General features: G+C 39.0%; 1 protein-coding gene and 1 pseudogene across 1 annotated transcript; both read right to left on the bottom strand.

Moving 5' to 3' along the window:
* Positions 1-4,209: 4,209 nt before the first annotated feature.
* LOC129500199 (zinc finger protein 345-like) lies at positions 4,210-27,500 on the bottom strand (annotated as a pseudogene).
* An 18,273-nt stretch (positions 27,501-45,773) lies between these two features.
* Positions 45,774-55,183, bottom strand: LOC129500209 (KRAB domain-containing protein 5-like). The gene is made up of 3 exons (XM_055310389.1): positions 55,081-55,183; positions 46,379-46,505; positions 45,774-45,883 (listed from the first exon to the last, which is right to left on the bottom strand). Exons 1-3 carry the CDS (start codon positions 55,093-55,095, stop codon positions 45,774-45,776), a joined length of 252 nt encoding a protein of 83 aa, XP_055166364.1. The 5' UTR covers positions 55,096-55,183.
* Between the last annotated feature and the right edge of the window lie 5,765 nt (positions 55,184-60,948).

Below are 60,948 nucleotides of genomic sequence, written 5' to 3'. Positions count from 1 at the left end.
GTTGGTTAAGGATCTACCTTAAGCTCGGTTAATGATCCCAGGATCCAGGGATCAAGTCCTGAGTCAGGCTCCCCGCCAAGCCTGCTTCTTTATCTCTCTGACCCTACATCCCCACTCTAGTTCTTTCCCCCACTCACTCTGCTCTTTCAAATAATAAAAGCTTTAAAAAAATTAAAATAAAACAATGGGCAGCCTAGGTGGCTCAGCGGTTTAGCACCGCCTTCAGCCCAGGGCCTGATCCTGGAGACTCGGGATCGAGTTCCACGTCGGGCTCCCTGCATGGAGCCTGCTTCTCCCTCTGCCTGTGTCTCTGCCTCTCTCTCTGTGTCTCTCATGAATAAATAAAATAACAAATAAACAAACAAACAAACAAACACAAATCAAATTTTGGTCCAGGGCTTACTTTCAGAGGTATCAGCATAGATAACTCACTACAGTGGTATCATTTGGAAATAAGTAGGGACCAGCAAATCGCGGGATGAAAGAGTGAATGAGGTACTTTTCCCTTAGTGTCAGCAGGCTAGGATTATTATGTATCTTATATCTTAGATTTTTCTGGAAAAGATTTGACATTTTCTCAAATATTCAATTAAAATATATTTTGCTTCTGAGCCCTACACTAGCATTTATGTCCTTGGTTTGAATATAGAAGAATGAGGATTTCAAAATTTTATTTTATAAATTTACATAGTCTGGATAGTATTGGCAAGAGTATAACTGCCCACTCTAATATTTAATATTAGATATAAAAAGGGATGCAAGAAAAAAAAGGGGATGCAAGAAGTTATTAGGTAATGATGTCACACTATATATACAATTTTCTTAATTTAACGTATTACATTATAAAAAGCAGCAGAAGTAATGCATTTATATAGCAAGGAGCGTTCTAGGATTGTAATATTTGTAACCCCTTTACATTTGTTCTGATATAGACCCATCACAAAGCACCTGCCCAAGGGCCCATTTGGTCTCAACTTACAAATACATATTAAGCAAAAATTCGTGTCAAAAGCAATTCTATTTTGTTTATATTTATTTTGTAAAAGATTTTACTTATTTATTTGAGAGAGCACAAGTGGGAGGAGGAGTGCAGAGAGGCAGGAGGAGAGGGAGAAGCAGGCTCCCACTGAGCAGGGAGCCCAATGCAGGACTTGATCCCTGGGTCCTGGGATCATGACCTGAACCAAAGGCAGGTGCTTAACCAACTGAGCCATCCAGGTGCCCCCAAAGCAATTCTATTTTAGAGGTACAAAATAAGGGTACCTGAGTGGCTCAGCTGGTTAAGCGTCTGCCCTCAGCTCAGGTCACAATACCAGAGTCCTAGAATAGAGTCCAGCATTGGGCTCCGTGATCAGCAGAGTCAGTTTCTCCCTCTGCCCCACTCCCCTGCTCATGCTCACTCTCTCAAATAAATAAAATCTTTAGAAAATATTTTTTACATCAAAAAATAAAGGTACAAAATAAAATTTAGAATTACACTGTCATGAAACAACAAAAAAGTTTAGTTTAAAAGGACTGTGCATATCAAAAACTTAGCTTTAAGTAGCACATGGTTAGCTCTTTCAGTTGTGTGACTGACTCTTAATTTCTGCTCAGGTAAGGATTTTAGGGTCATGAGCTCAAGCCCCAAATTAGGCTCACCACTTAGTGGGGACTCTGTTAAATATTCTTTAATTTATCCTCTCTCTGGTCCTAACCCCACTTGTAGGGTCTCTCTCAAATAATCTTAAAAAGGTAAAAACAAAAAAGTTGACTTTAAAAAGGCTATGATAAAAAAATAAATAAAAATAAAAAATACAAAGACTATGATACAAAATATATAATTACTATACTCGGGTATAGTGCTTTATTTCCCAGTGAGAGAAATAAGGTAGCTGGCCGGGAAGATCTCTCTTGTTAAATACCTTAGCATGTGACAATACCAGAGAAATTTCTTATTACTTGGATGGAGTTTCATCATAAACTCCTTCTGATAAGGACTAGTCCTCTTCTGATTGTAACAAGTTACAGAATCTCAGAGGCTTTGTGGTCCTGGTTCTGTGCTGGTGTTGTTTTTTGGCTAGCAATGGGAAATGTTTCTGATCTAGCTCAGAACACATTAGGCTGCCTGTTACAAAATCAGTTGGTGTTCAGTTATGATTCTACGAAAAGGTGATCTTCTTTTGTAATATTGCATGGCCACAAAACACTTGAGCATAAGGAGAAGCACAGATTGTAAATATGTGGCACAGATGAAATCTTTCTCTTAGAAATTTAAAACTCTGCACATTGTGGCTTGACACATTCCATAGATGAGATTCTGAAGACAAAGGACATTACTTCATCTCAGTAGAAAGTGGCACAAATTCAGCCACCTGGTAGCCACCTCAGAGGGATTCCCATTCACAACACAAATAATTTCTCCATCCAGGGAAGCATAGAAGAATCAACCACTTAAGCAAGCTGAGCAAAACCAAGACACAAAATACAATCAACCATCTCCATCCAGGGTGACACCCGAAGGAGCAAGAACACTCTAATTACCACAATTCAGAGCTAAAATGCCAAAGGTAGTGCTGGGCATTTCAACCAACTAGGATGGAGAATAAACCATAATAGGTAAAAGGGGATAGACAACCACTTTCCAACAGTCTTGTGGGACTCATGTTTAATACACATAGATTACCTATTTGCAAATATCTAAACAAATAGAAAAGTATACCAACGATTTTAATGCTCAAGTAGTCTAAATGAGAACTCCTTTGGATACTTAATTTGTGTATTTATACATCCTCAAGAGAGCCATCCATTGAACTGAGGGAAAAAAACTGAGAGATACATATTTTAACTGTTACTTAGAAGCTTTTGTAACAGATTTTTAAAAAGATTTACTTACTTTAGACAAAGAGAGAACACGGGGTGGGGGAGGGGCAGAGGGCAAGGGAGAGACTCTCAAGCAGACTCAGCATTCAGTATGAAGCCCAAACCCGGGGCTCCATTTCATGACCCTGAGATCATGACCTGAGCCAAAACCAAGAGTTAGATGATTAACCTACTGCACCACCCAGACACCCCTACTTACAAGCTCTTATTTTTTTAAGATTTTATTTATTTATTCATGAGAGACACAGAGAGAGAGAAAAAGGTAGAGACACAGGCAGAGGGAGAAGCAGGCTCCATGCAGTGTGCCCGACATGGGACTCGATCCCGGGTCTCCAGGATTACGCCCTGGGCTGAAGGTGGAGCTAAACTGCTGAGCCACCCCAGCTGCCCTACTTACAAGCTTTGAAAGGGAACAGTGATAATATCCGTGCAGGAAACTAAATAAAGGAACTTCTGAAATAGGGTCAAAACCCGAGCTCAAAAATACTAATTCCTGTACAAGTATTTTCTACTGCTACACTTTTTTTACTTAAATAGAATACCAGGAAATGAGGCATTAAAATTAAATTGCCTCAACAAATACTTGTCCCCTCAAAGATCTTTTTAGCTAGACTAAGAATCAAATTCACATGAGACAGATTATCAGAGGAAAATAAAATTTAATAGGTATATGTGCAGAAAAATCGAAATACAGGTGGAAATTCCAAAGACTGTCAGTCAAGATGAGGTACAAATACCATCATTAAAGAAAAAGGGGTAGAGATCTGGAGCTTCGCAGGAAGAAAAAAAAAAAAAAACACTTTACACGGTGGTAAGAAGAGTACATATTTGGTAAATTAGCTTTTTGTCTTACCTTACAGATGGTTCAGGGATAAACTTTGTCACTGTTAATATATTCTGGAAAGACCCCCCAATTTAGATTCTTCAACTCCAATTATCCAAAGCACATTCTGGAGGAAGGTGGGTAGAGAGAGGTTGTCCTGAAATCCTTCAGTTCCCCCATCTGAAACTTCCTTGGGCGTTTCAAATATTAAAAGTTGAAATGGTAGATTACTTCATGTTACTGATCTAGCATTTTACCCTGGCAATAGGACATTCTAGTCAAAGCCAGGGTTATATAACCAGTATTTATGATTTTATCTTGTCATCATGAGAACAGGTTCTTAGTAAAATTATACAAATATATATATATAGAGGGATAAAAAGTTACTGAGACTGTCTGAATTCTGGAAGAATCAGGGAGAAAAGATATATGTTCCAATTTGTTTACAAAGGTATATTTTGTGCAGCTTCTTCAAGTCAGTTAACTTAAGGGAAAAAATTTCTTAAATCTTTAAAAAAACAAAATATTTTTTAAAGGTTTTATTTAAATTCCAGTGAGTTAACATGCACTGTCATATCTGTTTCAGGTGTACAATAGTGACTGAACAATTCAATACAAAACCCAGTGCTCAACACAACAAATGCACACCTTTATTCCCATCACTTATTTAACCCATCCCCCAATCCACCTCCATTCTGGTAATAATGACCAGTTTCTTCTCTATAGTTAAGAGTCTATTTCCTGATTTGTCTGTCTTCTTTTTTTTCCCATTGCTTGTTTCTTATATTCCACATATGAGTGAGATCATATGGTATTAATCCTTCTCTGACTTCTTTAGGTTAATATAATACTCTCTAGCTCCATCCATGTCATTGCAAATGCCAAGATTTCACTCCTTTTTTAAAGTTAAATGGTATTCCATTCTATACATATAGCACATATTCCTTATTCATTTAGCAATGAACACTTGCACCAGACTGACTGAAGCAGAAATGCTCACTGTCACTGACTGCTGTACCACTCCTCAATGAATCCATGGCATAGACAGGGCCAGAGCATGGGACTATACTCATCATGGTGCTCACTAAAGGGAGGAGGGTTCCACAGAGCGACACATCATCTTCCATAAAAGGTTACTCTTCTATAGTGAATCTAAACTATGTTAGGCTTATATATCTAGCATACAAGTGCTTTGAGCAACCACAGCACACACCTTGCTGATCCTATGTATATCAGTATCCAAAAGGCTTCTTCATCTCCAATATCTATCTACTCTGCCATGTGACATTTTGAAGCTATGCACTAAATGACTGCATCATCCTCCTCCTGCATCTACTGCCCCTGATCTAGGCCTAGGCAAACAGTCATCATTGTCATCCAACAGCATCTGATGCTAACACACAGGAATTCAATTCAATCATGAAGATAAAATAGGACTTCTGTACTCCTCAGAAGCCACCACACTTTACAATTCCTTTGTTCCGTTACATTTATTCATCAGATGACACCACCAAGAGCTGCCTGTGCCTTTGCAGTGACTAAAGGGAGCCACCTCCAGTTCCCTCCCCACATTGGAAAGAGTTTTTCACATTTCCTTTTAATAGGACTTATCTTTCTAAGGACAGTACCATCATTATGTTTTATTTATATTTGCCTCTCACATGCCAGTGCTAAATGTCTGAATTTCTGAATTGTTACCCATTGGCCTTACCGGTCTCTAATCAAAATTAAGAGGTCCATAAGAACACTTTAACCACAACACAGGCAAAGAACATTTGAGATGCCTATGTAGGTTGAAATAAAACTAAGTTATTTTTCTAAATCCAAGGAGTCAGTTATACAACCCAGGAAAGATGTCATCTCTCCACATGCAGAATTCATGCCAATTCCTCAACTTCTGTATTTTCTCTTACCTGGGGCTACAATATCATTCCTAATGGAATATATTTCTCTAACTTATGGGGTATCTATTACACAACAACCATTGTTAAAAGTGTATGTTTACTTCACAGAAACATGAAAAAAACCACCCACACTTATGATCTGGGGCACATACTGTTATTAGGGGCTATGGGAGAGTGCTTTTAGAGTCCCTGATCAAAATCCAGATTAGGCCATTCAAACTAAAACAGGTTTATGTAAGCTCTGAGTCTTCTCTAAGGGACACAGGAGGGGAAAGTCATGGGAGACAAGAAATGGTTGCTCAAAAGGGTAGGCTGGGAATGTCAAATTGGAAGGTACATTAATTTCTGATTCTATAGGGTGTCATGTACGGAATACACTAGTGATATGGTCTTGTTTCACTTCAAGTCCCCTGCAAAACTACTGCGCATACAAAATGTATGCCAAATGGCATTATCATGGAGTACTTCAATAAGTCAATAAGACCCATATACAATCTATAGTATATTCGTTATATTATCCCACTAGTCCCAAGGAGGAGAAAATGATACAATAGATATGCTAAGGGAAAAAAATAATCACACACTATCTAAACATTAAGGCCACTGAGAAAATGGATTACTAGATATATTTCCACTGCATTACAAAATAGGTGATAGATACCATCAGCTACCTACAACCTTATATAAAATGAGACTGGTTAACACTGGTAGTCGGATAACATTTCATTCATTACATATCCATATTAACATGATAAAAACCATTGTTTTATTAAGTAAAATATATTAAGTTCACAAATAGACTAAGTTATGCATTTCAATCCCCTCCATAATTCTTGCTCAAGGATTATATCCTTACATCCTTCTACAGAAGCATTAAAAAGTATTCGAGCACTGATGTGGGAGTAGTGATTTCAATAATTTTCAGGCATAAGGTATTCTCACCAAATGTGGATGTACAAATTGTATGTCATGTTGAGGAAGAGTTAGCTATCCTCTTTCTACTGTAAGGATTTCTTCCTTTCAACCACATCCACTAATATTATCTACTTCTAACTATTGCTATCATGAGGATACATCAGTATTTTACTGGATTTCCACCTCTTCTACCAACCTACAATACCAGTTGGTAAAATATTTTAATTATAATATTCAGGAAGTTCTTTAGTTTTAATAAATGAAGAATGATGTTCTGAACATGTACTTCATGACAACTGTAGTTAATATTATAACCACAAACAATATCTTTACTTAGATTTTCTTTATATATCGTATATTATATTGTCCTTCCTTTTCCATGGACACTTAGATATGCATGAGGCCCACCTAATGAAGCTGGGATCTCATATCTTTGATGTAGCAACATCAGTCACATAATTTCACACACACTAAAAATAAATGAATTTGCTGAAGTGACTTGAGAGTAGAAATACATTATTTACTAGACACAAATCTCAAATACGGTCAATGTAAAAAAAAAGGACATATTGAAATTGAAATTAATTAGACCTATGCAAATATCCATCAACTTAATCTTCTGAAGCATAAGAGCATATATATTTTCTAACAGTTTAACTTTATTATTATTCCTTATCATAAGTATTTTGATGATGTAGTGCTTTCTACTTGATTTCTATGGCATTTTCGACATTTGAAGTTCACTTACATATATTTCTAAATATGTGTCTTTCAAGTTATTTTCCTTTATGGTCTCTCCGGTGTTTGCTACAGTGTATATTAAAATGAAGGTCTTTCTTCATTCATTACATTTGTAGGACTTGAATCTAGTGTGCATTTTCAGATATTAAGGATTGAATTCAAGTTAAAGGCACTGCAATTTAGTTTATATTTTACAGTTTCTATCCTGTATGAGAACTATGATGTTTGAGTAAGTTATGAGTTCCAGCTGAAGGCTTGAGACATTCTTTTACCTTTGTAATGTTTCTCCTCAGTATGAACTCTGAGATGTTGAGTAATGGTTAAGCAATCATAAAGGTTTTAACCCATTTTTTACATTTAAGTTTTTTTTCTCAAATATGAAGTCTCTGATGTTGAATAAACCTTGATTCTGATTAAAGGGCTTGCCAAATTAATCATGTTTGCAAAATCTCCAGTATAAATCCTCTGATCAGGAGTTAGGCTTTAGCATTGCTTAAAGGCCTTGACATATTCTTTACTTTGGTTAGGATTCCCTCAAGTATGAATTCTGTGATGTCGAGTCAGGTGTGAGTGCTGGATAAAGGTGTCACCACATTCTTTACATATGTAAGGTTTCTCTCCACTATGAATTTTGTGATGTCGAGTAAGATGTGAGTGTCGGTTAAAGGCCTGGCCACATTCTTTACATATGTAAGGTTTCTCTCCAGTATGAATTCTGTTATGTTCAGTAAGCTTTGATTGTTGATTAAAGGCCTTACCACATTCTTTACATTGGTAAGGTCTCTCTCCACTATGAATTCTGTGATGTCGGGTAAGATGTGAGTGCCGATTAAAAGCCTGGCCACATTCTTTGCATATGTAAGGTTTCTCTCCAGTATGAATTCTGAGATGTTCTGTAAGCTTTGAGTGCTGATTAAAGGCCTGGCCACATTCTTTACATATGTAAGGTTTCTCTCCACTGTGAATTCTGTGATGTCGAGTAAGGTTTGAATGCTGGTTAAAGGCCTGGCCACATTCTTTACACTGGTAAGGTTTTTCACCACTGTGAATTCTGTGATGTTGAGTAAGGCTTGAGTGATGATTAAAGGCCTGGCCACATTCTTTACATTGGTAAGGTCTCTCTCCAGTATGAATTCTGTGATGTTGAATAAGGTTTGAGTGCTGGTTAAAGGCCTTGCCACATTCTTCACATTGGTAAGGTTTCTCTCCAGTGTGAATTCTTTGATGTCGAGTAAGCATTGAGTGCTGGTTAAAGGCCTTTCCACATTCTTCACATTGGTAAGGTTTCTCTCCAGGATGAATTCTGTCCTGCTGAATAAGATGTGAGTGGTGGATAAAGACCTTGCTACATTCTTCACATTTGTAAGGTTTCTCTCCAATATGCATTGGCTGTTGAGATAATGAGTGCCAGTCAAAGGCCTTACCACATTCCTCACAAATATAAGTTTTCTGTTCAGTAGTGACTGTGTTATGTATGTTTAGTTCTGATGATTGACTCAACATGTTCTCAGGTTTATTACATCTATGCATGTGAATTCTCTGATAATCACCAACATTGGAGGACTGATTACCAGACTTCCCACATTCATTATATTTATAAGGATTCTCTCCCATAGGGTTACTCTTATGTATAATCAGGTTGGAGCTTTGATAAAAGACTTCCACACATTTGTCACATTCATAATGATTCTCTGGAAAATGAATCCTTAAATGTTTATTAACATTTGAACCCTGGTTAAATTTTTTCTCAGATTCATTGCATTGAGCAATTCTGTTTTCATTGAAAATGCTCTGGTCGTTTTGCAGGGTTAATTCCTCAGTAAAAGACTTCTCAAATGGATCCCACTTAGCACTTTGTTCTTCATTTTTAAATCTCTGATTTTCAGAAATATTTGACTCAAAGGTTAATCCAATGCTACTTTCAAGGTGGTTCAAATAATTATTTTCAGCACGGACTAAGTAACTTTCCAGATTTTCCAACTTTTCGTTCTCCAAATATGTATCTTTCACCATTTGATTTGAGCCTTTGCTTATAGAAACACACTGCTTTGCAGAAATAGCAGACTTAAGGGATGTTTTCCAAAATGTTTTATATCCTTCACCATTTTGGGCAGTGAGATTCATATTACGGACAGTTGTCTCAGTTTGGATATGTCCTTCATGATATCTTTGATGCTCTTCACTCTCCCCATCATTTTTCCAGTCTATCATTAAGTGTAAATTCTCAAGGGCACTATGTTTATATCTACCCACTGCCACGTTTTGGAAAGAAGCTTCTATGCACAGCTTTGACAGGAAACTCTGGGTGCCATGCGAAGATACAGCTGAAAGATATTGAATAAGAGAAAAGTAAAATCATTCCACTTACTACTCTCAGATGAATATAATGAAAGCTTCTAATATGCAAAATTAAAATCAATCACAGAACTTCAGCAATATGGCTGAGAAAGAAACATCAAGACTTCATTCCTCCAGGAGACATAAACGTGCAGACCATGTCAAGATCGCATAGCCTATCACATAATTCCGTAGTACTGTCATGCTGAAGCACACATCACATTCCTGTACCTCAAAAAAAATCAGAAGTACCATTTGAGCCCAAAAATAGCAGAAGGAAGAAAATTTAAACTTAAAATAGAAACCAATGAAATAAGAAAGCAAAAACAGGAAAACATCAATAGGAAGACTGCATTTTCAGGAAAGATCAACAAAATTGATATACTTTAAACAAAGAATGAAAGAGAGAACACTAAGAAAAATGAGAAGAAGTAAAACCAGACACAATATAACTGATACCACAGAAATAAAAACAATTATAAGAGGTGACGATGGATAATTATATGCCCACAGACAGGTATCAAAAAAATGTCTATAAATCTCAAAAAGGTATAACCTACCTGACTTCATTATGGAGAAATTAAAAAAAAAAAAAAAAACAAATCTCAAGTAATCTATCACTACTAAGTAGATTGAAAAAATAATAATAAAAAAACTCCCAACAAAGAAAATCCTATGCCAGATATATTCACTGGATAATTCAAACATTTAAAGAGAAAATATTTCAAATCACCTCCAACATTTCCAAGGAGTAAAGAGAAGGGAAACTATTAATCTCTGTGATACCAGCTTTATCAGGTTATCAATGCAAAAGGAAAACACTATAAGCAAAGAAGACTACAAACTTCTACCTGTGAGGAATAGTTATACTAAACCCACAATAAAATGAAGCAAACTGAACCAAAAGAGTTTTTTTATTATTTTACAACATAATCAAGTGAGAACTCTTCCTGCAGTTCAAGGGTCTTTAAGCATTTGAAAATCTATCAATTTAAGAGTGTGTATTAACAGAATGAAGGTCAAACATTACATGTTCGTATTAATTGGTGCAGAACAAGGAAGTGAACATATTGGACACCGTTTCATGATTAAAAACATTCAAGATTAGGAATAGAAGGAAACCACCTCAGCCTAATATAAGACATATATGTACTGAAAGCTGAAATCTAACACAGTAAATAGTAAAAGGCTGAAGCTTCTTCCGTATGACCAGAAACAAGGTAATGGAGAGACTTCAGTACTTCCATTCAACATAGTATTATATATTCTAGTCTCAACAATTAGGCAAGAAAAAAATACTTAAAAGGAATCCAATGGGAAAAAAAAAAAAAAAACCTCTCTGTTCACAGATGACATGATCTATAGAAAGCCCTAAAGATGGCCTATTTTTATTTTTATGCTGTTTTATTGCTTGGTCATCATGTGTAATGCTTATTTCTGCTCATTTTCCGTACTAGACTTTCACTTTTAAAATTCTATATATGAAAAAAATAGAATAAAATAAAATAAAATTCTATATATGCTTGAGTTTAAAAAAAAGTTCAAATAAACTTTACACTATAGGGAACTAGAAAAAAAGAAACAAATAAATTTAGGAAAGAAAGGATATAACAAAGAAAAACCAGACATAAATAGAGATCAGAACAAATAATAACATTACTGTTTCTATTTCTATGAAAATTTCCATCAGAATCCCAATGCCATATTTTTTGGCAGAAAAATCAAAACCCCTTCTAAAACTCATGTGGATGTCACAGGATAACACCAACAGAGTAATTTTCGATCTGAACAGTACGTTGGTGGCACCATACTCCCTGATTTAAAACATACAACAAAGCCACAGTTACTAAAATAATGCTCTACAGACATAAATACAAGAACAGAACAATGGAAAAGTAGGGGTGAGGCAGCCCTGTCCTTCTCCTCCCAAAGTACATAATACTAAATGAGAAAAACTATTAACCTTATAGTGGACGGATCTGGCACAGAACACAGAGGAAACAAGGTGCATGAACCTCTAATAATGGGTCACACTGGTGTCAGATGTCTAACGTTTTCAAAGGACATGCAATAAGTGCTGTGAAATAAATGTCCAAAACGTAAACATGAAAACATCCATATTATTCAAATATCAAGTCACAGGTAGAATCCACACTCTGTAATCTAGAACAGTGTGTTTGGGCTTTGTCTTTCAGGTGTGAACACAGGCTTTCACAAGCTCCTCTTTGCATTCTAATAAGCTAAATCACAAAGGCTTGGTCCAGAGACCCTGACATGGGAGGTTAGCTGATGTATGACAATTGTGGAACTCTCATCTCCTGGAGATGCCCTGCCCTCACTTAATAATGTCCTCCAGGGGGCAGACCGGGTGGTTCAGCGGTTTAGCACCCCTTTCAGCCCAGGGCGTGATCCTGGAGACCTGGGATCAAGTCCCACATCGGGCTCTCTGAATGGAGCCTGCTTCTCCCTCTGCCTGTGTCTCTGCCTCTCTCTCTGTGTCTCTCATAAATAAATAAATAAAATCTTTAAAAAATAATCATAATAATAATAATGTCCTCCAGGGTTCTGGAAACACTGTGGGATTCCTTCGCTACAGCACAGATGGACTGGAAGGTTGGATACAAGTCTTAGTCCTCATGCTTGACTAACGTCCTGTCCCAATTTTTTTCTCTCAGTATAATGTTCTATTCTTTCCTCAGCGTGTCCATAGCAAGGTATCTCTGTGTACAATGTTACTGATCTAGTCAAGTGGAAAAAGAACAAAGTTCATTTAATGTCAGGGCTAATCTATGGCTTCCTTACCTCATTTATCTCTCAGGTTTAACCAAAAAATGACAAAAATTGATTCCTTTCTAGGTGGTGGAGAACTAGAAGGAAGAGGCACACCTCACATGGGAACCAAGGGATTGAATCAAGGATTCGTGGAATCCAGATTTGGTTCAGTCAAGAGCATCAAGTATACTTAAAAAAAAAAAAAACAAAAAAAAAAAACAAAAAATACTTCTATACTCTGAAGTACTCTGCTGCTTCTGGGCAAATGTTGAGAATGTAAGGCTCCAGACAGAATTCCAGACCTGCATCACAGATGAGGTTTCAAAGGGTTCCTAAACAACAGGAAGAGGATAAAATAGGTGAGCCTGGAGTCCTTCCTTCCCTTCACTTTTCTTTCAAGCTGACTCCACCCCTGCATGGTGAACTCCATCAGCCACTCTTCTCTGGACCTCTTTTTATTTATCCTTCAAGTCATCATGTCAAACATATTTGTGGAAATAGCATCCAAATCAACAAGTAACACAGGTGCAATCTGCTTCTGATACAATGTTGGATTTCTTAGCTTAGACCTCACAGATTACACAGATTTTTATTTTTTTTAATTATTTATTTATTTATTTATGATAGTCACAGAGAGAGAGATAGAGAGAGGCAGAGACACAGGCAGAGGGAGAAGCAGGCTCCATGCACCGGGAGCCTGACGTGGGATTCGATCCCGGGTCTCCAGGATCGCGCCCTGGGCCAAAGGCAGGCGCCAAACCGCTGCGTCACCCAGGGATCCCACAGATTTTTAAAATATAAAGGTTTTCCTGCCCTTTTACTAATTCTCAGTGCTACATGCTACAGCATCTCTTCTGTTTTCATGTCAGACTTCTTCCTAAAACCTGACTTTGCCTAAACTGAGCACAGGAAATAAAATCAGTTGCAATATCCTGTATCCTCAAAAGAATGCACTTATTCAGAAAAGCACTCATGAGACATGTGGCCATTATTACATACATGTCACTGGTGAGAGATGAGAGATGAGAGATGAGAGATGAGAGAGAGAGAGAGAGAGAGAGAGAGAGAGAGAGAGAGAGAGAGAGAAAATACTGCAGGGAAAACTATTTAAGAAATTCTCACACGAATGACTGTTCTTCCATGTCTTAGGCTGCTCAGCCAGTGAGTACTCCAGGCTCTTCTGTGTCCTATTCACTTCTTCACCCTGCCAGGAACTCACTCCTCTCTCCCTAGTCTTCTCCTTTCTTCAGCAATGTACCCTTATTGCCACTGTGTTACAGATTAATTTGCTTTCCTAAATCTAATCCTATTATGAATACATAGGATTAGCTTCATTTGGAGTAGGTTAGCTTTCTTTACATGCAAGTTTTAAAGAACATAGTTGAACCTTATATATGTATATGCACCCCTCTCTCTCTCTCTTTTTAAGACTTTATTCATGAGAGACAGAGAGAGAGAGAGAGAGAGGCAGAGACACAGGCAGAGAGAGAAGCAGGCTCCATGCAGGGAGCCCAATGTGGGACTCAATCTCAGGACTCCAGGATCATGCCCTGAGCCAAAGGCAGACGCTCAACCGCTGAGCCACCCAGGCATCCCTCTATTTTGTTTTGTAGTAACGTATAATCATATTAAAGTATAATTGACATAGATTGTTACACTTGTTCAGGTATACAAATGGGGATTTGACAACTCTATAAATTCTACTACGTTCACCACAAGTGAACTAATGTCTGTCACGATATAATGCTATAATAATACCACTGAATAGGGCAGCCCAGGTGGCTTAGCGGTTTAGCGCCACCTTCAGCCCAGAGCCTGATCCTGGAGACCCTAGATCGAGTCCCACGTCAGGATCCCTGCATGGAGCCTGCTTCTCCCTCTGCCTGTGTTTCTGCCTCTCTCTCTTTCTGTGTCTCTCATGAATAAATAAATAAAATCTTTAAAAAATAAATAATAATACCACTGAATATATTCTTTATGCTGCATCTTTTATCACCATGAGTTATTCATTCCATAATCTGAAGCCTGTACTTCCCATTCATTCCCCTTTACCCATTTTGTGTACTGTCCCTCTCTGTTTCACTCAGGCAACTAGTAGATTGTTAACTGTATCTATGGGTCTGTTTCTGCTATTTTGGTCGTTTCTTGCCATTTGTGACAATGTGGATAGATCTAGAAGGTATTATATGCTGTGAAATATGTCAAAGAAAAATATATGATTTTACTTCTATCTAAACAACAAAACAAATGAAAGAACAAAAGTAGAAACAGACCCATGAATATCTAGTTTGATTTGAATAAAGTGCATGGATAATGTTGAAAACTATAAAAAGTCCAAGACTGCACATATTCTATAATACAAGAAGTTGGCCTGTAACAAATTTCCAGTGCTGGTAGAAGACAAGAGATCCTGGATCAAAGTCCAAGGATCTTACAAGCTCATGACACAGCAATCATCATAATCTTCTTCCGGATTACACTAATTTCACAAACCAATCCCCCAACCACAATTCATACAGATAGATGCTGCACATTAAGTAGGTTTTTGGCCACATCTGTGAGATTCTGAGCATAGGAAACCACAATATATTAAAGGAACACCTAGCATATCTGTCCATACTCCTGTCATAAAAGAAGACAATTCCATTTCCTGTGCAGTAAATAAATCCATCCTCTACTCAAGAGCAAGATGAGGGATCCCTGGGTGGCTCAGCGGTTTAGCGCCTGCCTTTGGCCCAGGGCGCGATCCTGGAGACCCGGGATCAAATCCCACATCGGGCTCCCGGTGCATGGAGCCTGCTTCTCCCTCTGCCTGTGTCTCTGCCTCTCTCTCTCTCTCTCTCTCTCTCTCTCTCTCTGTGACTATCATAAATAAATTAATTAATTAAAAAAAAAGAGCAAGATGATATCACTACATTTCAAAGCCTTTTTATACACAAATATCAATGGAAAGACAATTAGAATAAAAATTTTCAATGCTTCTATCAATAACACCTAGAGAAACTGAAACCCATAGATAATCATCTCCCAACATATCCACTATTCAGCTTGATCCTGACTTTGCTCCTGCCTATTTTTCCCATGTGTACACCATCTTGTGAAATACTCATTAACCTGACACAGGATCTGGAATAAAATGTATTCAACTTGCACCAGGAAATGTTTTCTTAAGGCTATAATCAGCAGGATACAATGCAGAAGAATCATGTGAGCTACCACATTCACTTCTGCACTGTCCCTGTGGGCCCTGCATTCAACCAAGTAAAGAAATCCCAATACCCATGACGGTCTACCTTAAATTTCTGTTGTGAGCTTTCTAAGGGAGATGGGTGAAGAAAGAACAAAACTGTGCAGAAGCATACAATTTACATGTATGTGAAAAGATGAGAGGATTTTGTACTCTTTACCCTGGGTAAGTAGAACAGATACAGTGGAAGCATGGCTTAATACAATAAAAGTGATGGGAATTAGAAAACACATAGGAATTAGGGCAGAAGACTTCAGCAAAGGTGTTCACCAATCATCAATGTGGAATATTAAAAAGACAAACACAGCCCTAAAGATACTGGACATTGTGTAAAATGAGATGGTCACAAGCGCAAAAATATTATCGATAGCCCTGAACTTAGGTGAAGAACATTGATCCTATGAATGCATTTGACATACCTTTTGTGCCTGTACTGGATGAAAATCATGGAACCTCTGGTCCAGTTCACAACATGATTTCAAGGAATAATAACAATACAGTATACAGCAAATGTATGATTTGGTTCTGATATGCACAAAAGTATCCAATACACTTCCCTTCATATTTTGCTGCTCATTTGGCAGTGACATACAGCAGAAAATTAAAAACTCTTGTACTCGGAAGTTTTTACTCTAAGCTGCTTCCAACAAGCACCACAGAGCTAATGTTAATGATTTGAAAGACACCCAAGACCCACACTGTACCATACTGAACACACTTCTGGCCACTCTGTAAACATTCAAATGAAGTATACACCCAAAACCATGGCAGAAATATTTTCACCCAAAAGCTGTCATAGTTGGTGGGAATCCTTTAGAGTCAATGACCAATGAGTTGAATACGCTCACAGGTTTGGCAATAAAATCTAGAGAACTTAACCTAAACCCAGTGAACTAAAGAGAGAGGTAAAGGTAAAACAGCTATCAGTTTGCCAGGATTCCTGCTTCAATACATAACAAGAAGATGACTCCTATTGCCAAGACCTTGGATGCCATTTTGCTATGGGAATATAGGAATAATTCATCTGAGCAAAGAGGCCCATGGAAGGTTTTGACAGACATCAAAACTGACTCTGGGTGTTTGGTCCTGTGAGATTGGTAAACATCACTAGAGACAGGAAAAGATGGAGAGAAATCAGAGAAGTCTGCTTCAAGATCAAGGTGATATTTACTCATATTAGGAAATGACTGCAGTAAACAAATTATAAGTACAATACAATATTTTCAGAATATATTTCAATTGATCATCAAATCTGATGGAAAACAGAAAACAGTCACTACAGAAACCACACAACACATTCATTCTTAATAAATTTCATATCAAAATTATAAAGATAATGATGCTTTTAGAAAAGCACAAAAATATTCTATCTCAGTGGTCTTGGTATAAGGGAGATTTCTAAAAATGATAAAAATCACTAACCACTAAGGGTAAAATAACTGGATTGCATTAAAATTAAGAACTTCTCTACATCACAAACTGAAGAGAAAGAAATAGAGACACAGAAAGGACACAAAGGACCTATATTCTCACATATACAAACCACAAAGATTGAAGAAAAATATAGAACAGTAAAAATGGTCACAATGACCAATTAGATATTTTAAAAAGAAGATTATCCAAAATTTAATTCCCAACTCCATACTAACAGGAAGTAATATACAAAATCAAAACAGGAACTAAAGCCACAACTTGGCAATATCACAGACAAACCAGAAAGTTACTGTGAAAATACTTAAAATAGATCTTTCCTCATTGAGATTCCTGGGGAACCTGTGGTGCTGGACCACTGGGGATCCTACAGACATGAAGAAGGTGGGTAAGGACTTACAACAGCTAGCGCTCAGATGTTTGAAGACTGACAGACCAGACTGTGTTCCACCTTGCAGTAACACCCAGAGATACGGTGACACTGCCCAACTGCAGAGCTGAGATGGACACACCTGGTTGAGGAGTGTTGTCAACAGCCGTGCCTGACTTGGGTTTCCGGCCAATAAATAGGTTGAACTAGAGCATGGAGGCCACTCTATGACCCTATATGGGCAGGCATACAAGTTGGAAGTATCTTTCCACTGCTGAGCACAGACTCTACTCACCACCACCACCACCACCAGGAAGTCTGAACAAAGACCCTTGGCAACCACACAGACTATCTCACAGACCTACTGGGGAGAGCCAAGCCAGCACCATCATCCAAGTGTTGAGCATAACCCTGATTATGCAGGACCAGAGCGCTTGAACTAGAGCCTAGGCTATCATACTGCCCAGCAACAGAGAATGGCCTTCAGTCCTGCCAAATGTCTGAACCTCTGGCTCCACCTGACCAGGGAAGTGCCAGCCAGCATTGACTTGGAAAGCACTCAGGGGCCCTTAGCTCCCAATGGACACACTTCTGCTCTCTGAGAAGAGAAAATGTGGATTGCAAGAAAATCATGACCAGAGAGATCATCCCAATTTTCAAATGCAGAGAGGCTATTTTGCAGTTGTATTTCAAGGTTCAATATTCACATTCAAACGGAGTGGATTCAGCATGAAACATGACTTCTGGACTACCTTTTTCATGAAAAATAAAATCTAAATTATTCACTTAAGTATGACATGTCTGTTTTCATAGTGTGTACAATATCATCAGTATCACATTTGTTTAGCTACACTCTCAATACTACTTCTATATTAACCTTATTAAAAGCATCATAATGTGCCAAAGGTTACAAAAAAGAAAAGCTATAATATGTATGTTGAGAAAAGTAATCACAAATAATGTGAGGTTTAAGGCCATCACGAAAAAAGATTATTAGTGATATCATCCCACTGCTTTAACATGTACAAGTGACCCTTGCATAATGCAGGGGGAGTTCAGTGTACACACCTCAAGCAGGTGAAAACCCATGTATAACTCTGACTTCCTAATACTTAATTTCATAGCCTACCATTGACAAGAAACCTTATCAAAAAGTCAATTAATATATATTTTCTATGTTATATGCAGTATTCCTACAATAAAGGAAGTTCAAGAAAAGAAAATGTTAAGAAAATCAGAAGGAAGAGAAAATATATTTACAACACTGTATTATAAATAAATTTTGACTATAGGTGGACCATATTTCAAAACCCATGTTGTTCAAGGGTCAAGTGTACTTTGCTTTACTGTCTGTTTACCAGCAACCTTGATGAAGGTGGGTCAGGATAAGGTTGCGTAGGAAAAACATTTCTTTCATTACACATTAGTGTTAGTGTTAACACATTAAAATCCACTTAGTATTATTAATTAAAATATATTAAGTTCAAACACACTATAAGCAAAACACTGGGAAAAAAATCATTATTATGAGTCTTGGTCAAAATGCTCATTACATCATTCAAGAATATTCTTGTCCTGATAATAAGGATCTGTGAGTTGTGCTTTCCATGTTATTCAATTGAGGCTAATTATCGAGTAAATGTGGATTTACAATAATTCTACACCCTTTTTAAAAAATATGTTGTACTTATTTATTTGGCAAAGAGAGAGAGCACAAACAAAAGGAGCAGGAAAGGGAGAAGGAGGCTCCCTGTTGAGCAGGGGAGCTCAATGCAGGGCTTTGATCTCAGGAGCCTGGGATCAATACCTGAGCTGAAGGCAGACCTGAGCCATCCAGGAGCCCACATTTCACACCCTTTTATGGAATAGTTAGCTATACTTTCCTCAGACATCTGTGAAAATTTCTTTATTTCAACCAAATAACAAATATTCTTGATTAGTATCAACTGCTATGCAGAAGATATATCCAGCTTTAAATAAACCACCAATGTATTATCCTTTAACAGCAAATGGCAAAAATATTTAAAATTTAGCATGTTTCTGTGCTTTACTTGAATGCAAATAATGCCCTGAATCCTTACTAAATCGGTAATTATTTCACTCTTATACATCAAACACACACATCTCCATGTGGACTTTCTTCATGTATTTCACATTATAGCCTCCTTTATCTTCCATGGAAAAGTAGGTATAAATGAATTCCCCATCACAGAAGCACCCTCATGTTGGTGAGATAGCAAGAATCAAATCATTTTGCATGCACACAAGCAATAAAGGCTTAGCATGAGATGATTTCAGAGTAAAATTAATAATATTTGCCATGCAAAACATCTCAAATATCATCAAAGAGAAAAAGACACACTGAAACTAATTATCCCTCTCCAAACGTCCATTCCCCCTTGATCCTTTCAGGCATATTAACAAATACATAGTTTAGCATGATATCATGGGCTTGAACAATGTAGGTCAATATACAAACACTTTTTCTTTTTTTTATGAATATAGTGTAGTGTAATAAACATGTTTTCTCTTTGTAATGATTTCCTTAATATTTTCTTTTCTTAATCTTTATTATAAAAATACTGTATAGGATACAGACAACACAAAAAGGGGATGATTAACTGTTAATGTTATAGGTGAGGTTTCTGGTCAACAATACGCTATTTCTATGGAGGTATGGTTTTAAGTTTTGGGAACTCAAAACTTAAGTTCCGCTGCAGGGGCACCAGAATGGCTCTTTAATTTTTAAAAAGATTTTATTTATTCATTTGAGAGACAGTGAGTGAGACAGAGAAGGAGCAGGGGAGGGGTAGAGAAAGGGAAAAGTAGTCTTCCTGCTGAGCAGGGAGCCCAAGGCAGGGCTGGATCCCAGGACTCTGGGATTATGACCTGAGCTGAATGGAGATGCTTAACTGATTGAGCCATCCAGGTGCCCCTAAATAAAATCTTTTTTTTTTTTTTTAAGATTTTATTTATTTATTCATGAGAGACAGAGAGAGAGAGAGGCAGAGACCTAGGCAGAGGGAGAAACAGGCTCCATGCAGGGAGCCTGATGTGGGACTCGATTCTGGGACTCTCCAGGATCACACCCTGAGCCAAAGGCGGATACTCAACCGCTGAGCCACCCAGGACTCCCCCTAAATAAAATCTTAAAAAAAAAAAAAAAAAAGAATTACACACAGGTTTCCCCTTCCAGAGGGGGTTGGTACCCCTCCTGCCTCTATAGTCCAATGCTAAAATGTAACGGATCTAAATGTTTTAACTTTTGATATTTCTCTGTAATAAATACTGTGATTTAGAATCATGTCTAAAACATGGTACTGCCTTACTGCTTTCTGCTGTGAGTGCTCTGATTTATTTATATTTCCTTTCTATTGCATACTTTGTGAATTGTTTATATCTTTAATGTTTTTATTTTTTATAAAAGACTTTTTTTGAGTAAGGATCTGTTCCAGGTAAAGACTTTGCCATCATTCTTATTAACATTTGTAAAACATCCCCCAGGATATATCATCTCACATTGAATACTTCTGGTTATGCATTAAATTCCTTGCCACATTCTTTACATTTGTAGAGTTTCACATAGTATGCACTCTATGATGTTCAGAAACTGTGTAGTTATGCTTAAAGACATTGCAACATTTTTTAACATTTGTCAGCACTGTCCCCACTACATATTACCTTTCACTGATAAGTTTTGAATGGTACGTAAAGGCTTTGCACACTGTTTACATTTGTAACATTTCTTCCCATTATGAAATGTCTGTTGTTGAATGAGCTTTTAAGAGTAAACAGTTTGCCACCCTTACTATATTTCTAAGCCTTCAGTTTAATAAGGATACAATGATGTACACTAAGATTTCAGCCTTCACAAAAGGCTTTCCCACATTTACAACTATAATACTGGTACTGTGAAAACTAGGATCTCTGATGTTTAATAGGATTTAACCCTTGATTGGCATTTTTCCCAGACTCATTGTATTGGTATGTTCTGTCTCCGTTATATACACCTCCATAATTATGGAAGATAGAGCCTTCACTAAGATCTTTGTAAGATCAAAACATATGAAACTTGCTCCAAATTAAGAATTATGTATATTAAGTACTGCACAGTGATATTTGGATAAAGACTCAATGGTTTTTTGGGCAGCCCAGGTGGCTCAGCGGTTTACGCCGCCTTCGGCCCAGGGTGTGATCCTGGAGACCCAGGATCAAGTTCTGCGTTGGGCTCCCTGCATGGAGCCTTCTTCTCCTTCTGCCTGTGTCTCTGCCTCACTCTCTCTCTCTCTCTCTCTCTCTCTCTCTCTGTCTCTCATGAAAAATAAATAAAAATCTTAAAAAAAAAAAAAAAAGACCCAATGGTTTTTATCAAAATTAGAGACTTTGGAACAAGGAGAGATTAGGTGTTGGTGGAAGTATAATGAACCCTCTGAAAAGCACTTCTCAAATCAATTACATTTAGACATTTCATTTTCATTTTTAAATGTCTAACGTTCAGAAATGTGTCAGGGAATGATTAAACCAATCTTATTATTTGAAATGGTTTGAAAGCTTGCTTTCAGCATGGACTAGGTGGCTTTCCAGAATTTCCAAATACCCTTAAAAAAAATATGTATGTTTAAAAAATGGATTATCATCCCTGGGTTGAAAGATCTTGTTCTGCAAATATAACTGACTTAAGGTGAGGTTTTCCCCCCTCAGTGTTTTATGTCCTTGATCTCTTGTGGCAGTAAGGATTTCATTATGGGAATTGTCCCAATTTGCTTATACCCATCATGTCCTTTCTCTCCTTCACTAAGCCCAGTCACCTTCTCTTTTTATTTTTTTTTCCAGTCACCTTCTCAGTCATTCTTAAGTATAAATACTTATTCCCATGGCTTCCACATCATTCCATCATTCTACAAATTCAACTCCTTTCCCTGTCTTTCCCAATAGGCCTTCGGTGTTATGAAAAGACTAAAGGATACAAAATAAATAATTAAAAAAAAAATCCCAAAATAAATTGTCACACTTACTACACTATAACATGTATACGTGTTAGAATACTAATGTACAGAATTAATATCCATCATAGCACATCAGATGAATGGAGAACCACCAGGACTTGCTCCTCCATGGAGACAAAAATGGACTAAATTACCTTTTACAGTGCTCCATAAGCCAGTTAGGAGAACACAGCACCCACAGGCAGGTACAAATGAAAAGCCACATCAAAGAGATGAGGAAAGTTTGTGACACTTGCCCACAACAGCAGCTCACCCTTCCTGACTCTCCACGGCACACTGTGAGAAAACTCTTACCTCTCCTCAGGAGAGAAAGAAATGAGTGACTGGTATGTTCAGCGATCTGGCTTCTTTGGCTGCTGCCTGAGGGACTTGTTTCTGTCATGCATGACATGTAGGCAGAGGGAACGACAGCACCCTCTGGATACATTGTGGTGGCTGCTCATACCAAAGGTGAGTATTTGTTCAATCAATGCAGACAATGAGCTGAAGACAGAGGAAAGGATCACGGACTCCATAAAGGTAACTACACATATAAAACCGGGAAATTATAATTTTCAGACATGACAAATGCCCCTGAATGCGTCTGACAGACTCCAGAATTGCTATTTGTGTTCATCTGTACAAAGCAATTCCATAATCCTGGGTCCAGAGATTGCTTTTTTAAAATTCCCCAATATTGGGATGCCTGGGTGGCTCAGTGGTTGAATATCTGCCTTTGGCTCAGGGCATGATCCTGGAGTCCTGGGATCGAGGCCCATTTATCAGGCTCCTTGCATAGAGCCTGCTTCTCCAATCTCTGCTTCTCTGTGTTTCTCTCATGAATAAACAAATAAAATCTTTATTAAAAAAATAAAAATAGGGATGCCTGGGTGGCTCAGTGGTTAAGCCTCTGCCTTCGGCTCAGAGCATGATCCTGGGGTCCCAGGAGCGAGTCCCACATCAGGCTCCCTGCGTGGAGCCTGCTTCTCCCTCTGCCTGTGTCTGCCCTTCTCTTTCTGTGTCTCTCATGAATAAATAAATAAAACCTTTAAAAAGAAAAAGGTTTTTTTAAAAATTAATTAATTAATTAATTAATTAATTAATTAATTAAAAATAGGGCAGCCTGGTGGCTCAGCGGTTTAGCGCCGCCTTCAGCCCAGGGAGTGATCCTGGAGACCCAGAGTCAGGTCCTGCGTCGGGCTCCCTGCATGGAGCCTGCTTCTCCCTCTGCCTATGTCTTTGTCTCTCTCTGTCTCTCTTTCTCATGAATAAATAAACAAAACCTTAAAAATTATTAATTATTTAATTAAAATAAAAATAAAAAAATAAAATTCCCCAATATCAACAAAATATAATAAGGCATACAAAGAACCAGGAAAGGGGCGCCTGGGTGGCTCAGGTGGTTAGCATCTGCCTTCGGCTCAGGTCATGATCCCAAAGTCCTGGGATCAAGCTCCGCATCAGCTCCCTGCTCAGAGGGGAGTCCGCTTCTCCCTCTCCCTCTGCCCACCCCCCCTCCACCTTGTTCATGCTTGCTCTGTCACTCTCAAATAAATAAATAAAATCTTAAAAAAAAAAAAAAAAAGAACCAGGAAAACGTGCTCCAAACAGAGGAATGACATAAATCTCTAAAACTCACCTTAAATTAAGAAAGAACTATTAATTGCCTGACAAGGAATTCATATAACCATCATAAAGACACTCATGGAGAAAGAAAACAGTTAATTAAATGATACCAGGAAAACTACACATGACCAAAACAAAAAATCCAAACAAAGTTTAACAACAATAAGCCAGCAGAAGAATCAGATATCTTAAAGACATCTTATTTTAAATTCTCTACTTAAAGCAAAGAAAAACATCCCAGAGTCTCAGGGACTCATGGGACACCAATAAGTAGACCAGTATGTACCTTAAGGAGAATGAAAGGGGCAGAGTTTACATTAAGTAGAAAAGGCTTGTACTGCCCATATATGTGGAAAGAAAAAACTAAATCAACAAGCTCAATAAATTCAAAGTAGGACAAATCTCAGGACATAAACACAGGGACACATCAAAATGAACTTATCAAAAATCTCAGGTGAAAAAAGAATTTTGAGAGAACATAACAAAACCAACGCATCTTGTTAGGAAAGATTTCCCATAAGATTAGTAGTGGGATTCTCAGGAGACATGATAAGAAGAGGTGCATGAGATAATATATCCAAGTACTAAAGGATCAAAAAATAGCCGCCAAGAATACTTTACTTGGCAAAACTGTTTTCCATGTATGTAGAAATAAGACTTTCCCAAGGAAAAATCCTTCTAAGTTTACCAGTACAGCTGTCCTATGAGAAACATTAAAGGAAACCTTTTTAGGTGAAATAAAAGGATGCCAGCAGTACCTGAAACCACATGACAACATAAAGCTCTCAGCTTGGGATCCCTGGGTGGCGCAGCGGTTTGGCGCCTGCCTTTGGCCCAGGGCGCGATCCTGGAGACCCGGGATCGAACCCCACGTCGAGCTCCCAGTGCATGGAGCCTGCTTCTCTCTCTGCCTGTGTCTTTGCCTCTCTCTCTCTGTGACTATCATAAATAAATAATAATAAAAAAATTTAAAAAAAATAAAAATAAAAATAAAGCTCTCAGCTAAATATAAATATTAATCAATCAAATTATAGAAACCTGTAGTGTTGTAATTAAGGTGCATGTCACTTTTATTTCTCCTATAGAATTTTTAAAAATAAAAGCATATAAGCCATAAACTTCAGTAATAAAATACATAACATAAAAGACAGAATTTGTGATATCTGTAACAGAAAGTGGGTGCAGGGGTAGAGATGATAAATACAAGAGTTTTGTACACAATTGAGAACAGAAGTTTAAAACGGTTTGTTTTACTTTTAAAATGTTTTAATATAACTATTATGAAAATAAGTACAGAAGACACAAATGTTAATGAGAATGATATCAAAGCATATCATAGGTATAACACCACAATTAAGAATATAATATAATGCCTCAACGTGTTACGGAAGTATAAAATGTTTAAAAATTATGTTCAATTCACAAAAATGTTTCTCATGCAAAGAGAATATAAATTCACCAACAGATGAAATTAATTCTATTATTATAACAACTCACCTAGACATGATACAACACTCACTGAACACTAACCAATAAAAAAAAAAATACACAAGATGAGTCAGATAATTAAGTATGTATGAGTGGTACAAATACATATATAATCTATTTGTAAGAGGGCAAAGCTGATTCATATTGGAGTTAAACTTACATTGTCCTGAAATCTGAGTTGAAAATTGTCATTCTAAAATAAAATACACAGGTAACAACAATACCACAACTAAATGACGTTGCGGAGGATCCCATACAAAAGGTAGCACATTATTATGGAATTGCAAAAGCAGAATAAGACCAAATTTAACCCAAAGAATTCTACATAAAAATAGATGGATTTTTGAACAGAAACCTTCTATATAAGTATGATTTTAAATTGTGACTATGTACTCATGAAAAACAAATATTTTGAATTATTGGCATGCCTTCACTGACAGTAAGATTGTAAAGAATATTTATTAAAATCAAGCATGAATAGCTCTAATAGAAAACTTTATGAATAAGCACTTAAAAGACATTAAAAAACGTATTATTAACATGTCCCTCTTCTTACATAGAATGCAAGGCTATAATCCATTCTTTAGAAACAAGCAGCCTGGGGTGCTGGGTGACTCAGTAGGTTAACGTCCAACTCTTGATTTCACCTCAGGTTACAATCTTGGGGTTATGGGATTGAGCCCCTCAGACAATCTGTTTAGGTTTCTCTCCCTCTGCCCCTCACCTTGTAATTGCTGGCATGGATGTGCACACACATTCTCTCTGTCTCTCATAAATAAATAAATTAAAAAGAACCAAGCACCCATAGAAATATCTTTCGTTTTGAAATAAAGAAACATCAAAATTGTAAAACATGCCAGCAATTACTTTGTAAAAAATAAGTATTTGGAATTAAATTCAGATACATTCTGGGTAAAGTAGAAGAAAAGCCTAATGATTACTTTTTCTGAAGTAAAATTAAACTTATAAGCAGAACCTTTTTTAAAATATGGGAATTTTACTAATTATCTACCTTACTTCTTACTGGCAGTCATATCACAACTATTCATAAGAAAAGAAATCAGAGGTGAATCTGATATATAATAAGAAAGTAAAAACACACATGACAAAATCACAAGAACTTCATATCATACAAAAATATGAAATGATACAATATTAAGAGATAAGAAAACAATGGAGACTATTAAGGCTGCAAGTTCTAAGTTCTAAATGTTCTAGCTCCCTTATGGAATTAATTTATAAGTTATGTAGGAATTCTAGAATACAAATAGATACATTACTTCACCACTGAGAAATGCAAGAGTGGAACTTTCTACTATTAGTCAGTACAAAGAAAAATGAAGGAAAATAAAGCATTAGATTTTCTCATTTTAGGGAGATGCTTTATTATCTGATGAGATTACGGAGTCTCAATTTTGTTCAATTAAGATTAAAGCCTTCAAAACATTGGAAAGCATAAACCAGAAAACATGGATGTCTGTGTCCAGTGTTCCTGGATTTCTGCACCAAACCCCAATATGTCCCACCACTATCATGACACATTTCTCACACGAGGCAAAACAGAACTTAGAAAGGGTTTAGCATAGAGTTCCTCAGAAATATAAAGATTTCCCAGGGCCCTCAAAGCAATGGAGAAGCTCTCGGATTATAGAGACCCTCCCACTCCTGGGGTAGTCTCCTGGCCCTCAAGTGGAAGTGATGAACCATCACTGGAGCTGAAGGAGAATCTTTAGACAAAGTAAGAGCTTGATAATGTTGGATAGAACATGTCCCTCTGTGAGAAGGAGAGAAATAAAACTAGGCTTTTCAAACTAATTCCCATTCGAGAAAAGCTACATAAAACATATTTTAAGGTCAATCTTCCTGCTTCACATTTGGACCACCCTTGTCATCTGCTTCATTCAGTCTCACCTACCTGGGTGGATGATTACTTTCTTCTTTCTCCTATCCCAGAGCTCCTTCTCTGGCTCCAAAAAGATGACCAGGTTTGGCTTCGATACAACGAGATCTGTTTAACCAAAAAAAGGAATAGGAATATTGCTGGAGAGTCTAACTTTCAATCCACTATTGTGCTCAGTAGAGAAGAGAGGACATTATAGAAGTCTAGAAAACGATGCTCCAAATGCTACTGACCAATAGCCCCTTTAGAACACGCAGGAAGGGAAAAAAAAAAGAACACGCAGGAAGGGATGGATCCCTGGGTGGCTCAGCCGTTTAGCGCCTGCCTTTGGCCCAGGGCGTGATCCTGGGGTCCCGGGATCGATTCCCACTTTGGGCTCCCTGCCTTGAGCCTGCTTCTCCTCCCTCTGCCTGTGCCTCTGCCTCTCACGAATGAATAAATAAAATCTTAAAAAAAAAAATAGCACGCAGGAAGAGTTTCAAACATTCACATTATCAGGACACATGGGTGGCTCAGTGGTTAAGCATCTGTCTTCAGCTCAGGTCATGATCCTGAAGTCTCAGGATCGAGTCCCACATCAGGCTCCCTGCATGAAGCCTGCTTCTCCTATCTCTGCCTATTTCTCTGCCTCTCTCTCCGTGTCTCTCATGAATAAATAAAATATTTTTAAAAATTCACATTATGACCTCCACTCCCAAGTACTACCGATACAATAATAAGGAGTAAAAATTTGAGTTTAGGATGTAGGCAGTACCATTTTATGCCACTGACTATGGAGAATTATCACTGATCTACAGAATTGGTGATACTACCCTAAGGAAGGAGAAGCTAAAGCTGGAAGGAAACATCATGAAAATTTTTCTCTACACCTATAAAACACTACTTATTTCCCTTATTGCCTGGACCTGCATTCCAGTCGTGCAAAGAATCTTCAATGAGATGGTCTTCAAGAAGGAACAAATCCCTGAGTGTGGTTTGGAAATCTGGAAGGAGTTATTATCACCCAAGAAGAGGTTTCCACAGTTCTCTATCATCACATCTCTGTATAATTCCCACTGTGTGTGGTTCAGGCATCTCCACTCCTCCTGAGTGAATTCTATGGAGAAGAGAATCCCTGAATATCAGCATTGCTGAGCACCGAGCCCGACTTTGGGCTCCAGCCCAAGACCCACGAGATCATGCCATCCAGGTGCCCCTTTTAATTAGATTCATATTCTGATTTACTTTTGGGCAGCAACAAGAACACAGTAGTTATAATGTGTCCTTCAGTGTGCCTCAAGCACTGGTATCAATTTGCTTATTATTACAGCGATGTTAACTTCTTTCACTTGGCTTGATGTTCTCTTCTGGATACCTCTTGCATAATGTGAATATATCTCTTAGTCATTCATTCATAAAGATTGGATGGATTTACTGAAAGATGTGCAAAATCCATCACATTCAAACTAGAAACTCCATTCTTCTGAATTTCTCTTTGCTTGTGTTTACATTAGAAAATGAAGGCTCCTCTTTTGTGCAGTGGAGATAGTGACTACTCTGAGTAGTGGTTCTAAGTCGGTGAAGCCCCCAGCTTTCACACTCGTGTCACAGACACATTCTTTTATTTGCTTATTTGTATTTTTAGGAAAAGAAGACATGAATCACAGTTAACATGTTGAAGTGTCTGTGTTCAAAGTTTTGACTTTTCATGTGGGTACATAAACTTATTTTGCATGGCACAGAGGTTAAGACAGAATAGCATGTACCATCAATATACCATTTGCTGTCATGAGTAAAAAAATAAAGGTGAATACCATGGTAGCACTAGAGAAACTGTACTAATGAAGATGGACATCAGGGAGAACAGTATATCATGGGCTCTCAAGAAATAGAGAAATCTGAGCATCCCTGGGTGGCTCAGCGGCTTAGCACCTGCCTTCGGCCCAGGGCGTGATCCTGGAGTCACAGGACTGAGCTCCACGTCAGGCTCCCTGCATGGAGCCTGGTTCTCCCTCTGCCTATGTCTCTCTCTCTCTGTGTGTGTGTCTCTCATGAATAAATAAATAAAATCTTAAAAATAAAAGAAATAAAGAAATTTTTGTTACTAGTAAGTTACACATACGGAGAATATACCTGACCAAATGGGTTTGACAAGTCGCAAATTTACTGCCTCAGATAACTGTTATGGGTGTTCTTCTCCTGAAAAAAGCAAGTCCATAAAGACTAGGAGACCTAAGTTGTTTAAATTCCCAAATCTCAAATAAATAAATAAATTCCTAAATCTCAACAAAATATCAAAAACCATACAAAGAGGAAAAAGGCATGTTGAAAGAAACAAAATACATCTGCAGAAATTGGCTGTATGTAATAGACATCTATATTACGTGATACACAATTAAAGTAACTATCTTAATAATAATCAAATAGCTAAAAGAGTAAATAGATGAATTAAACAAAATATTGAAACTACATTAGAACAAAATCAAAATATCAGTGAGACAGAAACTATAATCAAGGAACATAAAAAAAGGAACAAAAAAAATGAGAGCTGAATAGTGCAAATAATTGCATTTGAAAATTCATTAGAGGATTAATAATAACTTGATCGAGCAAAATAAAGAAAAAACTTGAAGATAATTCATTAAAATTATCAAGTTAGAGGGAGCACAAAATAAAAATAGGGATATCAAAGAGACCAATATACACATCAAAGGGCCCCAATGAGATAAAGACAAAGAAAAGGGGGCAGAGAGCTTATATGAAGAATTAATGGCTTGAGGAAAGAAACACGCCTACAAAAATCAAGAAGCACAAGGAGTTCCAAATAAAATAAACTGAAAGACATCTACGTAGATACACAATATAATCAACAATCAAGTATCACAAACAAAAAGAGAAATTTAAAAGGAACAAGAGTATGCAACCCAGAGTGTACAAGAGATTCTACAGCATTATCACTGGATTTTCAGCAACAACCCTGTATAAAAAAAACAGTACAGAATCTATTAATAATCATGAATGAAGAAATATTATCAACCAGGAATACTCTCAAATTGAAAGACAAGTAAAAAGTTTCCCAGAGAACTATTTGGTATAATTTTATCACCACTAGACTATCCCAACAGGAAATGCTCAGTGTCTTTCAAGTTCAATGATACAAGAGTCTAGACACAAACAAACAAACAAAAAAAAAAAAAAATCACCTTTCACACATTGTATATACCAACATAGAATTTTCTAGCATTTTCATACTGTAGCACAAATCACCTTCTTATACACCAAAGAATCAGAAAAAGAAACATGAATAGTCCAAAAAATAGCGGAGGGAAGGAAATTTTAACATACAACATAATCATCAAAATAGAATATAATAGCAAGGGGCACCTGAGTGGCTCAGTCAGTTGAATGTTCAACTCTTGATTTTGGCTCAGGCCAGGTCACAGGACTTGAGCTCCACAAAAAGGCTCTGTGCTCAGTGTGGAGTCTGCTTAGGGTTCTCTCTCTCCCTTCCCCTCTATCCCTCCCCCTTGCTCTTACTCTCTAAATAAATATTTCTTAGAAAACAGGATATAGCAAAAAAAAAAAAAAAGCAAAACAAAAGGAAGAGTTGGTTTTTTGAAAAGATCAAGAAAAGCGACACACTTTTTAACTACATCAAGTAAAAGTAACACTCAACTAAAGCCACATAAAATGGATCCCATAGAAATAAAAGATGCCTCAAAAGAGACCTACAATTACGAAGTAGATTTAAAAAAAGGCAACCAAAAAACTGAAAGAAATTGCCTAGCCCAGTTAAATTTTTGGGTAATTCAAGGAACTATTCAATGAAAACTTACATCAATTTCAAACACTACCAAGGAATGAAGAAAAGAGAATTCATCAGATCACTTTCTATGACACTAGCCTTACTCCGGTACCAAAGCCAAAGACACTACATGTAAAGAATACAACTACCCAAGATGAATATTCATGCAAAAGTCCATGATAAAATACAGCAATCTGAGGGGTGCCTGGGTGGCTCAGTTGTTAACGCATCAGACTCTTGGTTTCTACTCAAGTCATAATCTCAGGGTCTTGAGATCCAGCCCCTTTGGGTTTAGTGCTCAACAGAAGTCCGCTTGGGATTCTTTCTCTCCCTCCCCTTCTGTCTCTCCCATTGGTTGTTCTCTAAATAAATAAATAAGTAAATAAAGTCTTTATTTTTTTAAAGATTTTACTTATTTATTCATGAGGGACAGAGAGAGAGAGAGGCAGAAACATAGGCAGAGGGGAGGAGAAGCAGGCTCCATGCAAAGAGCCCAATGTGGACTCGATCCCGTGGGACTCGATCCCAGGATTCCACGATCACATCCTGAGCCAAAGGCAGTTGCTCAACCACTGAGCCACCCAGGTGTCCCAATAAATAAAGTCTTTAATAAAAAATAAAATACAGCAAACAGATGGCAAAAGCACATTTTAAAATTCTAAAGCATGAACAAATGGGAATACTTCCTCAAATTCATTAGTTTCAACATATTGAAAACAATATATAAGACTACTCCCAATAGCAGAATAAAGATTAAAAATAACATGATCATTTGAATTAACATGGAAAAAGAATCTGACCATATTCAACACTGTTCCACGATAAAGACTCAACAAAGGGGATCCCTGGGTGGCGCAGTGGTTTAGCGCCTGCCTTTGGCCCAGGAAGCGATCCTGGAGACCCGGGATCGAATCCCACGTCGGGCTCCCGGTGCATGGAGCCTGCTTCTCCCTCTGCCTGTGTCTCTGCCTCTCTCTCTCTCTGTGTCTGACTATCATAAATAAATAAAAAATTTAAAAAAAAAAAAGACTCCACAAAGTAGGAAGAGAAGGTAACCACCTCAATGAGGTAAAAGCCATATATGAAAATCCTACAGGTAAAAGAATAATCTAGTGAGACTAAAAGCTTTTTTTCTCTGATCAGGTGCAAAAGAATGAAGTAAATTCAACACTTCCATTCAACATACTACTTGATGTTCTACTTAGAACAATTAGATGACAAAAATCAATAAAAGGCATCCAAATTGGAAAAGAAAAAGTAGTTATTTCTGTTCATAAAACACATGCTATTATATATAGAAAAGCCTAAAGAATCTACATTTTAAAAACCTAAGGGCCCCTTAATTAATGGCTCATTCAGTCAAGTGTCTGCCTTCGGCTCAGGTCATGATGCCAGGTCCTGGGATCTACTCAGTGTCAGGCTCCCTGCTCAGTAGGGAATCGGCTTCTCCCTCTTTCTCTCCTTCTCCCCCTACTCATGCTGCTCCCATCAAGCAAATGAATAGTCTTTTTTAAAAAATAAACAAATGGACACCTGGGTGGCTCAGCGGTTGGGCATCTGCCTTTGGCTCAGAGTGTGATCCTGGAGTCCCAGGATCGAGTCCCACATCAGGCTTCCTGCGAGGAGCCTGCTTCTCCCTCTGCCTGTGTCCTGTCTCTCAGGAATAAATAAATAATAAAATCTTAAAAAAAAAATAAAGAAAGAAAGAAAGAAAAGTGTAGCATAAATATACCATGGAGTATTTTTCCAGTTTGAGTAAGAAATAGATTTTGTGACATGATACAACTTGGGTAAACCATGAAAACATTAAGTGAAGTAAATGACTCACAAAAAGACAGATACCATAGGATTCCACGTAAGTGAGATGGATGCATTGTGGTGGCTGCTCAGAAAAAAAACTGAGTGCTTATTCAAGCACTGGAGAGACTATATAGCTGCAGATAAACATCAGAGAGAGTAACGTATCATAGGCTCTAAAGAAGAAACAGAGCGTTTTCTAACTAGGATATTACAAAAATGCAGGCATTACACATCCCCAGAATATGTCTGACAGGCCCAGGATTATGCAGGATTATGCAGACTAATACAGTTGACTGTTATTTCTGCTCTCCAGTACAAAGCAAGTCTATAAAGACTGAGGTTTTTTTTTATTTAATCCCTAAATCTCAGCAAAAGATCACAGGCGTACAAATAGAAAAATGTGTTCCAATCATAGGAACAAAATGAAACTCAAGACTCGCCCTAAATTAATAGAGAATATATTTTTTTAAGATTTTAATTCATGAGAGACACACAGAGAGAGGCAGAGACACAGGCAGAGAGAGAGGCAGAGAGAGAGAAGCAGGCTCCATGCAGGGAGCCCAACGTGGGACTCGACCCCGGGTCTCCAGGATCACGCCCTGGGCCCAAGGCAGGCACCAAACTGCTGAGCCACCCAGGAGTCCCAAATTAATAAAGAGTATTACCTGACAAAGATTTCAAAGTAACGATCATTACAGTGCTCATGAAGAAAGCAAAGAAGTAAATAAATGGTATCTGGAAAACTATGCATGACCAAAATAAAAATCCAAACAGATAGAGGGTATAAAAAAACTAAATAGAAATTGGGAGCTGAAGAGTTAATAACTGAATTTAAAAATACACTACGGGGTCAGAAACAGACTTCATCACGCAGAACAAAGAATCAAACATCTTAACGGCCCCTTGTTTTAAATTATCCACTGATAAGAATGAAGAAAATATGGAGGACAGAGCCTAATGGACTTATGGGACACTAACAATGAAGCAATTTATATATTAAGGGGTTCCCATAAAAATAAGAGTGAAATGGGCAGAAAACGTACATAAGAACTAATGGCTTATACTTCCCACATTTATGGAAAGAAACAAATTCAAGTAACTCCATGAATTCTAAGCAGGATAAATGTGAAGACATGAACACAGTGACACATCATAACTAACCTATTGAAAAGTACAGGTGGGGACGCCTAAGTGGCTCAGAGGTTGAGCTGGAGTCCCGGGATCGAGTCCCACATCAGGCTCCCTGCATGGAGCTTGCTTCTCCTTCTGCCTATGTCTCTGTCTCTCTTTCTCTGTCTCTCATGAATAAATAATTAAAAAAAAAAAGTACAGGTGAAAAGAGAATTTTGAAACAGCATGACAAAAGCAACTCATGAGAGAAAGCTCCTGTAAGATTATTAGTGAGATTCTCAGCAGACCCAACAGGAAGAGGTGCATGGGACAATATATTCAAGCACTGACAGATAAAACATATATACCAAGAATACTCTATCTGGCAAAACGGTCTTAATATGGAGAAAAGACTTTCCCAGGTAAAAACCCTGGAAGTTTACCACTACATCTACAGAGAAAAATTTTTTCAAATGTGAAAATGTCTTTCAGGGATCTCAGGTTTAAATTAGTTTTTTTGTTTGTTTGTTTAAGATTTTATTTATTTATTCATGAGAGACACAGAAAGAGAGAGAGAAAGGCAGAAACACAGGCAGAGGGAGAAGCAGGTTCCATGCAGGGAGCCTGACATGGGACTCGATCCCAGGTCTCCAGGATAACACTCTGGGCTGAAGATGGCGCTAAACCACTGAGCCACCCAGGCTGCCCTCTAAATGTTTTAATATGTCTTGGTATCAGGTCATCACTTGACATTCTGTCTTGAAATGTGTGTCAAAAAAATAATCTATCTCCCTTGTCAACTGCATTGTAATAAATCTCGTCAGATCATTCAACATATCCATTTTTTAGTCCTTTGTCATTTATACTTATTGTTCTGATGCCCTATATAATGTGTTTCATCTTCAAGGGGATTTGTGAAAAGGAATTTTGATAAACACAGATTTCTGTTATCATGGCGATCATAAAACTAAGCTGACAAGAATTTCCTGGATGAACGGGAAAACTGCATTCCAACTGAATCGGAATTACTAACACGAGACTGAATGAATTGAGGAAGATGCTTATGGATTTTATGACTCTTGCCTAAAACACTGGTGGTTCTCTAATGTTTGCTCTCCTGAACTTAAGAAAACTTTTTCTCTTAAGATATATATGATTTACAGAAAGTTGGTAAAATATTCCTTTCTGAAGAAACTGAAATATTTATCTTATCTCCCTGATCCCTCGAAAAGTCAGAAATTGGATTATTTCTTTCATGACACTTATAAGAATTCGATAAATCTGAATAGGAATAAATCCGATAGGAATCTGTTCTCCTTGCAACAAGTCACTTTTGGAAGCACTGGTCATATTCACAAGGCTTTGAATGGAATGTCGTATTTGAGAGAGGCAGGTACACATTCAGATATGACCACACTTAAGAAACTAAGGTTGACTTGGGCAGCCCAGGTGGCTCAGCGGTTTAACTCTGCATTCGACCCAGGGAATGATCCTGGAGACCTGGGGTCGAGTCCCACATTGGGCTCCCTGCATGGAGCCTGCTTCTCCCTCTGCCTGTGTCTCTGCCTCGCTTTGTTTCTCTCATGAATAAATAAATAAAATCTTAAAAAAAAAAAAAAAGAAAAAGAAGCTAAGATTGACTTTATGGAACCAATAAAAGGCCCTTGGAAATGGTGGCCTCATAACTTGTTTACAGAGTGCTCAGCAGCCTTACCAGGTAAGTAAAGGATGTCATGTCTTGGCAGGTATAGGAACCTCAGGATATTCAGAAGACATCAGGAAGAGAGGAATTCACCCAAATCACAAGTATTACAAGCAAATCTAATGGCAAATATTTGATTTGTCTTCTGACTTCAAGATACTATTAAAGTTCAGTCTAAAATTCCTTGTAGAAAGTTGCAGCAGGGGCACCTCACCTGGCTGGCTCAGTTGGTGGGGCATGTGACTCTTGATCTCAGGATTCTGAATCCAAGCCCCACATCAGGTGTAATGTTCACTTAAAAATAAAATCTTAGGGAAAAAAAGAAAAAGTTCCAGCAAAGCACACTTAAAAGAACCTATACATGCTCAAACACTATTCTTGCTGTGCTTATGTGAATAATTAGCCCAAATGTGTTTAACCTGGAATTCTGTTACAAATGAGGTAGTCTTCAACATCTTTGATAGAAATGAGGGTAATTTCAGAGAGAAAAACTATGTTTTAATAGCACATGTTTGTAGATGTCAGATTCTAGTTCTGATCATCTCTATAAAATAAAACAAAGAACATAAAACATAAAACAGAGCTGGGTGGTTCAGTGGTTGAGTATCTGCCTTTGGCCCAGGGCGTGATCCTGGAGTCCTGGGATTGAATCCCACATCAGGCTCCCTGCATGGAGTCTGCTTCTCCCTCTGCCTCTTTCTCTGTGTCTCTCATGAATAAATAAAACAGAGCTGAATCCTGAATTCTACTTGCCTCCTCAAAAATCTGGCTACGACTCTACAACCGGAGGTTTCTCATTTTTCTCTCATTGTCTTGACTTGGAATCACTGGAAACCAAAACTGCCCTTTTTCCTGAAGCCAGATAATTTGAACTTCAGAGAAATTGCTACTATAGCCCATGTTTATACAATCTTCATGCCTGATGGTGTATGGGCTACTCAGAAAGACCCCCGGAGACCTCTGAAGAACACACCAGAATTCATCAGACTGCTTCTGCCTGCTCCCACTCCACTGGAGGATACTTCAAGCCTGACATCTAAAAATCCTCTCACTGGCAGCATTCAGGAGCACTCAGACACTGGGTTTTTAATTTGCTCTAACCATTAACCTGTGTTTTTCTTTTGCTTCCACAGAAATGTCTCTTAATAATTACCTGATTGGGGATCCCTGGGTGGCGCAGCGGTTTGGCGCCTGCCTTTGGCCCAGGGCGCGATCCTGGAGACCCGGGATCGAATCCCACATCGGGCTCCCGGTGCATGGAGCCTGCTTCTCCCTCTGCCTGTGTCTCTGCCTCTCTCTCTCTCTGTGACTATCATAAAAAAATAAAAAAATAAAAAATAATAATAATTACCTGATTGCTTGCATAATATAAGCCTAACTTTAAGAGTCCACCTCCAGGACCGCCTCCTGAAATGAGACAACTTCAACCGAACTAACCTATTCTGAAGACTAAGACTGGTTCATAAGACACTAAACAAACTTCTCACCTAAGGTCCAGAGCAGAACAGTTAAACTCCATCTAGAATGAAACAATGCTGATCTATGCTGTTTTTCTAAGAAAATTTTTGTCAAAAGGAGAGATTTTGCAATTGCCACTAACTCCTTCCCAACCTATAATGCATGATCCACTAAAAGACAAGTTCTAGAGTTTATATACCAGTACATTCATGAGAGTCCTACATGGAAATCTATCCACACACCCATTAACAGTAAAAGGAGGCAACTGATTGTTTCATATTCACACAACGGATTTGTATTCTGATGAATGATGCACAATAACACGCAGTAATTCACAAACAACATAGGGAAAGAAAAAAGCTAAATACAAAAGAGATCCCAGTGCCTGAATACATTTATATAAAGCATAAAAATGAAGACAACAATCTATTGCTTTACATGTTAAAAGAGTGCTGAGCTTTGGGGAAAGTTCCTGAGGAGCTAGAGAAAAATTTTACAGGACCAGCAATATTCTCTTTCTTGATCTCAGTGGTTTTGGAAATGTAATTAGGTCGCAAATTCCACTCAGCTATTTACTTATGATTTGTACAAGTGGCTTTATTTTTAAGATACACTCATTCTTACAAAAAACTGGAAATAAGTAAACAGATTAGTGTCAAAAATACTTATATAGGCAAGATTGAAATCAAAGGTATGAAGTAGGGCAGCCCGGGTGGCTCGGTGGTTTAGCGCTGCCTTTGGCCCAGGGTGTGATCCTGGAGACCCGGGATAGAGTCCCATGTCAGCTTTCTGCATGGAGCCTGCTTCTCCCTCTGCCTGTGTCTCTGCCTCTCTCTCTCTTTGTGTGTGTCTCTCATGAATAAATAAATAAAATCTTAAAAAAATAAAATAAAATAAAATAAAAATAAAGGTATGAAGTAACTTCAAACTGTGACCACCATATGTCATTATGAAATGTTGAAAACTTAACATTCCAAGTAACAGAATAAAATATAGAATTATTTTCTTAAAAAAAATTATTTTCTTAAAATGCAGAGGAAAAATCAAGAAAGAAGTAATAGGAAAAGCATAAAAAATTGATAAACCGGGATGCCAGGGTGGCTCAGCGGTTGGGTGCCTTCTTTCAGCCCAGGGCATGGTCCTGGAGTCCCCGGATCGGGTCCCACATCGGACTCCCTGCATGGAGCCTGCTTCTCCCTCTGTGTTTCTGCCTCTCTCTGTGTGTGTCTCTCATGAATAAATAATAAAATCTTTAAAAAAAATCTGAACATTAAAAAAAATTGATAAACCTTTACTATATGCATCAGAATATATAAACAAACAAACAACCCAAATGTTCCTGGTACCATCAAACTTTGCTTGAATATATTCCACTGGAATATTCCTAGAGCTGTAACCATAATAGGATTAAAGTGAAGAAAAACAAACATGCAGTGATAACCAATCAAACAACCAAAATGGCAGTATATCATATAGAATACTCTTTAACACTGAAGGAGTTTTTCATGGTTAGTAATAGTGTTATTTCTCTAAATGTATACTGCTTGCTGGAAAACAAGTCTACATGACGGAAAACAAACGATCTGTATATTTACATACATAAATATACACACGTGTGTGTATATATATGCATATGTGTATGCATGATGAAAAATAATCTGTTTACATAAATATATATGTATATTTATATACATATATAAATACATATACATATGCATATAGTTATACAGGGAAAAGCTGATTTTTAAGTCCTGAGACATAAAAACATTGATCCCTGGTGGGGGTGAAATCATCCAAGATGGTGAAATGGGTAGCTCCCACTTCAGTCTTTCTCACAGAATGCTCAACTAGCAACTATCCACACAAGACACCATCAGGCACAACTCAGTACTCAGGAGTGAGGCTGAAGCACCCTTGGAGTGCAGAGATCAAGGCTTCTTTCTATCTCTTGCTATTATGAAGACATATCAAACTTCAATGAACTGTGCGCATTTCCTCCTTAAACAGCAACAGGTAAAACTACTGAAAATTGAGAATGTTCCTCTGTTTTATTTTAATGCAAGAATGATGCCCTGGTGCGTCGGAACCGGGGTCCAGTGAGGACAGCCGCTCGTCCCAGGAAACGGGGCACAGCCAGAAAGGGGGCCATCCCCTCATCCATCACGCAACACACATTCGTGGGGAACCAGGTACTAAACCATTCGTAAACCACCTGCTTCTGGGTCAGGGTTTCAGACGTAGCAGAGCAGCTCCCTCGCTGTGATCTATTGAAAGTCAGCCCTTGACACAAGGGTTTGTAAAATAAAAATAATGACAAAACAAAAAAAATGAAGAAAAAAAATGATGCCCTCAACACATACTTCATGGTGACCTTTATCAGTGTTAATGCAAACAGTATCTTCATTCAGATTTTCTTCACACGTTGCACATAAGTGTCCTTAATCTCCCATGGAAAAGTAGGTATAAGTGGATTCCCTACTGTACAAGCGCCCCTCGTGTCTGTGAGACAGCAATAATCAAGCAAATGATTTTACATGCACACCAGCAATGAAGGCATGAAATAATTTTAGTGAATTTAATACTCAATATGGTCAAAAGGAAACACACGGTCTTAAAAAGTGGGGCTTTCCTCGAGATATTTTATATCCTCAATCTCTTCCGGCATTAAAATTTCACTATGGGTAATTGTCCCAGTCTGGTTATATCCATCATAACATCCTTCCTGCCCTTCACTCTCCATCAACTTCCTAGTCATTCATTAAGAATAAATACTCAGGGCCACTGCTTCCATATCACTCTAAGGAAAGAATATTCCTTTTTTTTTTTTAATTTATTTATTCATGAGAGACAGAGAGGCAGAGACACAGGCAGAGGGAGAAGCAGGCTCCATGCAGGGAGCCCGATGTGGAACTTGATTCCAGGACTCCGGGATCACGCACTGAGCCAAAGGCAGACTCTCAACTGCTGAGCCACCCAGGCATCCCAAAGGAAAGAATATTCTTTACCTGTCTTTGCCAATAAGTGTAGGGTATCAGAAGACATAACTGAAAGATACCAAATGATTATTGCACTTGCTATATTTACATGCATATACATTAAAATGCTAATGTACAAAACTAATGTCCATCATAGCACATCAGTAGAAGGGAGAAAGAGGAAGCAACCAGACTTTACTTTTCCATGGAGACAAAAATGGACCAAACTACATTTTCCAGTGCTCCAGAAGCCAGTTAGAAGAACACAGCACCTCCAGACAAATACAGATGAAGAAGAGCCACATTGAAGAGAAAAGATGAGTTTATGACACTTGCCCACAATAGTTACTCACCCTACCTAGAGTTCCATAACAAGATTGTGAGAAAACTCGCACCTCTCCTCAGGAGACAAAGACATAAATGACCTCTGTGTTTAATGATCTGGTTTTGTGCAGCTCCCTGACAGACTTCTTATCATGCTTGACATGGAGGGCTGAGGGAAATGGAAGCACCCTCTGAATGCACCATGGTGGCCACTCAGAGAAAATATGAGTACTTATTCAAGCACCAGGGAAACTGCAAAGCTAAAAGCGAACATCAGGGAGAGGAGAAATCACAGGCTCTAAAGAAGAAAAAAAAACGCTCTTATAGGTGGAAAATTATAAAAACTCAGACATTACACATCCCCAGAACATGTCTGACAAGCCCCAGAATTAGTAGCACAGCTGTTATTTGTGTTCTCTTGTACAAAACAAGTACCTAAAGCCTGGGACCCAGAGGCTGTTTCTCTTGTTTGAATTCCCAAATTTCAATAAAAGATCACAAAGCATATGGAAAAACAGAATACGTTCCTATCAAAGAAACAAAATAAAATGCCCAAACTGGCCCTAAATAAATAGAGAACCATTAATTACCTACAAAGAATTTAAATAACCATTATAAAGATACCCATAGAAGAAGAAGAAGAAAGAGATAGGAAAGTAACTGATATCAGGAAAACTATACATGATCAAAATAAACACCCAAAGAGCTAACAAGTATGAGACAACCAAACAGAAATTGGGAGCTGAAAAGTACAATTACTGAATTTAAAAATAAACTGAAGAATCAGCAACATACTTGATCAAGCAGAAGAAAGAAGCAGACATCTTTAAGATGCCTTGTTTTGTATTATCTATGAAGAACAAAGAAAAATGTGGAAAAGGATGGAGCCCAAGGGACTCATGGGATACTAATGAGTGGACCAATATGTACATTAAGGGGATTCCCAAAAGAAGAGGAGAGTGAAAGGAACATAGACTTTACATGAAAAACTAAAAGCTGGTACTTTCTACCTTTCTGGAAAGAGTCAAATTCAACAAGCTCAGTAAATTCAAAGCAGGATAAATGTCAAGACATGAACAAAGTGACACACTGTAAGTAACCTAGCAAAAATCACAGGTGAAAAAAGAAATTTGAAACGGCATGAGAAAAGCAACTTATCCTATATGATTATTAGTGGGATTCTAAGCAGAGAATAATTTCTTATAAAAGAAATGCATGGGACTATATATTCAGGTGATGAGATCAAAAAACATCAACCAAGAATACTCTATCTGGCAAAACTGTAAAACTGTTTTGCAAAAATGGAGCAATGAAGGCTTTCCCAAGTAACAACCCTTAGAACTTTAACAGTTAACCTGCCCTACAAGACACATCAAGGGGAGTCCTTCCAGGGGAAATAAAAGGATTCTAAACAGTAACCAAAATCATACAAAAGTATGAAGCTCTCTCCTAAATATAAATATTTACATTGGGGCACCTGGGTGGCTCAGTCAGTTAAAGCATCTACCTTCACTCACAAGTCATGATTTGGGAGTCCTGGAATCAAGCCCGTCAGGCTCCCTGCTCAGCAGGGAGTCTGCTTCTCCCTTTGTCCCTCCCCCTGTGAGCACATGCTTTCTCTCAAATAAATTAAATCTTTTAAAATAAATAAATAAGTACACATTCACATAATTATAGAAATCTATGGTGCTATAATGCTACAGGATTTTTTTTAAAATAAAAGTATAAAAATCATTAAGTCTGGGACGTCTGGGTGGCTCAGTGGTTAGGCGTCTGCCTTTGGCTCAGGACATGATCCTGGAATCCCAGGATGGAGTCCCACACATCAGGCTCTCTGCATGGAGCCTGCCTCTCCCTCTGCCTGTGTCTCTGCCTCTCTGTGTGTCTCTCATGAATAAATAGATAAAATTTAAAAAAAAAAAAGTTCCTTCAATTCAAAAAGTGTTTCTCTCATGCAAAGAGAACATAAATTCTTCAATAAATAGTTAATGAAATTAATTCTATTACTATGACAACTAGACATGATAAAACATTCACTAACCACTAACCATGGAAAGAAATACGGGAGTCACAAACAACGTATGGGTAATATTTAGACAAATATGTACATAATTTTCTTGGCAAAAGACATATAATTGATCCATATTTGAGTTGAACCCACATCGTCTTAAAATGAGATGAAAACGGTTACCTCAAAAATGTAATATGTAGGTAAAAAGCAAAAACACAACTAACTAATATGTTAAAAGTCCCATAGAGGGCACCTGGGTATCTCAGTGGTTGAGTGCCTTCAGCTCAGTTCATGATCTGGCTCAGGTTGTGATCCCCGCGTCCTGGCATTGAGTCCCATATCAGGCTCCCCGCAGGAAGCCTGCTTCTCCCTCTGCCTATGTCTCTGCCTCTCTCTTTCAGTCTCTCATGAATAAATAAAATCTTTAAAAAAAAAAAAAAAAAAACAGAAAGTCCCATACAAAACAAAGTACATTATTATGGAATTGCAAAATCAGAATAAAACAAAATTTAACCCAAAAAATGTTACATAAAAAATACACGTATTATTAGGGCGGCTGGATGGCTCCGTCAGCTAAATGACTGACTCTTGATTTCAGCTCGGGTCACGATCTCAGGCTCTTGAGATGGATGGAACCTGGCACTGGGCTCTGCACTGGACATGGAGTCTGAGATTTTCTCTCTCCCTCTCCCCCTTCCCTCTGCTATCTCTCTTTCTCTCAAAAAACAAAAAAGTATGCATTATTTAAAAAGAATTCTATTTTATTATAATCTTAGACTGAGACTGTGCATATATAAAAATCAAGTATTTTGAATCATTGCCATGTCTATGTGGCAGTAAAATTGTGAAGGAAAATCATTATGATCAATCATAAAAACGTCTACTGGAAAATTTTATGAACAAGCACTTAAAATACATTAAATAAATATACTATGTTGTTAATATGTTCCGCTTACTTTTACAAAGAATATGTAACTGTGATCCATTCCTTAGAATCAAGCAAACAAAAGCCATTCATTTCTTTTTTTTTTTTTTTTTAATTTTTTTTATTTATTTATGATAGGCACACAGTGAGAGAGAGAGAGAGAGAGGCAGAGACACAGGCAGAGGGAGAAGCAGGCTCCATGCACCGGGAGCCCGACGTGGGATTTGATCCCGGGTCCCCAGGATTGCGCCCTGGGCCAAAGGCAGGCGCCAAACCGCTGCGCCACCCAGGGATCCCAAAAGCCATTCATTTCTAAATAAACAACACAGAAATTGTAAAATATACTGACAATTCTTTTATATATAATAAATATTTAGGATTAAATTCAAATATATTTTCAGGAAAGCAGAAAAAAGTCTGAGGATTAATTTCTCCTGAAATAAATTACATGTATGAACAAAACATTTTTTAAAATATGGAACTTGTGGGCAGCGCTGAAGGCTCAGCCAGCGGTTTAGCACCACCTTCAGTCCAGGGCGTGATCCTGGAGACCTGGGATCGAGTCCCAGGTTGGGCTCCCTTCATGGAGCCTGCTTCTCCCTCTGCCTCTGTCTCTGCCTCTCTCTGTGTTGCATCTCTCATAAATAAATAAATAAAATCTTTTAAAAAATAAAAATAAAAATAAAATATGGAACTTTTATGCATTATGTAACTCATCTTTTTTTTTTAGGATTTTATTTATTCGGGGATCCCTGGATGGCTTAGCAGTTTAGCGCCTGCCTTCATCCCAGGGTATGATCCGGGAGTCCCAGAATAGAATCCCACGTCAGGCTCCCTGCATGGAGCCTACTTCTCCCTCCACCTGTGTCTCCGCATCTCTGCCTCTCTCTCTCTCTCTCTGTCTCTCACGAATAAATAAATAAAATCTTTAAAAAAAAAAAAAAGATTTTATTTATTCACTCGTGAGAGACACAGAGAGAAAGGGAGGCAGAGACATAGGCAGAGGGAGAAGCAAGCTCCCCTGTAGGGAACCCAATGCGGAACTTGATCTCAGGACTCTGGGATCACACCCTGAGCCAAAGGCAGATGCTCAACCGCTGAGTCACCCAGGTGTCCCTATAACTAATTTCTTATAAAACACAGGCCTATGTCATATCAGAACTTCCCATCTCAAAAATCAAATAAGTCTAATATAAAAGAAATTAGGAAGTAAAAGCATATGACACAGTCACAGGAACTTATTAAACTAGACAAAATTATAAAATGATGCAGTTATTAATAATTAAGGTAATAACTGGGACTTTATTTCTTTTTAAATTCTATTTATTTTTAAGATTTTTTTTTAATTTTTTTATTTATTTATGATAGTCACACAGAGAGAGAGAGAGAGAGAGACACAGGCAGAGGGAGAAGCAGGCTTCATGCAGGGAGCCCGATGTGGGACTCGATCCCTGGACCCTGGGGTCATGCTCTGGGCAGAAGGCAGGCACTAAACCGCTGAGCTGCTGAGCCACCCACCTCCCTTAAATTTTATTTAAATTCAGTTTGTCAACATAAAGTGTAACACCCAGGGCTCATCTCATCATGTGGAACTTTATTATATGCTATCAGTTCTAAGTACTAAATGTTCTAGCTCTTCTATGGCATGACTTTATGTAGGAACAAGTAGAAACATTAAACTGAGGAACTGGAATGCATTGAGTTGCAATTTCTAATCTCAGGCCAGATGAAAGAAAGGAAACTGTAAAGTGAAATGAAGCATCAGATTTTCTCATTATAGGGAGGTGCTTTGTTATCTGAAGAAATTACGGTCTCAATTTTGTAGGGTTATGTTTAAAGTCTCCATAAAATTGGAAAGCATAAAGCAAATAGATGAGATCTGTCTCTACTGTTCTTGGGATTTCTGCACCCAACCCCAATATTCCCACCACTCTCCTCACACACATCTGACCTAAGGCAAAGCAGATCTTAGAAAGGCTTAACACAGATTTCCCCAGGCCTCCAAAAGCAATGGAAAAGCATTCAGATCATGGAGACGTTCACCATCCAAGTAGAGCATGTTGTCCATGCAGTGAATATAAAGGAAGATCACTAGAGATGAAGGAGAATCCTCAGAGGATATAAGAACATGGTAAGTGTTGGACAGGGCATGTCCCTCTGACAGCAAGAGAAATACAACTATGCTTTTCAAACTTATTTCTACTCAAAAAGAGTTATCCAAACCACAATATATGGTCTACCTTCCTCCTTGACCTTTGGCCTCACTTCTGTCATCTGCTTCATTCATTCCCACCTACCTGGATGGAAGGCTACTGTCTCCTTTCCCTTCACATCCCAGAGCTCCCTCTTTTGCTCCAAAAAGATGATCAGGTCTGGCTTTGACACAACAAGACCTGTTTATTAGAAAAAAGGAATGAGTATTGCTAAAGATTCTAATTTTCAATCCAGTATTATGCTCAGTAGAGAAGGGAGGACATTTTAGAATTCTAGAAAATGGCTTCCCAAAAGCTGTTGTCCAACAGCCCTTTTACACACAGAAAGGATTTCCAATGTTCAGATCTTGGGTTCCACTTCCAAGTAACTACATGTAATAATAAGGAGTGGAAATTGGAGTTTAAGATGTAAGGAGTATCATTTTATGCCTCTTGATGTCTAGAACTGCCACTAATCTACAGAAGTAATGATGTTGCTTTAAGGAAGGGGAAATAAAGCCTAAAAGGACACATCGTGAAGATTTTTCTCTCCATCTATAACCCCCTACTTACTTCCCTTAATGCAGCGATCTGAATTCCAGTCGTGCAAAGAAGACTCTTCCGAGAGATGGTCTTCAAGGGAAGGAACAAAACCCTGAGTGTGGTTTGGGAAGTCTGGAAGGAAGTTATCCTCACCCAAGAAGAGAAGGTTTCCATAGTTCTCTAACATCACATCCCTGTACAATTCCCGCTGAGTGTGGTTCAGGCATCCCCACTCCTCCTGAGAGAATTCTATGGTCACATCCCTGAATGTCAGCAGTCCCTGCAATAAATACCACAGTTACCAAGTGGCCTTAGGCAGAGTTCACAATGTACCTAAGATGAAAGAGGGAGTTAGCAACACCAGCTAGACCCCATGACCTGACTTTTACTGCTCACCTACTAGTACCCACTTACTTTTGTATCAAATTTTCCTTAAGCTCTTTCTTCCAGCTTATCTTAAAATTCAGGCAAAACAAAACAAAACAAAACACCCAGGGACATAGTCTCCCATGATGGAAACAAAAACAACTGTACAAGCAGTAAATACTGCCCTGACTAAACACTCCAGTAGCCAGACCACCCAGATCAGTTTGGGCTTAACTGCCAGCTCAACCTGTGCAGATGCACATACAGTGACCCTTGGAGTGACGTACAGTTACCTTTATCTCATTATAATACTAAATCTTTCCCCCAGGAGGGATACAAACCTCATATATATAACAAAGTATGCATAGAATGGTTTCCTTAAGCCAAATGCATGACCATATGCCCACCACCTCTACATAAGATGACAAGGCTCCTCTTCCTAAATATTCATTCTAAGCCTAAATAAAAGGAACCCATTCACTCATGCTCTGGGGGTCTTGGCTTTGGAAGTTATACTCAGTGATCCCCTTATTTGCTGTAAATAAATTTTCCGTTGTCTGACAACCCCACTATGTAGTTTCTGTGACTCATCAAAGAGCAAATTCACTTTAGTTCTGTTACAAATTTGGTGATCCAGATGGGACAGGTGTCCTTCTCAGGTTCTGGCCTCTGTTTCCTGGCTTCCAACAGATGCAGCAGTGGGTACCACAAGCTCACCCTGGCTAACTTGTTCAAGTTACTGGGCCTGCAGGCAGATTCCTTGGGGGAGGGAGGCGCTCTCACTCTTCACACCTGTGACTGCCAGCCTGGTGTTCTGACATCACCTGAAATCCAGCAGCCACTAAAACTACTCTTAGAAGGATTTCTATTGGAATAAGTTACACAAGGTACGTGGCACAGCTTTGAGGTAAACGAGAGTGGTCTCCCAGAGTCTGGGCAAGTCAGCATAATGGTCAGAATGGGAGAATTGAATACTCACTTGAGTCTAGACATCCCTGGTGACAGATTACAGTACCCAGTCTTTCATAGGCATTGGATGATCTAACCTAGCAAAATGGGAGTGACCTAATGGAGACTAGTCTGTGAGGTTGAAATCTCCATCCTACCTGGCTGTTTGGTTTGTTGTTCCCAGTTGTTGTTGTTGTTGTTGTTGTTGTTGTTGTTTTAAGATTTTATTTATTTATTCATGAGAGACACAGAGAGAGGCAGAGACACAGGCAGTGGGAGAAGCAGGCTCCATGCGGGGAGCCCAACATGGGACTCGATCCCAGATCTCCAGGATCACACCCTGGGCTGAAGGCGGCGCTAAACCGCTGAGCCACCTGGGCTGCCCTGTTGTTCCCAGTTTAAATCTCTACCCCTAGCTGCTTAGTCCTAGAGCACTTCCTCCTTTCCTTACAACCGCAGAAAAAGGAGGCAGGAACCCCCTGGGTCACTGGAAGCATGTACTTGGAACAGGTAAGAGCTCTATTTAGCTGGTTTAAAAACAGTTAAAGCGGGGGAGAGGGGATTCTAAAATACACAAAAATCTAAGGTAACACAAATTTTTTCACATCCATATATATAGGATCATTTTTGTAGATTAAAGTTTAAACTTGTTCACATAATTAAAATAGACATGTCTTTTGGAATTATCAACATCAAATATAATAGATACCCTTCAACCTACCTGAATTTATTGTATCTGTTACAATTTGTCACCAAAAAGAACTTAAAATGATGGTTAATTTTTTATCTGTCCCATAAAATTTTCATGGGTATTTATTATTGTTAAAAGAATAAATAAGTTCAATAAATAAAAAAGCTTATAGGTAAATTTTTAAAAGCTTCCAAAATCTTTGATAACCTATCACTTTACAGTTTTGCTAAACTAAATGATATCTAAACATTTTCCAAATAACAATACTGAAACACTGATTACTAAACATGAGGTTTATCTGTTTTTATTACAGAAAAACTAAATATAAATTCGGTCCATAAGGAAATATGTTTTATGCTTTATTAAAAGGTTATACTATTGGGCAGCCCGGGTGACTCAGCAGTTTAGCGCCGCCTTCAGCCCAGGGCCTGATCCTGTAGACCCAGGATGTGTCCCATGTAAGGCCGCCTGCATGAAGCCTGCTTCTCCCTCTGCCTGTGTCTCTGCACGTGTGTGATGAATAAATGAATAAAATCTTTAAAATAAAAAAAAGTTATACCATTTAAAAACCACAATCATGGAAATTATGACACATGTCACATGTTCATAAATTTGCCAATCTAAAGAATTCTGGTGTTAACAGTTCAATTGGTTATTACTTATCTTTTCCTGGAAATTAAATTTTCTAAACATTAAAATTCTGATACATGTAACTCAGATTGCTAGAAATGATAAGTAAAGCAATTCTATATGCAAGGAAAGTAAGATATGTTTTTGTTAAGAAAGGTAATGATGAGTAGGATTACATTTTTGTTGAGAGAAGACTGCTAAATGCAAACATGGAGAAATTAAATATGGCAAGGAAATCCCAGGCTGTTAGCAGCCACACATAAGCCTAAACAACTGGCTGTCGTTCACTGTAGAGGCCATCAAAAAAAGAAATCAGAGGGAATTGAGGTTTTAAGTTTGGCAGATGCAGGGGCAAATAGAGCTGCCAAGTCTGGGGAGCCTTTGCATTTGCCACTCCCACTTGCCACTATGTAAGTGCGCTCCATCATACTACCACGATGAGCTAAAAGAGGCTGCTGTAAAATTAGGCTACCTGTGATCCCTGACAGTCAGGGGATGAATGGTGAATAACAACCTGAGAATCTGGGTACCTATGAAGGCTGCCTGTAGACTCCTGAAGAGTGTACCTGACTCATCCATTATAAGGGATCCATTATATCTATGGCTACTAAAGATTATGAGCACCCCAGTGATGAAGGAAATTATTCAGAAAATAATAAATCAATGTGCCCACTGTAGACTAATAAAATACAAACCAGACCTCTGGTACCCCTCTAGTGAGAGCAACTCAAATCCAGTGGGCAATGCCAGGGAAGGACTGGTAAACAGACTTTACTATAATGCCAATGCCCCTGGAGCTTCGCATACCTTTTGGTGTTTGTAGATACATTCACTGGATGGATGCACAGAGGCCTTTGGAAGGACAAACAACTAACAAAGTAACAAGCGCCTTAGTAAAAGAGAAAGCTCCTCAACTTCAGTTGCCAAAAAATAAAAATTAAAAAATTAAAAAATTAAAAAATTAAAAAATTAAAAAATTAAAAATTAAAAAATTAAAAAATTAAAAAAATAAAATAAAATAAAATAAAATAAAATAAAATAAAATAAAATAAAATAAAATAAAATAAAATAAAATAAAATAAATAAAATAAAATAAAATAAAATAAATTTCAGTTGCCAAGGTCAATCCAGAATGACAATGGGTCAATCTTTATATTCAAAAGTCATTTCTGAGCCGTGGACTGAAGTGTCAAGTGGAAGTGACACTCTGCCTGGAGAGTCCATCTTCTGGGAAGACAGAATGGGCAAGCAGAACCCTTAAATAGACTCTGGCAAAGTTGTGCCAGGAAACAGGAACACCCGTTAAAGTTACTACAATAGCTCTCACCAGAATGACAGCTGCCCCACAGGGCAAACTAAAATCTCAGCCCATTTATGATGACTTATGGGGGGCCTTTCCAAAATGCTCTTTCTCACCTCCATACCCACAAGTTTCTCAGGCCATTAAGCATATAATTAATCTCCAACAGGTGATGGATACACTCAGCAAATATGGAAATTTTTCCTCCCTCTACCCTGAAATTGAGCTTCACCCAAATCAAACTGAGGACTGATATACCTCAAAACTTAGAAAAATGGGTCACCCCAGGATCAACTCTACTCTATTTGGACAAGGCCCCACCCAGTACTACTAACCACACACTCTTCCTTCAAATTAGAGGGAGTCCTACCTTGAATCCACCACACTAGAGTAAAACAGACATGTATCTACACAGAGGCCCAGAGATGCCACCAGCACCAGATAACAACAAATACTCCTGTGAGCCACTCACTGCCATGAAACTTCTGTTGGAGAAATTCACAAGATTAAAAGAGCCTCAGTGCATAAGGGCTCTCAAATTTAAACCACAATAATCTCTGTATGATACTAATTCTGCTGCTCTCGTATCTTTGGCCTTATTGTTTGCTGCCAGGCCCCCCTTAACAGACTCAATCATTCCCTCTAAGACTGTTGAGTAATAAATATCACAGCTTATTGTTAATACATGGCAAAACAGGGGCAGCCCGGGTGGCTCAGTGTTTACTGCCACCTTCAGCACTGGGCCTGATCCTGGAGACTCGGGATCGAGTCCTACATCAGCTCCCTGCATGGAGCCTGCTTCTCCCTCTGCCTATGTCTCTGCCTCTCTCTCTCTCTCTCTCTCTCTCTCTCTCTCTGTCTCTCTCATGAATAAATAATAAAATCTTTTTAAAAAATGATTTTATTTATTTGAGAGAGCGCAAGAAAGGAGTGAGCAGGAGTGTGGACAGGACAGAGGGAGAATATCAAGGAGACTGTGTGGAGTGCAGAGCTTGATACCTTACCAGAATACAGTGGATTTATACAAATTACAAGCCAAATGTAGCATCCATGTCCTGTAATGTCTAGTTCATTTTATTTGTTTTTGTGTATTTTGGGTTTTTTTTTTAATTTATTTATTTATTTTAGGGAGAGATAGCATGAGCAAGAGGAGCAGCAGTAAAGAAACTCAAGCAGACTCCCCAATGAGCATGGGAGCCGGATCCTGAGCTCACCACGACCCTGAGATCATGACCTGAGCTAAAATCAAGAGTCAGGGAGCATTCTGGATGGCTCAGCAGTTTAGCACCGCCTTCGGCCCAGGGTATGATCCTGGGGACCCAGGACAGAGTCCCACATCAAGCTCCCTGCATAGAGCCTGCTTCTCCCTCTGCCTGTGTCTCTCATGAATAAATAAATAAAATCTTTTTAAAAATTAAATAAAATATAAGGAACCCACTCACCCTTGTTTGGGGAGTCAAGGCTTTGGAAGTTATTCTCAACAATCTCTTTATTTGCTGCAAATAAAATTTCCTTTGTGTCACAACTTTACTTGGTATGCTTTCTATCTGTGACTCACCAGAAAGTGAACTCATGTTCTTTCAGTTATGTTGAGAACTGATTCTAGCTTCAGTGTTTCCTACTGTATCCATAAGATATTTTTTAACACACTAATGTGTTCTAGTGTATTCTCTAACTCTGAGGTAAGAGAATGGCATATGATCCACAAAACCATTATAAATACTTTGTTTACCTAAGATAACTTGTCAAATGAAGGCATCAACACAGGCATACACATTTCTGAGTACTGCATTTCTATCATACAGTATAGTTGTGTCTATTTCTTTTTTAAGATTTTTTTTCTAGATTTATTTATTTATGATAGGCAGAGAGAGAGAGAGAGAGGCAGAGACACAGGAGGAGGGAGAAGCAGGCTCCACGCCGGGAGCCCAACATGGGACTTGATCCCAGGACTCCAGGATCGCGCCCTGGGCCAAAGGCAGGTGCCAAACCGCTGCGCCACTCAGGGATCCCCAGTTGTGTCTATTTCTTACATGGAAAGCTTTGGTGGGGATCCCTGGGTGGCTCAGCGGTTTGGCGCCTGCCTTTGGCCCAGGGCGCGATCCTGGAGTCCTGGGATCGAGTCCCATGTTGGGCTCCCGGCGTGGAGCCTGCTTCTCCCTCCTCCTGTGTCTCTGCCTCTCTCTCTCTATCATGAATAAATAAATAAATCTTAAAGAAAAAAAAGGAAAGCTTTGGTGGGTTACAAATGTACCTAACAGATTCCACTGTGAGAATTTCACAACAGTGCTTTGGACATCTTGTGAAAATGCAGATTGTGTTCCAGACTTCAGGAGTGGGATTCGAGTCTGCATTTCAAATGGAGGTGGTAGCCTAAGGGCCAACGGATACATTTTTTCTTAATAACAAAGAGGTATAACTCTATGAATTCTTGGAGGACTTGTAACTGAAGGCATTTCATAGCCTTACAGATTCTACTGTAAGAGCAAGAATGGGGCAGCCCCCAGTGGCTCAGTGGTTTAGCATCGCCTTCAGCCCAGGGTGTGATCCTGGAGACCGGGGAGGAGTCCCACGGCGGGCTCCCTGCATGGAGCCTGCTTCTCCCTCTGCCTGTGTTTCTACCTCTCTCTGTGTCTCTCATGAATAAATGGATGAAATCTTTAAAAAAATATTAATAATAGTAGCAAGAATGGCACAATACTTTTTGAGCGTTTACTGGTTATTAGGTAGCACTTTAATGATTTTTCAGAAATTAAGGCACAAATAAATAATAAGAATCTATAAACATATTATTCTTTTTATGAGAATATTTTGACAAACATCCAGTACATGGAAGGGATTAGCTTTTAATCCAGGTTGTCTGACCTACAGTCGATCTAAAATGACAGCCAGGACAATTTACAGTCAACCCTGCTGCAATCTGAAAAGAGTGATGGAAACAAGGCACTGACACAAAAGTGATCTACCTTTTACATTTTATGCACACATCCACACATGTAAAAAGCACTTATACACACATTAAAAGTGATAGCATAAAACGTCATGGTAACTTAAACATTTTCATTGGCAATAAACTTATAAATCCACATGTGGATGATGATGCTTCTATCTTTTAATCACACTATAAAGACAAACAGAATGGTATAAAGAAAACAGCTATACACTATATATATGTTAACTAACTAGAATTTAAATAAAAACTGGAGGAAAAAGAAAACCGCTAACATTTCTGAGTCTAGTATTTCACTGAAAATTCTCTTTCAAAAATCATTGATGCTCTGTGTTAGATTTGAGAATATTAAGATGCTTGAACATGTTAATTATGTGATTCTTGGTTTTTGTTTTTTTTTTCCTGAAAATATGAGTATGTCTGAGACATGAGTGTAGAATAAAACAGAAACCTACAGGACAACAGCCTGAATTATTTACAACCACCACTCCCAGAAGTATCTCCCGTACACAGAAGAGAGAGCCTTCATTTTCCACTGGAAACTACATGCAAAAATAAACTCAGGAGTTCCCAGTTTGAATGTGAAGGCTTCTGCATATCTTTCAGTAAATCCATCCAATCTTCATGAATGAGAGGCATATTCACATTACACAGGAGGAAATCTGGCAGAGAGCGCACAAAACCAAGTAAAAGAAGTTAACATCAGCTGTAAAGAAGCAAATTGTTATCAGTTCCTGCAGCACATAGGACACATTATCCCTGTTGTGTTCTTGTGGCCCCCAAATGTAAATCAAAATATGAACCTAATTATGAGAAAACGGTGGGTTTATACAAATTACAAGCCACACGTAACGCCTATGTCCTGTAATGTCTAGTGTAGATTTTTATTTTTTTTAAAGATTTAAGAGAGAGGGAGAGGAAGTGCGAGTAGGGAGAGGGGCCGAGGGAAAGAATATCAAGCAGACTCCCCGCTTAGCGTGGGAGCCAGACACTGGGCTGAATCCCAGGACCTTGAGATCACGACAGGAGCTGAAATCAGCCAGTCACTTAACCGAATGAGCCACCCAGGTGCCCTTCTAGGTATTTTAAATTGAGCATCTTTCACATTCCAAACAGCAAGGCTGTCTTTTCCAGACCTTTCCGAGTTATCTGGGGGCACATCCATCCTGTTTATTTGCACATTTTCTTAATCCCGGTATACATACAGCCATCAAAGTATCCAGATGGGACCTAACCATGAAATGTTCCCCTTGGCTGATATCCCAGGAATCGACCACATCCACACAACAGACATCTTTGATTCAGTGCTTTCCCTTGTGGATCTGTCCCAGAGGGAACATTTTTGATAGATGCAAGACATTAATTCAAACTCACAATTGTTCATATGTTCTACTGGAAGGCAGGTTGGAGGGAAGGGAAAGAGGGCTCTGGAATGTAGGAAAGTATTCTAAGAGCTAAAAAGAAGTATTCTTTAAATTTAAAAAACAAGGTATTATTTATTTTATTTTAGAGAGAGGGAGAGAGTGCGTGCGTGTACTCGCTAATTTAGCTCCTAGAATACTATATTCTTTCTAGGAGCTAAATTAAAGTAATCTTTAAAAAAAAAAAAGGATCGTCTTTATTTTAGAGCGAGAAAAGAGAGAGTGCGTGCTCGCGAGCTGGGAGGGGGGAGGGTGCAGAGGGAGAGGGAGGAGGAGAGAAGCAGACTCCCCAGTGAGCGAGAAGCCCCATTCCGAGCTCAATCTCAGCACCCTGAGATCGCAACCGGAGCCAAAATCAAGAGTCCAATGCCTCAGGGACTGGGACCCTCAGTATCCTTTTTTTAAAAAGGATTTTTTAAAAAGAGATGAATACACTCCTAAGACAGGAACATCATCAGAACGAGAGCAATCAGCATTGGCAACTTGGAAACGCTCGGAATTTCAGGAGACAAAGATGACACGGCCTGTGATGTGGGACGCGAGGCTCACCTGGGAACTGGCCATTTCTTCTCCTTTCACCTCATTCCCTGGACTTCTTCCTCAGAGGAGATTCGTGGAGCAATCACAGCCGCCTCAGGAGAAAACGCCCTCGGAGCCACCGACAGAGCCTCTTAACCCGTAACCTGCTCGCCTGCAGGCAGGACGGCGAAATGCAGAAAAGGCCCCACTTCCTGGTCCTTTGTGTCAGGAGCCGCTCAGAACAATGAGCTCCTGCTTGGACGCCGATCCCTGAGTGCCCGCGGGTCGGTTTCTATCCGGGGCGGGGGGGGGGCAGGCGGGCGGGCGGCGCAGCTCTCCCCGGACACCTGGACCAGCGCAGATAGACGACGGCGGCCGCCCAGGACGGACGTCAGGTGCCCGCCCGGCAGCGCGCCGCCAGGAGCTAGATCAAACCAGCCGGGCCCAAGATGGCGGCCGCCATGACCGGAAGCGCCCGACCAAATAAGGAAGAAAAGGCGCGGAAACGGGGCTTGCGAGAAATTCCCACCCCGGGTCATACACGGTCCGGCCCCCTCCTCGACAACAGTCAGTCACGCGAGAAACCCGCAGCCCCGGGCTCCCGCTCTCTCTGGGGGTCTCCTGCTGTCACATCTTGAAAGTGTACTTTGTTTTAGGAAACTTTCCTGTTTGTGTCGCTCATTTGCTGACCTGTGTGCGTCCCTGAATTCTTATGGTGACAAGATGGGGACACCGGAGCATTATACTTGGGATGGGCTGGATGGAGGGCCCAGGGTCTCCCCAGGCCACCTGGAAATGCTTTCTTTGGTTTGGTTTGTTGTTGTTGTTCTTTAATATTTTATTTATTCATGAGAGACACCCAGAGAGAGAGGCAGAGACACAGGCAGAGACACAGGCAGAGACAAAAGCAGGCTCCCTATCTGGAGCCTGATGCTGGGACTGGATCCCAGGATCCCAGGATCACGACCTGAGCCGAAGGCAGATGCTCAACACTGAGCCACCCAGGTGCCTCACTTGGAACACTTCCTTAAAACAACACTGTTGTTTCCACCCACGCCAATTGATAGAATCTAAGGAGGAAGGCTCTAACGATGGAGTTAGGGACAGATAGGACTAAGCAGGGAAAGATAAGGGAAAGGCCCCACAGTCAGGCTCCCATAAGCTCCAGGGACACTGAGAAGCAACAAAAACACAGATAAGTAAATCTGGTCCTTGGCTCCAAAATGCTAGGGAGTACCTTCCTTTGACTGCTATCAAGTAATCACCAGACTCAAAACAGTCATTTTCATTCACTCAAGATGTCACAAGAGATCTCCAGGCCATCAGCTTCCTAGTCAGGTTTTCTATAAAAGGCCAGACGGAAAGCCCTCAGGGGCAACGCTGTTGAGGCCCCTCTCACTCCTGAGAGTTTTCTCTGTATCCTTGCTTAATAAATTTATATCGGGGATCCCTGGGTGGCGCAGTGGTTTGGCGCCTGCCTTTGGCCCAGGGCGCGATCCTGGAGACCCGGGATCGAATCCCACGTCGGGCTCCCGGTGCATGGAGCCTGCTTCTCCCTCTGCCTGTGTCTCTGCCACCCTCTCTCTCTCTCTCTCTGTGACTATCATAAATAAATAAATACCTTAAAAAATGTTTTGAAAAAAAAATAAATAAAATAAAATAAAAATAAAAAATAAATTTATATCACTTGGGCAACCCGGGTGGCTCGGCGGTTGGCGCCGCCTTTGGCCCAGGGCGTGATTCTGGAGACCCCGATCGATCGAGTCTCCAGTTGGGCTCCCTGCATGGAGCCTGCTTCTCCCTCTGCCTCTCTCTCTGTGTCTCTCATGAGTAAATAAATAAAATATGTATAAATAAACAAATTTATATCACTTTACTCACTTTCATCCTCAAGATTCACTCTTCAACTCCGTGAAACAAGAACCTAGTTCTCCCGCATCACAGTGATCCTTTTTGAAACTCCACACTTGATTGCCCTATTGGCAAGCATTTGGGAGGTGACCAGGCAAAGCAGTAACCATGGGTATGGTTATTGTCCAGATTTAAATCCATGCCTTCTCCACTGATCAGTGTTTCTGGAGATTGACACATTCTCCCCCTTTCTGCTACACAGAGGGAGCTGGGTAGGGAACTGTGTAGGGGACTTTATAAATACAAATGTCCCTTACAAAAGGAAACCAAAACGTCAGTTTCAGGTTTCAGAGTTTTTCCTTTATCTGCTGTATCTTTAAAATAACCAGTCTCAAATAATCCTTGTGCCAAAGAGACATACTTTGCGATAAAATGTTCCCCTTGATGTGAAAGCAAAAGCAAGAGAAAAAAATAATAAATAAATGTCCTTACTTCCTACAGCCCTTTGACAAGTCCTTAAAACAGGTAGAGTGACCTTCCTCTGGGAGCTGGGCTTCCTTGATGTTAATACTTTGCTAAGGGAATGGCAACCTTAGCTTAACATTATCCCAATCGCCTTCCACTCCCACAGGAGCCTGTAAGTCTACTTTAACATATAAAAATTATTTTGGAAACTTCCATTATCTCTACCCCTAAGATATATGTTGGCAATCCTCCTCCAAGCATATGACCCACTGATGTATACCTGAAAGGTCTCATGACTAAGATCTTTTTAGACATAATAAATGATCTTTACTTAACAATAGCTCATCCCTCAAGGTCCTGGAAATCTTACTTCCAGAATTCCTTAGGGAACTACATTATCACTAACCACCTCCCCACTTGAAAGTGTATAATGGGTCACTTCTCATGACCCCAGCACAGCTCTTTCTGCCCAGGGGTCCTGTCTCATTTATAAAAATGGTGAGTGGGATGCCTGGGTGGCTCAGCAGTTGAGTGTCTGCCTTTGGCTCAGGGCGTGATCCTTGCAACAGGGATAGAGTCCCACAACCGGCTCCTTGCAGGGAGCCTGCCTCTCCCTCTGCCTATGTTTCTGCCTCTCTCTGTGTATCTCATGAATAAATAAAAAATATTTTTTTAAAAATGGTGAGTAATAAAACCACCTTTCTGCACTGAAGATGGTTTAAGAATTCTTTCTTGGTCATGGGCTCTGATCTCTAGTATATTTCCTACATCACCCTTTAGTAGGCAAATGTTTATTTTCATAAGTAACTGTCAGTTTTCTTTCATTTTTTTAAAAAGATTTTATTTATTTATTCATGAGAGACACAGAGAGAGAGAGAGGCAGAGACACAGGCAGAGGGAGAAGCAGGCTCCATGCAGGGAGCCTGACGTGGGACTCCATCCGGAGTCTCCAGGATCACGCCTTGGGATGAAGGTGGTGCTAAACCCCTGGGCCACTCAGGCTGCCCAGTAACTGTCAGTTTTCTACAGTGAATGCACTTTTTACACTCCCATCAGCAATATATAAGAATTCTAACTGCTCATCATATCCACTGAAATTTGATGTTATCATTTTTTCCTTTATGTTAGCCATTCTAGGTAATAGTATGTGGTTTCTCCTTATAAAATATGAAGTGGTCTTACTACAGTTGTCCTAGTGATTGGGATGAATGCATAGGACAGGAAAACTCTTCTCCCTTCTAGATTCTTTGGCTGTTCTAATAATTAAACCAACATAAGACAGGTTATTCACCAGAGAAAGAACAAATTTAATTTCTTCGTTATAAGAACTCCAAAGATATTAGGCTCAAAGACAAGCAAATGATGCTTATAGGCCATTCTGACCTAAGGAGAAGCCAGTAGGGATTTAGAACTTCAAAAAGGGGGAAGTATAGTCATGAGAAAAAGGAAAGAGCAAATGTTGGCAAATGTATTCCACAATAGGCAGGCAAAACTTTCTCATAAAAAATTATTTCTAGGGGTGCCTGGGTGGCTCAGTTGGTTAAGTGGCTGCCTTTGCCTTGGGTAGTGGTCCCAGGGTTGAGGATCAAGCCCCTTTTAGGCTCCCCACTCAGTGGGCAACCTACTTCTCCCTCTCCCTCTGCTTGTTGTGCTCTTTCACTTTCTCTCAAATAAAAGTAAAAATCTTTTTTAAAAATTATCTCTAATATTAGCTCTCTTTGTGATTGAGGTCCCGTATCTAATTTCTTTTGGAAGTTAAATGAGAGGCAAAATAACATTACCTGAGTCTGCTGGATCTTAATTGCCTTCAGCTCAAAACAATCCACAAGCAAAGTGATTAATCTTGAAATCACATATTCTCTCCCAACTGAATAAAGAAAAAGTAACTTGTGGGTTGTCTGGATGGCTCAGTTGCTTAAGTATCCAACTCTTGACCTCAGTGTTGTGAGTACAATCCCTGTATTGGGCTTTGCTCAAGAAAAGAAAAAAGTAATGTGTGTGTGTGTATTTTAGCTTCAAAAGTGAAGGAAATCAGATCCCTGGGTGGCGCAGCGGTTTGGCGCCTGCCTTTGGCCCAGGGAGCGATCCTGGAGACCCGGGATCAAATCCCACGTCAGGCTCCCGGTGCCTGGAGCCTGTTTCTCCCTCTGCCTGTGTCTCTGCCTCTCTCTCTCTCTCACTGTGTGCCTATCATAAATAAATTTTAAAAAATTAAAAAAAAAAAGTGAAGGAAATCTTTCCATTTGCAGCAACATGATGTACTCGGAGGACATTTTGTAAGTTAAATAAGCCACACACAAGGGATACTTGGCTCAGCGGTTGAGCATCTGCCTTTGGCTCAGGGAATGATCCTGGATTCCTGTGTTCCAGTCCCACATCAGGCTCCTTGCATGGAGCCTGCTTCTCCTCCCTCTGCCTGTGTCTCTGCCTCTCTCTCTGTGTCTCTCATGAATAAATAAATAAAATCTTAAAAAAAAAAAAAAGCCACACACAGGAAAAAACCAATTCTGAATACAATCACGTATATGTGGAATCCATAGAAAGTTAAAATCTTAAATGTGAAGATTAAAATCAAATGGTAAAAAGATTAATTTAGAGGATGTCTGGGTGGCTCGGTGTTGACCATCTTTGGCTCAGGTCATGATCCTGGGGTCCTGGGATCGAGTCCCACATCAGGCTCCCCATGGGGAGCCTGCTTTTGTCTCTGCCTATGTCTATACCTCTCTCTGTGTGTCTCTCATGAATAAATAAATAAAATCTTTAAAAAATTCACTTAGGCAGGGTAAATAATTATTGGAGGTCTATCAGCTAGTGCTTTTGCTCAACTACAGACCTTAGCAGTAAAAACCAGAAATAGACAAGAAGACCGCTTAACGCATGCTCTGAAACCCACTATTCTTTCTTCTTATCACACTTTATTTAGGAATTGATGAAGATGTTTTGAAATGACCAGGATATTCCAATCTCCAGGCCAAAAAAGCCCTGATAGCAACTGAATGCCTACAAGATCTCATCCACTTCTCTGCTCTTTCTCTGCTTATTACGGTGCACTGAACACATACCAACCACCATGCACAGTCATGTGCTCCCTGCCTGCTCTCTTGTGTGAACCCCCCTGAACCTCTCCCTGTAAAACACTAGGCTTCTATCCTATTGGTAGAGAGGTCTGTTGTTAAAGGCTTGAGTCTACCTCCTGTCCCCAAAATAAGTTTCTCCCTTTCACTTTCCCAATCCCTTATCTCTTGAGTTCTTAACTTCTCTTGTGATGAGTTTATATGAGTTGTTTCCGCAACAGGTGTTGGCAAAACCAGCCAGGAGCTATCCTTTCACTTTGTCCAGCGCCTTAGGGATTCCCCGGGACCGAGCACTTATCCATAGCAATGCCCAAGGTCTTACCTCTTCATTTCCTGAGCTATGCTAATGGTCTAATACACATAATTGTGGCTATAATTAATAGTAGAGTATTGTATACTTGAGATTTGCTAGAAGAGAGCATCTGAAGTGTTCCCACCACACACATAAATCTTAGCTATGTGAAGTGAGGGATACGTTCATTAGCTTGATTGTGATAATCATTTTACA

Source organism: Nyctereutes procyonoides, unplaced genomic scaffold, assembly GCF_905146905.1.
Source record: "Nyctereutes procyonoides isolate TBG_1078 unplaced genomic scaffold, NYPRO_anot_genome, whole genome shotgun sequence".
Lineage (NCBI taxonomy): Eukaryota > Metazoa > Chordata > Mammalia > Carnivora > Canidae > Nyctereutes > Nyctereutes procyonoides.
Note: the sequence above shows the minus strand (reverse complement) of the source record. Positions and strands in the feature narration are given on the sequence as shown.

Coding starts and splice junctions, on each gene's coding strand:
- LOC129500209 (XM_055310389.1), bottom strand. Junction 45,884..46,378: donor TGGAAACCTTCTCTTCTTGG/GTGAGGATAACT, acceptor TCTAATAAACAG/GTCTTGTTGTGTCAAAGCCA.